The sequence below is a fragment of the Oncorhynchus gorbuscha genome, linkage group LG10 (assembly GCF_021184085.1).
Source record: "Oncorhynchus gorbuscha isolate QuinsamMale2020 ecotype Even-year linkage group LG10, OgorEven_v1.0, whole genome shotgun sequence".
Classification (NCBI taxonomy): domain Eukaryota; kingdom Metazoa; phylum Chordata; class Actinopteri; order Salmoniformes; family Salmonidae; genus Oncorhynchus; species Oncorhynchus gorbuscha.
In genome coordinates, this window is record NC_060182.1 from 82,721,828 (window position 1) to 82,793,916 (window position 72,089).

The window sequence follows — 72,089 nt, forward strand, 5'->3', positions numbered from 1 at the left end:
GGAAGAAATGACATTTTCATCTTCCAGTAATTGTGTACAGATCCTTGAGACATGGGGCCGTGCATTATAATGTTGAAAGATGGAAGTGATGTTGGAAGATTAATTGCACTAGAATGGGCCCCAGGACCTCGTCACTGTAGCTCTGTGCATTCAAATTGTCATCGATAAAATGTAATTGTGTTCGTTGTCCGTAGCTTATGCCTGACCATACCATAACCCCACTCTGTTCACAACGTTGACATCAGCAAACCGCTCACCCACATGATACCATACACGTGGTCTTCGGATGTGAGGCCGGTTGGACATACTGCCAAATTCTCTAAAACAACATTTGAGGCAGCTTATGGTAGAGAAATGAACATTTCATTCTCTGGCAACAGCTCTGGTGTACATTCCCGCAGTCAGTATGCCAAATACACTCTCCCTCAAAACTGCACATTTTAGAGTGGCCTTTTATTGTCCCCAGTACATGGTGCACTTGTGTAATGATCATGCTGTTTAATCAGCTTCTTGATATGCCACATCTGTCAGGTGGATGGACTATCTTGGCAAAGGAGAAATGCTCACTAACGGGGACGCAAACTAATTTCTGCGCATTTGAGCGAAATAAGCTTTTTGTGCATAGGGACATTTCTGGGATATTTTATTTCAGCTCATGAAACACGGGACCAACACTTTCCTTTATCAAGAAATCCAATAATTCCAGACACAATTGTATAATAAAATGTCAATACACAGGAAAATATGCTCCAGTATAGTCTAATATTCTAATTTATGATATGAAATCACATTTCCGATACGAATAAAACATTTAAAGAAAATGCTTTTCTGTAACAAGCTAAATATTTTATAAACGCCTTTGAGCAAACTTCTAAACAAAAATAGAACTGAAGTAAGGAGGAGATAGTTCTGATCAACACTTACCCTTGGAGAAGGCTGTATTTCAAAAAAACTTTATCACACTACGGCATCATGTCACAACTGAAGAAATGATCATGCCTACATCCCAAATGGCAGGGACTTGGTCAAGAGTTGGCATTTGGGACACACCAATTGCTGTAAATTATAATTCACAGGGGAAATGAGACATTTTCCGGTAACGGATAAGGTCATTAGTTTGCCATTAGATCCCAGGGGACGATTGGGAAATGTCAGATCTCTCTCTGTCCTTTAAAAAGGGCAAATGAAACAAGGAAGGAGTACTTAGCATTTTAACAATCAGTTACCAATTACCCTTGCATGTTCTTTCACAATATTCCTGTAAAAAAAAAAAAAAAAGAATGTCCAATTTTGGATGTACATTTACAGTAAGTCACTTAATCTTTACAGTAATATTATATTTCAAGTCAGAAAGTAACTGCATCAGAAATTTAAATCTGGCAAGCTAGGTTCGTTATTAGATTTTATTTCAAGGCATCTTCCTCTCTCTTACGTCAACATCCTAAAAGTAACAGTTATTGACCCCATATAAAAACATGAGAAATATCTTTACAAAAAACAACCATCGTTCTCAAAGTGGAAAAACGTCATTATTTACATGGCCTATTATTTAAAAAAAATGGGAGTTTATATATATATATTTTTTTTACAGAAATTCAATCTACACTATATGGTTCTAACCAACAGGTCTTGATGCAGTTTAACAAGATGGCTGGCTTTTAATTCGGCAAGCTTTATCTCTTAGCAACATAAAAATTATTACAGCAACGACAGCTTTCATTTTCCCCAATTCAACCACAAATACACAAATTATTTCAAATGGCACCCTATTCCCTATATAGTACACTACTTTAGATCAGGGCCCTGGTCAAAAGTAGTGCACTATATAGGAAATATGGTGCCATTTGGGACGCATCCATAGTCATTTCTACTAATATTATAGTGAATGTCAGGGTCTAATTATTACATAAATCACTGAAGTGAAGCTGCTCTTAGAAAAAAGTCACAAGCGCTGCAGATTCAATTACCTGTCCATTATGACAATATTTATCAAGGGTTTTCTATGTTGAGATGCGTTGTCTGCACTGCAAACTGAGCGGTTAGTAGTTAGTGTAGAAAACTGTGTGCCATACAAAAAATATATATAATTACAGATGAAATGTTCCTTAAAGGTGAAGTAACTACAAACATGAAGAAACAGATCTCCCACTCCAATATGGAGACAGGATTTTTTCAGAGGCCCTATACACACACAACATTACAGTACTATGAACAGAACTGGCATCCGTGCCATCAGATGTCTGTCTACAAATCCTCTTGCTCTGATAGAACAAATAATATACTCTAAGGGCTCGAACACACCAATAGTGTTTGTCTGCTGAGAGTACTTGTGAACCGAGTGCAAACCGGTTTTACATATAGAAACATGCGTGAAGACGTCAACAGTGCGCTGAACAACAAGCTGTAAACGACAGATCTACATTCAGTGCGATGTGTCTAACCCTTAAAGGCAGAACATACTGGACACACTTAAATATACCAAGGTCCTGGCAGCTTACTATTACAGAATATTCATTGCATCTCCTCTTTAAAATGAGGGAAAGAAAAGCAACAGTTCAGGGCCTGTATTTATAGTCTTACACATGCGTTGATCTAGGATCAGATCCATGTGAGCTTATTCATTATGATCTAAAAGGTTAAACTGATTCTAGATCTGTATTCTTATCCTGAGACACTTCTAGATAGGAGATTTGAACAGAAAAACAAACAAAAACTCCTGACTGTCAGAACAGTGTCATGTCAGTCATTCCGATACGCCCCGTTAGGTAGTGTTGCTTCTAAAAACAAAACAAAATCACTTTTTTCACAAGGATATCCTAAATGTATGTTCGTAAATGTAGTTATCCCCGATTGGTTTAGCCAGAAGGGTCATATTCATTACGTCACACTGTAGAGAAATGCTTTGCAGCAAAAAATGAACGTTTCTCATTGGACAAGTTCAAGTAGTCTCACCCCATTTCAGTCAGTTTTGTCCGTTTGGTGCCGAATGAATACGACCTATGTGAATGGGGGTATTGAGGAGAGATGGCTACAATGTCGACCTGGGCCTAAGTAGGTTGGTTCTCAGTTCTATGTCTGAGGGTTGCACTTTAGTCATCGTGGGTCTAGTCTTGGCATGGACCTCATCTGCAGCAGTGGGGGCGGGGTCAGGGCATCCCCCGGCTTCTCATTGGACTCCAGCACCTCTGCCACGCCTCCAACTTTCATCTGCAGCAGCAGTGGCGGGGTCAGTGCTTTTTGCAGTACATCTTGACCTTTTGTAGTGCATGCTTTTGCTTGTTGGCTGTGCCCGTTGACAGCAGGAGCAGAAACAGTCTCTGATGGTTTCAGGTTGGATCCAAAACCAACTTTAAGGTCCTCTGCCTGTGGTATTGGCAGACCTGGGCCTTTGAAAGTCTTTTCCTGGCCCTTGTCCTCATTCAGTCTCAGGAACAAGGGGCTGAGGGAGCGCTCGTCATCTCCATCTCCGATGATCCGCCTTCTCTGTCTTTGGTGGTAGTAGCACCCTGTCTGTCTGAGGTGTGGGTACCCTCACAGTCCCCATCTGCCCAGGCTCGGTGTGTGGTATGCGGGAGACCACTGGAGGACCTCTGAGGCTGCTGTTGTTGTCTGTGGTAATCTGCTGGTGAAGGATGAAGATCTCGTTGAGGACAGACGTCAGGCTCTCGTCTTCACCATCACCATCTTTGTTGTCTTCGTCCTCCTCAGAGTTTCCATCTGCATCGTTGATCCCTACACTGTCTACAGCGTGGTCCAGCTGCTTCCCCAGAACCTCTCCGTACTCCAACCCACTGCCCCTACCCTTCACTGGGGCTGGCCTCCTCTGAGCTCCCCCTGACACACCTGGAGCTGACTGGTTCTGTCGGGCTTTAACCAATGAAACGACATTGTCGAAATTAGGAACTGAAAAATAGGAAACATATGCAATTTTGTTTGTGTCAATGGCATCACATTCAGCCTACTCAAATCAGATTTAAAGATTTCTACATTGAAACGGTAAAAACATCTGTGGGAAGTTACCTCCCCTGTTGCAGTTATTAAAAGTTGGAGTGAGAGAAATGGGTTCGGACATTGAGGGGATAATGATGGTGACCGAAGCGACGCCTAAAAAGAAGTGAGAAATTGAAGAAAAATCCAAATCAAATCAGGAAATATTTCAATTCAACTATGTGTCAGTGCAGTGTGCCTTGAGTCACTACAAGCCTACCTGGTGTTTGAGACTGTCGCATTTTGATTCCAGCGACACGTCCTCCTGGCAGCAGAGAACGGGCAGGCTGCATGGCGATCACCTGCTCAGATGTGATCACTCCACCCACTATAGACAGCATTTTAGGAGGGAGAAACCCAGCATGAACTGGTGGGGAGGCAGAAAAAAAGGATCCAAATGATTAATTTCTTCACATGAAAGTTCAGTCTCTAGACCAGCAGTCTGTCTTATTGAAGTCAACCTGGCCCATTGGGTGCTGATACAGTAACAGGGTCAGAGGGACAGGAGGCTCACCTGGGGCAGGCTGTATTTTTCTGCCAGACCGGATGTTAGGTCTGGTCCTTTCACGCGGCGAACGCCACGTTGAGGGGTGGGTACTGGAAGGTGGTGTGATGGGACTTGTCTTGGGTCGTTGGGATGCAGGCTTTTGGGGGATAGAGTGGGGGACTGAGGTGGCTACGACCGATGAGGCCGGCCCTCTCCACTTCCTTTTGAACACCATGTCCTTCTGTTTGGTCGAGATGTCCTGCAGTTTCCTGATGCTGAGCTCCTCTGTCTTTCCTGTTGAGAGAACACAGGCCAGTGTTATAGGAAGGAGAGACCGAATAGGAGACGAGAGAAGGGGGGTGAAATGTAAAGCCCATTACCAGATTTCTTTGAGATTTTCTTAATATCACCAGCTCTCTCCCTGGTCAGCCCACTCTTCAGTTTTTCAAGACGCTCGCATTTGTCTCTCAGGTCAAGGACTTGTTTTCGGTCCTGTTAAATAACAGAGACAATACTTTATATTTCCTGAAGAGATTCTTCACTAAATACAAATATGCCTGTGCTGTGATTTCACTGTCCATGGTTATAATTTGCAGTGTTCTTGGTTCAATGTTACCATTAGCACTCGGACTTGCACAACCCATACGAGAGACAACGCTGTGCTGCGCTTCAGTACATGGCGACCCAGCACCAACTAATGTTTTCATCCTCGGGAAGGCAAGACTAAGAGTGCATCCCAAATGGCACCCTATTCACTAGTGCAAAAGTTTTGACCAGGCCCCATAAGGCCAATAACAAGTCAGTAATATTTAGCTGACTATTTCATTGACCTTGTTTGTGACATACCGTACCTCCCAGAACTGCATAATTGAAGGAAGGCATTAAAAGGTTGTTTATGTCTTTGTAATAACATTGAGGGGGGGGGACATACTCTTAATCTGGGTCCTGTTTCTCCTTCCACTTCTTTAGCGTATTTTGCCTTCAGTTGTGAAGTGGTGCTCTTCTGTGCATGGTCTTCCACACTCTCAATGTCTACAGCCTCCTCCTCCTCTACGCTTTCTTCAACATCCTGAAAGACAGATGAGTCATAGTTAAAAACCAAAGAAAAACATTATTCTCAAGAGAAAACTAATAGATTTTAATAGACAGAAACCAAACTGTGTTGTATAATTAAGCAATAAGGGACGAGGGGATGTGGCATTTGGCCAATATACTACGGCTAAGGGCTGTACTTATGCACGACGCAAGGAGTGCCTGGAAATAGCCCTTAGCCGGGGCACATTGGCCATATACCAAACCCCTGAGGTGCCTTATTGCTATTATAAACTGGTTACCAATGTAATTAGAGCAGTACAAATACAGTGCCTTGCGAAAGTATTCGGGCCCCCTTGAACTTTGCGACCTTTTGCCACATTTCAGGCTTCAAACATAAAGATATAAAACTGTATTTTTTTGTGAAGAATCAACAAGTGGGACACAGTCATGAAGTGGAACGACATTTATTGGATATTTCAAACTTTTTTAACAAATCAAAAACTGAAAAATTGGCCGTGCAAAATTATTCAGCACCCTTAAGTTAATACTTTGTAGCGCCACCTTTTGCTGCGATTACAGCTCTTGGTAGATTTGCAGTGGTCTGATACTCCTTCCATTTCAATATTATCGCTTGCACAGTGCTCCTTGGGATGTTTAAAGCTTGGGAAATATTTTTGTATCCAAATCCGTCTTTAAACTTCTTCACAACAGTATCTCGGACCTGCCTGGTGTGTTCCTTGTTCTTCATGATGCTCTCTGTGCTTTTAACAGACCTCTGAGACTATCACAGTGCAGGTGCATTTATACGGAGACTTGATTACACACAGGTGGATTGTATTTATCATCATTAGTCATTTAGGTCAACATTGGATCATTCAGAGATCCTCACTGAACTTCTGGAGAGTTTGCTGCACTGAAAGTAAAGGGGCTGAATAATTTTGCATGCCCAATTTTTCAGTTTTTGACTTGTTAAAAAAGTTTGAAATATCCAATAAATGGTCGTTCCACTTCATGATTGTGTCCCACTTGTTGTTGATTCTTCACAAAAAAATACAGTTTTATACCTTTATGTTTGAAGCCTGAAATGTGGCAAAAGGTTGCGAAGTTCAATGGGGCCGAATACTTTCGCAAGGCACTGTACATGTTTTGTCATACCCGTGGTATACGATCTGTTATTATCTGGGTGGTTCGAGCACTGAATGCTGATTGGCTGACAGACGCGGTGTATCAGACGGTAAACCACAGGTAAGACAAAACATCACATTTGTACTTATAATAGCAGTAAGGCACCTCGGAGGCTTGTGATATATGGCCAATATACAACGGCTAAGAGCTGTGTCCAGGTAATCTGTGTTGCATCGTGCATAAGAACAGCCCTTAGCCGTGGTATATTGGCCATATACACCACACCCCCTTTGGGCCCTATTGCTTAAATATACCACAGACAATCAGCATTCAGGACTCGAACCACCCAGTTTATAATGAGGTTTAACAGTTCTTACACGGATGTTAATGACGTCCCCTTTAACGTTGTTGTTTTTGTTGTTGTCGTCATCGGCAGAATCCTCTGTCTCGTCCGAGGAGTTGTCCGTTTCCTCCTCCTCTGTGTCCTCCAGAAGGTCCACCACCTCCATCACCGCTTCCCTGTCCTCCTCTGTGTCCTCCAGAAGGTCCACCACCTCCATCACCTCTTCTCTGTCCTCCTCCGTGTCCTCCAGAAGGTCTACCACCTCCATCACCTCCTCCCTGTCCTCCTCCTCCTTCTCTGCTGTCACTCCTCCCATGTGCCTTGGTCTTGGTCTCGACCTGGCCTCACTGCAGGTCAAGACGGCTGAAGAGGACGAGGCAGCAGAGGAGTCTTTGGGAACTCCTTCCATATTCCTGTTGACGAGTAGCTCCTCACTCTTCTGCTGGGAACAAACATACTGGATGTTCCTCAGGATCTGCTTCTCAGACTCTCCTGTGGAGGGAAAGATGTTGGTTGAATGTTTTTTGAATGCTGAAATGTTACAGCAGTGTCCATTATTACCAGTTAACTGGGACATCTTCTTGACATAAGCTGCTCTCTCCAGGGTCAGTGAACTCCTTAGCTTCTCCATGTCGTTACTTTTCGTAGTCAGGATTTGGATCTCCTCTGTCGCCTGATAACATACATTTATTTTAGTTCACTTTTTAATCGATTGACAGACGCTTCTACAAAACAAAGAACACCTCTGACCGACCACATTATTAAAATATACAAATACCTTGACTGAGTCCTAAATGGCACCCTATTCCCTATATAGGGCTCTGATCAAAAGTAGTACACTATATAGGGAATAGAGTGCCATTTTGGACACACATTAATGAAAGGAATGATTAAATTGAACAAAATGAACAATGGTTTGGATAAAGTTAAAGTAAACAAAAACGTTAAGAAAAAGTTACCCATCCCTTTATAGGTGCTTACTTCTTTAAGGATATACACTTTCACAGCTTTTTGGTCAAGTTTCAGTGTCTCTCTCAGCCGCTGGAAGCACCCATGGAGCTCAAAACGGTGATGCCTCTCGTCCACGTTGTGCTTCAGCTGTTTCTACAGAATGCAACAGGATGAAGCTCTATCATGGAGTCTTGGAGACTTGAATATGAAAACTAAGGCACAATGGCGCTATCGTTGAGGTACAGAACAACAGACTGTTTACACAGAAATTACTCAGACCACACAAATAGACAAACAAACAAAGAAAGAAAGAAACAGACTACTACTGTTTAGTCTAAAAACTAGAGAATATGAGATTTAGGTAACTAGAGTCTCAAAACAGACATGTTGTATGAAGTTAAAAGGGTTCTTACACCGATGACGTCGATGAGCTCCTCTTTATTAACACTTGAGTCGTCAGAATCAGTCTCGTCAGATGAGTTGTCTGTCTTCTCATCCATATCATCCAAATCGTACTCATCCTCCACCATCTTCCTCTTCGGTCTTCCTGTCCATGTCTGGTAGGGGTCATCAACATGAACCATCTTAGTAAGGAGATTGGAGTCTGCTGTGGAGGTGTTATCTTTGATCCCTGTCGTTGTGACCTGGGTTATAGGTGGTTTCGGGGGAGGCTGCGGCACTATAACCACCCCAGGCTGGATATTAGGGTCTAAATTGCAGTGAGCTGGGGAGATAGCATCAGCTTTTATAAATTTAAACTGGGATCCTTTAGGGGGTTTTGTGGATTTAGGAGGCGTTTTGGTTTTCTGGAAAGGCTGCATCCAACTACACACCTCAGAGACTACATTAGAGTCTACATTGGAGGTCACTGTGGAGATATTGTCAGCTTTGACACCTGTGTTCTTAACCGTTTTTGTGGGGGATTTGACAGTAATTACTGTGGTTTCCGGGTGAGGCTGCAGCACAGTAACACCCCCTACTACAGGCATCACCTTGGAGGAGCCCTGGGCTGGCACCTCCGGACACTTGATGATGATGGGCTCCTTGTTGCCTGTCTGAGGAACAATCTCCAACGTGTACGTCCCACCATTTGTCACGGTGGGTGAGAGACTAACGCAACCAGGGGTGGTTTTAGGGGCAGTGATAGTGGTGCTGGATGCAGTCTGGGTCTTTGGGAAAGTGACAAGGGGGACAGTACTGATGGTGGAAGCACAGCTACCAGGGCCCTTGCTCTCCAATGTGGTGAGAGAGGAGGTGGAGCTGTTCATGGTGGTCAAGCATTCAGGCATGGTTAAAATGATCATCCCACCTGAAAAGAAAAAATAATAAAGTTCAGGTGTAGCTAGGTTTCCATCCAATTTGCGACATATTTTCATCTGAATATTCTAAAATGCGCATTTTCCCCATCAGAGATGTTTCCATCAAATTGATTGTTGTGGATAAACGTCTGTGCATAATGACATAGTGCACATAAAAATTACGAGGTTGGCTTCCCGACTGCATCGCAGTGCTTGAGGCATCACTACAGACCAGGGTTCGATCCCAGGCTGTGTTATTTGGCTCTAGCGGCCGGGCACCTGCAGGATGACTTTGGTCATCAGTTGAACGATGTTTCCTCTGACACATTGGTGCAGCTGGCTTCCGGGTTAAGCGGGCAGGTGTTAAGGAGCGTGGTTTGGTGGGTCATGTTCTGGAGGACGCATGACTCGACTTGTGCCTCTCCCGGGCACATTGGGGAATTGCTGCGATGAGACAAGATCATAATTGGATCGCAATTGGATATCCCGAAAATTGGGGAGAAAAAGGGGTTAAATCGCATTTTCAAATCTACTGATGATTTTGTCACTAAATGTTTTGTGTACAGTCGAGGCCAAAAGTTGAGAATGACAAATATTAATTTTCACAAAAGTCTGCTGCTTCAGTGTCTTTAGATATTTTTGTCAGATGTTACTATGGAATACTGAAGTATAATTACAAGCATTTCATAGGTGTAAAAGGCTTTTTATTGACAATTACATGAAGTTGATGCAAAGAGTCAATATTTGCAGTGTTGACCCTTCTTTTTCAAGACCTCTGCAATCCGCCCTGGCATGCTGTCAATTAACTTCTGGGTCACATCCTGACTGATGGCAGCCTATTCTTGCCTAATCAATGCTTGGAGTTCGTCAGAATTTGTGGGTTTTTGTTTGTCCACCCGCATCTTGAGGACTTTCCTGGCCATGGACCCAAAATATTGATGTTTAGTTCCCTGAGCCACTTAGTTATCACTTCTGCCTTATGGCAAGGTGCTCCATCACTCTGGAAAAGGCATTGTTTGTCACCAAACTGTTCCTGGATGGTTGGGAGAAGTTGCTCTCAGAGGATGTGTTGGTATCATTTAAAAAATATTTATTTGCTTTTTTACCTCCTTTTCTCCCCAATTTCGTGGTATCCAATTGTTAGTAGCTACTAGCTTGTCTCATCGCTACAACTCCAGAAAGTCACGCGTCCTCCGATACATAACCCAACCAAGCCGCACTGCTTCTTAACACAGCGCGCATCAATGTGTCGGAAGAAACACCGTGCACCTGGCAACCTTGCACTGCGTCCGGCCCGCCACAGGAGTTGCTGGTGCGCGATAAGACAAGGATATCCCTACCGGCCAAACCCTCCCTAACCCGGAACAACGCTAGGCCAATTGTGCGTCACAAATGCTTGTTTTGCTATGGTTGAAAAGCATATTTTGAAAATCTGAGACGATAGTGTTGTTAACAAAAGACTAAGCTTGAGAGCTAGCATATTTATTTCATTTCATTTGCAATTTTCATGAATAGTTAACGTTGCGTTATGGTAATGAGCTTGAGGCTGTATTCACGATCCCGGATCCGGGATGGATAGTATCAAGAGGTTCATTGGAGATGAATTATTATACATGGGAATCCTTGATCGGTCTTCCTAAAATGTCCAAGTCATTGTTTCATAACATAGTCATCAACATAGTCAGTCATGCATGTGAAAGAGCAGCAATGCCTTGGCATGAATATAATCAACTGTCCGACACTCACCCTTGTTGTGCATGACGAGGTTGGGATTAAGGGCCTTCAGCTGGCTGAGGGCAACCAGCTGGATCAGCTGTCCCTTGGGGTTCTTGTATAGGGTGTTCGCTGAGGTGTTCCTTACCGGCTGCAGCACCATTCTCTGACCCGACGCGAGAGGGGTCAGGGACATGATAGGGGTCAGGGATGTGAGAGGAGACGGCATTCTGACAGAGGTACTGGTCCCTGGGACAGAGAGCATCGGGGGACTGGTAACTACTTCACTGATGGGGGACGCATTTTGGGGTGATACGTTTGCACCTGTAAACAAAGTGGGGGATTTTTCATTAATGATGGAAAACATGGGCATAACCATGAAACTACGTTCGACCCCCCAAAAAACACCAATCCTCATATCACATCACACACTGATGATGCCAGTGTGACAGTGAAGCACGAGACGCAGCATCAACCCAGGATGAGATGGACAGGGAAGGGTATAGGCAGGCAGGGGTAATAGGATGAAGGTCACCACCAATGTTCCCTCTCATTTTTTCTACTGGTCTGCTGAGCTCAAACTTGAACGCTGTGAAAAATGTATGCAACTTCCGGCGCGTTTACTGTGAACACTGGGGCTGTAACCGCTTTTCGTTACAGTTTTTACAGTGGTCAAGTAGGCTTCTGTGGCTATTTGATCATAATTATGGCCTACCTGAGTGACCTACCATCAAAAAACAATGGAGAAAATGCATCCCACAACATTTTAACATGGAAATAGCTGTACTATCAGCCTACAGTAGCAGCCAATGTGTGGTATTCAATGTAGGCCTACATGCCATGAGACTTTTGAGAGAAAAAAACAAGCTGGGCTTGACATTGACCTGTTTATTCACTTATCCTAAAGTCAAGGACGTGACTGAAAATGTTTTTGTGTTATTTGATGCAAGAACCATCTCCTCAAACCAATATTACAGATAATCACACAAATTATGCTACCCTCTGCCTATTGGCTACATAGCTTATTTAAGCCTGTCTCAAAATAAAACACTGTCCCTTCAAGACAAAAAAAAGCTCTTTACCTGACTCCTTTTTCAAAGAGGTCTATAAATGCAAATGTTGTGCTCTTGTAGGAAGCAATAACTCCCCCATGTTGCTACACGTAGCTCTCTATTTGATCTCAAAACAAGCACATCTACTGACATGCTCATGCTGTAAACACAGTCCAGTTCTAAGTAAATGGCAGAGATCCATATATGGCAATTGTCTATTTGCATATAGACCTACTACAGCACTGATTGGTTATGGCGCACAAGTCTGTTGCGTATGAGTCGTACCTGTCAATGCAATATAGAATTCTACTCCAATGTGCCTACAACAAACCTCTTGCATAGTTAATTTTTCATACTGTTTATTTTATTTTAATATTTAAAAGTATGCAGTGAAGCCGCTAAACATCTTCAGCACACTCTAACGCACTTGTCCTCTTGCTCAACTATGCACCGGGGCCTCCCACTCCTCTTTCTATTCTGGTTAGAGTCAGTTTGCACTGTTCTGTGAAGGGAGTAGTACACAGCATTGTATGAGATCTTCAGTTTCTTTGCAACCAAAATACAGTGCCTTGCGAAAGTATTCGGCCCCCTTGAACTTTGCGACCTTTTGCCACATTTCAGGCTTCAAACATAAAGATATAAAACTGTATTTTTTTGTGAAGAATCAACAACAAGTGGGACACAATCATGAAGTTGAACGATATTTATTGGATATTTCAAACTTTTTTAACAAATCAAAAATAGAAAAATTGGGCGTGCAAAATTATTCAGCCCCCTTAAGTTAATACTTTGTAGCGCCACCTTTTGCTGTGATTACAGCTGTAAGTCGCTTGGGGTATGTCTATCAGTTTTGCACATCGAGAGACTGACATTTTTTTCCCATTCCTCCTTGCAAAACAGCTCGAGCTCAGTGAGGTTGGATGGAGAGCATTTGTGAACAGCAGTTTTCAGTTCTTTCCACAGATTCTCGATTGGATTCAGGTCTGGACTTTGACTTGGCCATTCTAACACCTGGATATGTTTATTTTTGAACCATTCCATTGTAGATTTTGCTTTATGTTTTGGATCATTGTCTTGTTGGAAGACAAATCTCCGTCCCAGTCTCAGGTCTTTTGCAGATTCTTCCAGAATGGTCCTGTATTTGGCTCCATCCATCTTCCCATCAATTTTAACCATCTTCCCTGGCCCTGCTGAAGAAAAGCAGGCCCAAACCATGATGCTGCCACCACCATGTTTGACAGTGGGGATGGTGTGTTCAGGGTGATGAGCTGTGTTGCTTTTACGCCAAACATAACATTTTGCATTGTTGCCAAAAAGTTCAATTTTGGTTTCATCTGACCAGAGCACCTTCTTCCACATGTTTGGTGTGTCTCCCAGGTGGCTTGTGGCAAACTTTAAACGACACTTTTTATGGATATCTTTAAGAAATGGCTTTCTTCTTGCCACTCTTCCATAAAGGCCAGATTTGTGCAATATACGACTGATTGTTGTCCTATGGACAGAGTCTCCCACCTCAGCTGTAGATCTGTGCAGTTCATCCAGAGTGATCATGGGCCTCTTGGCTGCATCTCTGATCAGTCTTCTCCTTGTATGAGCTGAAAGTTTAGAGGGACGGCCAGGTCTTGGTAGATTTGCAGTGGTCTGATACTCCTTCCATTTCAATATTATCACTTGCACAGTGCTCCTTGGGATGTTTAAAGCTTGGGAAATCTTTTTCTATCCAAATCCAGCTTTAAACCTCTTCACATTTAACATTTACATTTAAGTCATTTAGCAGACGCTCTTATCCAGAGCGACTTACAAATTGGTGCATTCACCTTATGACATCCAGTGGAACAGTCACTTTACAATAGTGCATCTAAATCTTAAAGGGGGGGGGGAATACTTATCCTATCCTAGGTATTCCTTAAAGAGGTGGGGTTTCAGGTGTCTCCGGAAGGTGGTGATTGACTCCGCTGTCCTGGCGTCGTGAGGGAGTTTGTTCCACCATTGGGGGGCCAGAGCAGCCCCCCAATGGTGCAGCCCCCCAGTATGTCGGACCTGCCTGGTGTGTTCCTTGTTCTTCATGATGCTCTCTGCGCTTTTAACGGACCTCTGAGACTATCACAGTGCAGGTGCATTTATACGGAGACTTGATTACACACAGGTGGATTGTATTTATCATCATTAGTCATTTAGGTCAACATTGGATCATTCAGAGATCCTCACTGAACTTCTGGAGAGAGTTTGCTGCACTGAAAGTAAAGGGGCTGAATAATTTTGCACGCCCAATTTTTCAGTTTTTGATTTGTTAAAAAAGTTTGAAATATCTAATAAATGTCGTTCCACTTCATGACTGTGTCATACTTGTTGTTGATTCTTCACAAAAAAATACAGTTTTATATCTTTATGTTTGAAGCCTGAAATGTGGCAAAAGGTCGCAAAGTTCAAGGGGGTCGAATACTTTCGCAAGGCACTGTAAATGGTCTATTGATTCTGTATCCTCACAACAAAATCTGCAGAGCTGCGATGATTGTATGCCCCAAATATTCAACATTTTGTTGGTGGCAAGAATTCTGTACAATCATTTTAGCTGAAAAGCACGAAGTCTTGCATAGTTCGTTTTGTTTCTGTATATTGCCTTTAACGTGGCTAATATTTAGGTGATTCGATCACAATTCCCACAGTAAAGGGAAACGTTGATGTGTTAACTAACAGGGAAAACTCTAGAAAGTTGAGTGAAGTTCAATCTCGTGCTTCTCTGCGCCATGCTGATATTTCTTCTGCGTTGCAGTCCCGGGAAAGCTCATCGATCACCACCACAAACAGAGCATGAGAGTGGCAGGCCACAGGACCAGGGCTTAGTCTGTGGGAGGCTGAGGAGTAATGGGATGACCTGGTTGGCCTAGTTACAGCTACAGTGGTGCAGAACTGACTGGGTGTGTACCTGTAGAATATCTTGGTGCTGAGGGGGTCTTGGAGCTAACAGACACTGCAGATACCAGGGCTGCGGCGCCACCCCTCACATGAGGAGTTTTGGTTGGGTAGACCATGGTGACAACCTGAAACCGCACAGCAGCAGTCACTCTGTTCTGCTCCATCTGAGCCCCCTGAGAGAGACAGGCAGCTGGGTTCACTACAACCAGAGAGGAAGAGGGCAGAGTTAGTGTCTGAACACTGCCCAGAAACTGAGGTGGAAAAGTAGTTACAGGCAGCCTCTGCTGTGCGGAGCTGATCTGGTTGACTACAAAGAGTGTGAAGACCTTTCCCACTGGGGGGCAAGTTAGTCACTGTGGAGTAGAGATGGAAGTAGCAGTTCAGTCTCCCACACTTGTCTTTCACAATGGACTGACTATTATTCAGTTATATGAATCAGAATTCAATGTCTCTGAGGGGTGGAGGGAGATTTCAGCCCAACAAACTTACATTAAAATACAGTAGTATGATAAACTAATCTTTAAAAAAAAACACTACAAAGACTGGTTCTCACCAATGAACTTGGGGCCAGCAGCAACTGGAATGGTAGAGGGAACACTTGTGGTAACCATGGTGGTAGGAGTGGCTGCCAGTTGGGCCGGTTGTCTCGTAGAGGACTTTGTATCTGTGGCACCTTTAGGAGTTTCTGAGGGGTGTTTTTGTGATGGGACGGAGGAGGAGGCCGCCATAGACCGCTTTAGACAGGCAGGCCTTCGTAACTTGCCCGTGAGGTAAGCAGCAAGACTGTTGGCTGGGTGCATGGCTCCCATCATGCCCAGTTGTATCTTGGCATGGGGGTAGGACCTGCCATTCACCTAAAGACACACAGGGGGAAATACTGGGTAGCAATGGTCTGTGTGTCTGTCCTCAGAGCTAGATAGAGTTAGTCCCAAATGGCACCCTATTCCCTATCTAATGCACTACTTCTGACCAGAGCCCTGTGCACTACAGTCGCTGGTTCAAATACCCGAGCCAATAAGGTGAGAAATCTGTCAATGTGCCCTTGAGCAAAGCACTTAACCCTAATTGTTCCAGGGGCGCTGTACTACTATGGATGTCCCTGTAAAACAACACATTTTACTGTACTTATCCGGTGCATGTGACCATAAAACATGTATTTTTTATTTGCACTTCATAGGGAATAGGATGCCATTCCACATCAATAAGAGAAGGAAAATTAACTGATTATTGGATTTGTTTTGGACGAAACTAAGTAATTACAATGCTTACCGTGATACATTTCTGGTCTGAGATTTTTGGCAGCTTAAGGTTGCCAGTAAGGAGGCCAGCAGGAGAAATTCCTGTTAAGAAAGGCAGGCCCTGCCATTTCAGATCCTTTCTACGCCCCACAGCCTTGTTGTCCACTCCCTCCACGACAGGTACTCCCTCCACGACAGGTACTCCCTCCACGACAGGTACTCCCTCCACGACAGGTACTCCCTCCACGACAGGTACTCCCTCCACGACAGGTACTCCCTCCACGACAGGTACTCCCTCCACGACAGGTACTCCCTCCACGACAGGTACTCCCTCCACGACAGGTACTCCCTCCACGACAGGTACTCCCTCCACGACAGGTACTCCCTCCACGACAGGTACTCCCTCCACGACAGGTACTCCCTCCACGACAGGTACTTCCTCCACGACAGGTACTTCCTCCACGACAGGTACTTCCTCCACGACAGGTACTTCCTCCACGACAGGTACTTCCTCCACTTTATCCTCCTCTCTCTGCTCTTCCATTAGTTCTTCTTCATCTTCCTCTCCCATCCATTCCTCCTCCTCCTTCTCACCGTTCTCCTCCTCCACTCCGTCCGGTCTCGGGACCTGAGAGATGAGTACCTTGTAGTGGATGGAGCAGCTTTCGCCCACATTTCTCAGGGTCTGAGACACGGGTTTTATAAGGTAACCTTTGACCCAGAAGGGGTTCCTGAGGTGGTCCTTGGCCATGTGCTCACACACAATTCTCAGCACCAGGTTCCTATCCGCCAGGCTCCTCCACTTACACTTAGATATAATCTCCAGGCGCTTGGAGGGCTCCGTGTACTTGGGACGATGGCAGGACAACGACTTCTCTGACATACTGGAAGAGTTCACTACATCAAGAGAAAGTCAACAGCCATTAGAAATGCATTTCAGGGTAGGCTATGATTTTTGGAAGCAACCAATTACTGATGTGTTTCACTGACTGATAAATATACTCTCAGACAGACACTGGTGTTTGGGGTTATAAAAAATAATGTGGTCAAATTTGACTCATTTAACTTACCTGGTGCAGAGTCTATTGGTTTGCAGTGATTGTCAATGACCTCAGGTCGGTTTGTGCTCTTGCTTTGAAATGCACGCACTCTGGCACATGTCATGGTCCCGCCTTCCTCTCTCACCGGAGAACAATACACCTTTAGAAAAGGCAGGGGGTGAGAATATACATCACATTTTTTACAGGGTTATACCTAACACGTCTGGATAGATAGACACCCTTTTACGACTCACCACTGAAGGTTCTTCCTGTAGTGGAAGATGTGGTAGGCAGACCGGTGTTGGGGTGAGGACGGGCTCCGGGTCCGTCTCTCCATCCATCTTTCTCCACAACATTCTCACACGCGGAGCAGGTTCTGATACCGTCTCAGCCTCCCTGAGAGCTGAATTTGGAAATTAATGCAAAATGTTATTTTCTACAACATTAAGATGGAAACACTTTGTGATGTATTTAACCTCATCTAATGTAGTGTAGCAAAATTGTTTTATATGGAAACTTTTTTTACTGTTCATAGAACAATGTTTTATTCTGCGGTTTTCTAAACTAGAGGACACTCACTATATGCCATCCTCATCCTCTTTCTCCTCCGCTTCTTGGACAGGCCCTCCTCTGACGCATTAGAATCTGGACCTTCTAAGTTCTTGAGGACGACCACCTTCTGCCTGAGGCAGCTGCAGCCAAAGATGCACTCAATCTTTCCACAGTGGATAATACGACGGTCCTGTGCCAGGCTGGCACACACACAGCCCAATCGGCAGAATGCTTTGAGGCAGGGAGGAGCCCTGCGCTTTATGATCCTAATAGGAGCTGTAGGGTTCTCACAAACAAAGCCCTGAAGAGAAAAGTGGGAAGTAAAATATGACGGTTCTGTGCCAGGCTGGCACACACACAGCCCAGCCGGCAGAACGCATTGAGGCAGGGAGGAGCCCTGCGCTGTTAGTGCTAGCTTGGCACATTTCTCAGGGATACCATCGTATAGTTGGTATAACACACTCACAAAATCAGCTTATTAAAAACAAGATCGAAACTACAAAACGTACTACAACACGTCTTTGCTCCTTCATGTGAGACCACACAAATGAGTTAATAAGCAGATGTAGAGGTGTAACTGATCTTACCGTTGAGGTGAAGTGGGAGGTGAGGGCGACCGTCGCCCTCTCGTTTGAGATGCAGGTCTGGCGCTTGCCCTCCCAGACAACCCTGTCCTCCAAATCCCTTTGTCGGAGCAGGGCCTTGGTCAGCCCAGGAAACACGACCTTGGTCTTGGCAGCAGGCTGTGGCTCTGGGTCCGAGTCATCCTCTTCCACAGGAGCCAGTTCAGCGGGAGGTGGCTCTTCTACCTCTGGCCTGGACACAGGAGGGTCATGGGCTGTTGGAGGTCTCCTTTTTATAGTTTCAATTGTGTCATCGTGGGTGATGGGGGCGCCATGATCCATCAATAGCGGTTTTGGCTCAGTGGGCAATGGTGTTGGGGTTGTTGCAGAAGTTAGTTTAGTTCTGTTCTGCTTTAAACATTGCTGTTTTTGTTGCCTTTTCTCAGATTTTTTAAGTCCTTTGGATGTGGGGGGCAGTCTGGGTTTTTTGGATGGTGGGACAAAGGTGGAAGAAAGTGCCGGTGCCTGTTTCTTCAGCACACTGTCTAGGGTTCGGACGTAGCTGGTGCTCTTGGTGGGTAGCTGGTAGACCACAGGGGTGACGACGGTGGTCTGGGTGAAACTGGCAGCGCGCTCGTCAATGAGTTTACCTTCGTTAGCCAGGTACTCATCCAACATGTCACTGCAGAAGGCCGACAAGTTCTTTGGGACCACTTCTGAACTTGGGCAACCTTTAAAGCAAAAACATTTTGAATCCGCACAACACAGTAAATTGTATAGGGCTACATAGTATAGAAAACACAAGAGGGGATATAGCTGAGGCTCTTTACTGTTAAGCCTTTGTAAAAACATCAGCGGTAAAACGTGTCCCCTCTGATTTTGCAACCGTTAAAGCACCATGCAACATTTCAGACAAAATCAAGGTCAAAGGTTACAACTGCTGATGTGAATGGAGTCTTGAGGAGTTGCTTATCAAATCGGAGAAGACATGTAGGATTTTAATGTAAATATTACCTTCAGGCTTGGAGGATGATGGCGAGTTCGAGGGGACAAACTTATCTCTCCAGCCTTTGATTTGGGTGAAGTCTGTGGTCTTGCCTGTCCTGGAAACAAAGGGGACTGAACCACCTGGGGGAAAAAAGGTATTCCAATTAACAATTTCTATTTTCAAAATGTATTAAATTATCCTAATAAAACCCTTAACAAGGTTACTTAAAAATATACTCGACAATTTGAACAAAACAGAAACTCCAACATAAAATAACTACTAACTTGGAGAAGATGCCAACCCTGGAGAGTTTGGTTCTGGACATAAAAAGGGTTGGGGTAGAGGTAGACGAACACCTAGGTACTGCAGGTCAATGACCAGAGTGGGATCCAGTAAACTCATCTTCAGTCCAACTTCAAACACAGATGACAGATAAGCAATCTTCAAGCATAGACTATGCATCATACTAAAGCATTCTACCATCATGAGTAAGATTAAACATCACATGATCACTGTCATGAAAATCACAGTGGGACATGAGTCACATGCTAGTGTGCAAGGAAGTTATTGACAATAAAAAGTATATATGCTGTCATTTACAGACATTTATTTGTGTTACCTTCTTGCAACACAGGATGAATGACCTGTCGATGCCTCATAACCTTTAGGTCACCCAAAAGAACCTTCTCGAAAGCTACTATTCTTTCCTCTGTGGTTTCTAGTCCTCCAACTGAAAGAGACAAATAGTTTAACTGCTTTAACAGGCGTCAGGTAACAGCAGCTTGGGAGCATGATGAATCAAATTGGTTGTTTTCTGTACCATTCTCTGTCGCCTCTGGGGGCTTCTGAGGTTGCGCAGTCGTCGTCTCACAAAGTGCAGGCTCTCCCAGGTGGACATCAAGTGCTTCCTGTAATTTACAAGACTTTATTTAAATGACACTTTCCTTAAATCCAATGGATATAGCTAATGCTTTGTTACTTGTTGTGAACATGTATGAGCCCTTATGATGTGTTATTGCACAGCTTATAATATGCTGTACTTTTTTTATAATGCCATTTTTAGCCTAGGCTAAACCGTGGACTGTAAGAAACATAACCAAAATAAGGATTTCCTTGTTAAAGATCTCCCTCTCCCTAAAATAAGAACCAATGAAAAACAGGTGGTGTGGCATACCATGAAGTAACGGTAATAGTTAACTTGAAGAGGGTATACGTAAGGCATTCAGAACACTTTTCACATAACAGTCTGAGAGTAGCAAAGGGTTAACAGTTAGTGACTGTGTGCTTTGAGTCTTGTGCGTCTTCTCTCGTGATCTCTCAATTTGGCAGGATGCCACTGGATAAACAGCCCTTGGAATTATGTCATTGAATAATGAACATTTCTTTGACAATATCCGTGAGAAGGTGGATTTGAAGTAAACAGAGTGTCTGGCCTAGAGCCAGTTCTGGCCAGGAGCACCAATTGTAAATGACATGTTAGGCCTAGACTGTGTTCTCTCCCAAGATAAGCCAAAAACATGTGCTCTTAGGGTAACGTGTTACAAAGGTTCTTATGAATGATCTGTAACACTCATAAAGGTGTTATGAATGCAAGTAAAGTGTTACCAAAATAACTGACACAAAAATACATTTGACTATTTACGCCATACCTTGGAGGTGAAAGACACGAACAGCTGCTCCTCAACCTCCTCCAGGTTGGGCTGCATGGCGACATCTGTGGATCCATCAATTACTGGGAGTGAATCACCCTTGGCAGATTTCACTCCTTTCCTAGATCTCCGGGGTTTATTTATCTGGGTTGGCTGACTAGAATCAACAGGTAAAGTAGAACTAACTGGTATGCTAGGGGTACTTCGGACAGGAGGACATGGGACAGGAGGTGCCTCACTGCTGGGAAAGTCTTCAGTTATCTCAAGCTCTTCGGCGATGGAGAAAAGGTTAGTGAGGTCGGCCAGTGACGGGGTTGGTGACAATGGATCAGGACCTAACAATGAAAAGGAAGATAACTGGAATGGGAGTGGAGACGGTGTAGATGGGTGTGTTAATGGTTCATAATTGACTTGGAATGATGAGGTAGTGTCCGAGGGAGATGGGGATAAGGCAGTGTCCAGAGCAAGTGAGTCAGGGTGAGAGGTAGAGGAAAATGAGGTTGCCTCAAAGGGTAATGGGTTAATGTGAGCGGAAGGCAACAATGGGATAAAGGGTATTGTTAAAAAAGGATCAGGGGCAGGTAGGCCTAAAAGTGATCCATGTGATGAAAATTCAGAGGATAGAACAAAAGGTTTAGGGGGCAGTAATCGTTCAAGGGCTGGGAATGAGGAGGCATGTACAGGTAAGGAGGGGGCGGTGGCTTCCGGTTTCAATGTAACAGGGGAACGTAAAGGGGGTTCAAAGCCACCTCGCGAAGGACCAGGGGATGGTAACGAGGGGGTAAATTCAGGTTCCAAGTTGGCAAGACTAGGTGTTGATGACAGTGCTGGAGCAGTTGAGGGAGGGTCAGAGGTAAGTGATGATAAATCAGTCGCTAGGTTTAATGTGACAGGTACAGGGGGTGGCAATTCTTGGGCTGGTAACAATGGGTCAGGGAATGGTGATAATAAGACAGTTGCTGGCAAACAAGGGGTGGGGGATGATTGTGCAATGGATAAGGTAGGCTCGGGGACAAGAAACACATGATCAGCGGTTGGTAAAACTGAGTCAGGTTCTGGTAACAATGAGTCTGTGGCAGGAACCCAAAAATCTGTGTTTGGGACTGAAATATCCATGGGTAGACCAGCATAGTCTGTGGTTGGCCCAGTGGGGGCAATGACTGGAACAATGTGTTTGATAGCTGGATCAGTAGGACCACTGGCTGGAACTACAGGACCACTGGCTGGAACTACAACATATCCAGTAGAATCCCTGGATGGACCAGTAGATTCCAAGGCTGGGCCAGTAGATTCCAAGGCTGGGCCAGTAGATTCTAAGGTTGGGCCAGTAGATTCCAAGGTTGGGCCAGTAGATTCCATGGCTGGGCCAGTTGAGTCCATGACAGGGCCAGTTGAGTCCATGACAGGGCCAGTTTGATCGGTGGCTGGAATAACAGGATCGGTGGTTGGAACAGCAGAAGATGGGGATGAAGACGAAGGCAATCCCGGGGGAGATTTCGGTTTGGTCCTAACAGAACTGGATTTTGACTTCAACTGTTGAAGGTAGAGTGCAAGAAGGGGCAAAGGCACAGGTTCCGGTCGTTTGTGTGGTTTAGCCTTCCCCTGCAGCTGTTCATCAAAACCTGTAATTTTTGCTTCAGAGCTCACTGAGGAGCTCTGGGAAGCCTTTTGACTGTTTTCAACTTCATTTGCTGAATGGTCATTGATTGACACACGGGTCTTGACCGGTTCCTGGGACTGAGATGAATTGAAGAGGTCCTTGACACTGTCAATCACATTCCCATTGTGCAGTGTTCCCACCCTTTCAATAGTCTTCCCGGACAAGGCTTCAGGTTCAGAAATCTGGGAAAAATTGTCATTCACAGCTACTTCCACAACTTTGCCATTGGCAACCATGCCCTTAGTGTTTGTTTGCTCAACACTACAAGTTGTATTGGTTCTCTCAACATTGCACCTTCGTATTTTCAGACGACACTCCCGAATCAGCTCAGGGAAGTTACTTTGGGGAGGACCTGTTGTACTGCTCAGAAGAGAAAGGTAAAAGATTAGAAGTGCATTTTAAAGTATGAAGCAAGAATGCTAACATGTAGCTTACTGAACTTGAAAACTTACCAAGAATGGTATTCAGTGGACTCTGTGTTTCTGACTGACTTTTGTCCATGATCTGCTGCTGAAGTCTTTTGGGAGTTGTGTTTTCTACGCAAAGACTTTCGGGAATATTTCACATAATTGCACACCTTGGGAGATATTGTTTCAACTTTCATCGTCTCATTGGAGGGACTTGATTTCTTGCAGGAGCTGGGTTTATCCATTTTGACTCCTGACTTTTCACTGTCTGCAAGTATAACATTTTGAGCATCTGAGCTTAGGAGTCCTTGACCTACTGCTGAAGTGTCTTTAGGATTGCATTTTGACAAAGACAGATTAATTCTAAGAGAGTTGAATTCCTTGGCAGATGTGGTTCCTGCTTTTTTCAACTCATTGCAGGATCTTGATTTCAGCTTTGGAGTGCTTAAGCTGGGTCCATTAGCGTTGACTCCAGATTTGTCTCTGTCTACAGGTGTAACACGTTGAGCATCTTCACTGAGGACTCTCTGATCTACTGCGGATGTGCCTTTAGAGCTGTGTTTTTCCATCAAAGACTTCAGGTTATTCAGGCTTTTCCCAGGCTTGAGGTCATTGGTAGAACTGTTTGTGTCTTTTTTTGACTTATTGGAGGGACTTGTTTGGACTCCGGACTTATCACTATCTGCAAGCATAACATTTTGGGCATTCGGAGCGAGAAGTCCTTGGCCTCCTGCTGAAGTATCTTTGGAAGTGCGTTTCCCCATCAAAGACTTAAGATTATTCAGGCTTTTCACATACTTGAGCTCATTGGGCGATTGGGCTGAGTCTTTGTTCATCTCATTGGAGGGCCTTGATTTCAGCCTGGAGCTGGGTCCATCCGTTTTGACCTCAGTTTTGTCACCATCTGCAAGGGAAACATTTTGAGCATCAGGGCTCAGGAGTCCTTTATCTACTGTTGAAGTGTCTTTAGATCTGCGTTTTGCCGCCATCAAAGATTTCAGGCCATTCAAGCCTTTCACAGGCTTGAGTTCATTGGGAGATCTGGTTTCATCCTTCGACTCATTGGAGGGACTCATTTTCAGCTTTAGAGCCTGAGAGTTGGGTCCACTTGCAAAAGGGTTGAAGTCTGCTTTAAACTGAGACATGCGTACATTCTGGTAGGCTGTTACAGCAAAGAATTCAGTCTGGGGAAAGGTGAAGGTTATCACGTCAGGCCCATTGAGCTGAATATCCTCTGTAGCCGTTTCAGCTGAGACCAAATGCAAATGTGGTAAGTAGCGGTGCATTGGGTGCAAAATTACATTGCCCTCCTGGTCCATCGTGTTGTCAGTGAGCTTAAGCTTGTAGAATGACACTGGGTTCTGCATCCATTGGTGACCAGAAGATGGAGAGTCTGGATGGATGAAAACCCGTCTGAGCAAATGGGCCTCTGCCTTCCCACTCATTTGCCAGTCTTGCCCAGTCCACTTGTAACGTTTGTTGTCCACAGGGTTGATATCCATGAGCAGAGTGTACTTCTGGAAGGGCTCCAAACCAGAGACGCGAAAGCGGCAATAAGGGAACATCCTCCGGCCTTGTTTGGTTATTATCATTTCGGTTTTGCATTTGAAAAACTCATTCCACATGTTGTTATTGTCCAACATCACCTTGATACCGCTGTAGGTGCTCTCTGGTGGTAAATTCTCTGGTTGGTTATTAGACCTGGCAGCAGAGTTCAATGTAGAAACCATTTGACCAGTACCCATTGCAGAACCTGGAGTAGATGTTGCTGGAATGTTTGCTTCTTCATTGGCTACAACTGCACTTGCTTGCCCTGTGTTTAGGACACCAAAGAGGTCAGGGGGAGAGGCAGCTGAGGGCAGTGCTATGGGGGCAGTAGCCCCCTCCTCATGAAGAACCATTATTCTCTCCTTCTTTTTGGCAGCCATGAACTTGTTAGTCCTTTTCGAGGGAAGAATGCCCTCTGACATCTGTACTTCCATGTTTTCATTCAGCATCCTAAAAACAACAAAAAGAAAGCTATATTTCTTTCAACCAATTTTGCTCACTGGGAATGCACTCTTTTGTATGCAATTCTCAGTACATTTGTGTACTTTGGAAATATCAAATTCATTACAAATGATTAATACTAGGCTAAATTACTATACAATATAGTATGAAAATAAATGCATGCGTCATAGCAAAGATATTCGGTCATTATGCAACTAAGAAAAACAAATCAAAATGTATCAATAGATAATGAGCAATTGGCAATAAAGTTGAACAAAAAAAATGAAGGCATCAAAGAACTGTAAATCAGATTTGCAATTTAATAAATCGATAACACATGAACATGCCTTTGATTAAACCCCCAGTTTACTACGAATAGCTATGGAAATTGATTGGGAATAGCCTAGCCAGCAGATTCCAACCCTACCATTACACTTGTTTACGCTGAGCTGCACTGGTGTCGGAACGCAATCATGGTTACATTAACACACTGTGGAGCCGGCACGAGATAAGGGTTGGAAAACGTACCTCAATGCAGGGATGGCATATGCCATGCCACCGCACTCCAAAATGTAGCTTTATCCACAGTGATACATTGAAATATATAAATACTGCAAGTTTTCCGGTAAACTGCCTACAGCGCCATATCCCGTCTCTGCATTGAGATTAGAGGTCGGCCGATTAATTGGCATGGCCGATAAATTAGGGACGATTTCAAGTTTTCATAACAATCGGTAATCTGCATTTTTGGACGCCGATTATGGCCGATTACATTGCACTCCACGAGGAGACTGCATGGCAGGCTGACCACCTTTTACGCAAGTGCAGTAAGGAGCCGCGGTAAGTTGCTAGCTAGCATTAAACTTATCTTATAAAAAAATAATCAATCTTAACATAATCACTAGTTAACTACACATGGTTGATGATATTGCTAGTTTAACTAGCTTGTCCTGCATTGCAAATAATCAATGCGGTACCTGTAATTTACCAAATCACAGCCTACCTCGCCAAACGGGTGATGATTTAACAAGCGCATTCACAAAAAAGCGCTGCTGTTGCACCAATGTACCTAACCATAAACATCAATGCCTTTCTTAAAATCCTGCATATTTAGTTAAAAGAAATTCATGTTAGCAGGCAATATTAACTAGGATAATTGTGTCACTTCTCTTGCATTCTGTGCAATCAGAGTCCGGGTATATATATGCAGCAGTTTGGACCGCCTGGCTTGTTGCGAACTGTGTGAAGACCATTTCCTTCCTAACAAAGAACATAATTAATTTGCCAGAATGCTACATAATTATGACGTAACATTGAAGATTGCACAATGTAACAGCAATATTTAGACTTATGGATGCCACCCATTCGGTAAAATACAGAACGGTTCCGTATTTCACTGAAAGAATAAATGTTTTGTTTTCAAAATGATAGTTTCCGGATTTGACCATATTAATGACCTAAGGCTCGTAATTCTGTGTGTTTATTATATTCTAATTAAGTCTATGATTTGATAGAGCAGTCTTATTCAGCGGTGGTAGTCGGGCAGCAGGCTCGTAAGCATTCATTCAAACAGCACTTTCCTGCGTTTGCCAGCAGCTTTACCAATGCTTGAAGCACAGCGCTGTTTATGACTTCAAGCCTAACAACTCCGAAGATTAGGCTGGCAATACTATAGTGCCTATAAGAACATCCAATAGTCAAAAGGTATATGAAATACAAATGGTCGAGAGAGAAATAATCCTATAATAACTACAACATAAAACTTCTTAACTGGGAATATTGAAGACTCATGTTAAAAGGAACCACCAGCTTTCATATGTTCTCATGTTCTGAGCAAGGAACATAAACATTAGCTTTTTTACATGGCACATATTGCACTTTTACTTTCTCCAATAGTGTTTTTGCATTATTTAAACCAATTTGAACATGTTTCATTATTTATTTGAGACCAAAGAGATTTTTATTTATGCATTATATTAAAATAAGTGTTCATTCAGTATTGTTGTAATTGGCATTATTACAAATATATATGAAAATAAAATTGCCCAATTAATCGATATCGGCTTTTTTTGGTCCTCCAATAATTGGTATCGGCATTGAAGAATCATAATCGGTCGACCTCTAATTGAGATACGTTTTCCGACCCACGTCTCACGCCGGCTCCAGTGTCTTAATTTAACCATGGCTGTGTCCGAATACCCATACTAGCATCCTAAGTAGTAGGCCGTTTCAGTACAATTGTTTTTTGACATTTTGAAAATGTAGCATGCTTTTAGTATGAAGGAAATTTCAATATTTGTGAATTTCACTCCCACAATATATCCAAACTGGATAAAAGGAGGGCTTCGAAATTCGAGAGTTCTTTGAAAGTAAACAAAAAACGAATTGAAGATGGCAAAGAAGATGAGCAATGAGTCTCCTGCAGTGTTCAAATGTAAGTCGTTTTGTCCTTAAAACGTCTTATGGCTTGGGGGGCAGTATTTCAACATCTGGATGAGAAGCGTGCCCAAAGTAAACTACCTGTTACTTAGGCCCAGAAGCTAGGATATGCATATAATTGGTAGATTTGGATAGGAAACACTCTAAAGTTCACAAAACTGTTCAAATAATGCCTATGAGTATAACAGAACTGATATGGCAGATGAGGAAAATGAATCCAGGAAGTGGGATTTCTTTTATGTGGGTATTTTCAATTGATGCAAATAGAGTATCTAATGGGTTAGGACACAGATGGCAGTTCCTATGGCTTCCACTAGATGTCAACAGCCTTTAGACATCATTTCAGGCTTGTTTATTGAAAAATGAATTAGAATGAGGCCTGTCAGTGGACTGAGGAAGAATGCAGAGCTGCTTTGCACGCATGACCGAGTGCGCGCCCGTAATTTATTTTCCTTTCTATGGAATACTCGATTGTCCGGTTTAAATATTATTGATTATTTAGACAATTGACAACCTGAGGATTCATTTTAAACTTCGTTTGACATGTTGACGAACTTTACCGGTACTATTAGTTTGTATTCGTCTGCATGTTTGGACCGCCTTTGAGCCAGTGGATTACTGAACAAAACGCGCCAACAAAACTGAGTTTTTGGGATGTAAAAGAGGGGTTTTGACTTTTGTAATTCCTTTACTTGGTTGTAAAATGTTTGTATGCTTTGGTAAGCGGGGCGCTGTCCTCAGATAATCGCATGGTATGCTTTCGCTGTAAAGCCTTTTTAAAATCTGACAAAGCAGCTAGATTAACAAGAAGTTACTCTTTAACCCGATGTATAACACTTGTATTTTTTATGAATGTTTATTATGACCATTTCTGTATTTTGAATTTGGCGCTCTGCAATTTCACCGGATGTTGTCGAGGTGGGTCGCTAGCGGAATGCCCGCACCAGAAGGGTTCAAATGATCACGACTATTTAATCGTACATCTCTGAAAAACAGTTATTTGCAGCCTGCCATGCCTTTACTTTAGCTCAACAACGTAGCTAACGTTACCCGAGTGCTTTAGTAGGACTTGATACCCTTGCGTTTGTTGAGCGACAGTATGCAACAATGAGTACATACTATGCAGTTTAAGAGTGTGTTCGTAATATCACTCTGGAGTGCCAGAGTGTGCTCTGGGTGTTGGTAAATTCAGAGTTTCGCGCTCTCGGAGCGTTCAAAGTGCACACTGGACTCTCTGGGCGATGCGTAGGGTTGAGCCGAGCATTCTGAGTTCACAACGGCAGTCAAGCACCCAAGCTAACCAGCTAAAGTTGGCTAGCTTGCTAGCTACTTCCAGACACAAAGGAGAGAATACCTCACTGACCATTTTACTCACCCTAGCAGAGCTAGTTAGGCTGTTTTCATGTTGTCTAGAGCGTTGGTGACTAACTGCGCTGCTTTCAACAATTTACTTTTTCCCCAACATTTACTGAATTTACAAATGCACCCTAAGTATGAGGTACATGTGTTCAGACACAGCACATGATTGCATTCCGACCCCAGTGCAACTCAGTGTAAACAATTATAACTACAGGGTCGGAATCTGCTGGCTAGGGCTTTATGTAGGCCTATTGAAGATAATGAATGTATCCTCTCACATGGCCTGAAAAATCTCTAAGCGAAAATCATATTACTCACAAAATTTGATGTTGATATCACACAATCTTTTGATCGAAAATGGAAACACTCTTTGGCAAACATGTCACAGACACTAATTACTTTAATAATAGTTTATCTGGGTCAAGTTTAGATATTAAAATATCTGCCTACTGTTGGCTACTTCAACCTTTAACATAAGCGTCCAATTGAAATTTAAGAGATGTACTATGTTACTACTGCCAAAAAACCTTTTCCATTTCAAAAACAACAATATCGTTAAATCAAATACTTCTAAGAGCGGCGGCCATTTTGCATTTCCAGACGAGACAACACAAGTAAACAAACCAAACTGGCGGACCTACTGTATTGTGGCGGACCGTGGTAGCATACATTGTGGTTTGGTGACAACACCAAGTGGTGGCAGGAATGTAATGTCAGTTATCTTTCCCAACCTAAGTGGATTAAGGCGACGAATCTATATCTTTCTCTGCCAATAGCCTCGACGCCGTGCACTGCGACGAGTAAAAACGTGGCTCAGGCCTGCAAGGCCTAAGCACGCAAGACTTGTAACAACACACCAGCGCGTGCACAACACGATAAAAATCAATTGCGTGTGATTCCCAAGTCAATATGGTGGACTTCTCCTCAGGCTAGAAAGAGAGGACTTGGCGCCTGCAAATTCATCTCGGTCTTTCTCGGCAGGATCGTGTGTTTTACTAAACACATGGTTTACCGTATGCACTTTTGAACAGATCAAAATATGCGATGGTAATTGTCGATTCTTTGTATAATCCTCTAGTTATTTTCCTTAGTTAAACTCGCATCTCACAGCTGGAGGAAACATGCGTGCTGTAGAACAACGTCACTGCCCCCACTGAGGCACGTTCACGTCCTACTGCGCAGACTTTGCGCCATTGTGTCACATGATTCAAAACGGAGGGAGAAAATGCATGCTATGGTGGTACCGAACCAAACGCCGCCATGGGGTGGTCTGCAACTCCCCGCTTTTTGGTAGTGGACCTTCAACAAAGACGAAGGTTGGGGTAGAAAATATGATCTAAGGTATGAGTTAAACATGTCGATATGGTGTGCGCATGAGCGACTATACAGTTGCAGCTATGTAATGACGGACCATGCTCGTGGGCATGTTGGTTCAGGGGAAGCCACACGTGCTAGCCTACCACCTTGAATGTTCAATTCACGAATTCACCAGCAACCATGTATTTTTACTCTGTGGTTTGTTAACGTTGCCTACTGTCTATGGATCTGTAGTTAGTCATAAACGCCGACGACGCAAGACTTTGTTTACAGCTGTAGCTACCTAGCATTGTTGAGAGGAGAACCGTGGGACTGGCGGATCCATCTTGGCACGCGGTGAAGACCACAGTAGTTACCTAGTGAGCTGAATGGCATTTATAGCCACTCCTGAGTCTAACGCTGATGGATGGATTGGCCTGGGGTTGTCCATTCATTTTGATGCAAACACTGACGGGTCTAGTCTGATTAATCAGGCTGTAATACCAAATTAATTGGTATATACAGCCTGAAACTAATGCCTGCAAAATCGTGTCAATGTTCCTGACGAGCTAGAATAAAATCATTTAAAAAATGACTACTGGTTGTCTGTGTGGTTTGTCCTTTAGCTGTTTGAAATTTGAGACAAAATATCCACAGTAAAGTATTGTTTACCATGTAGTTAATTATATGGTTTGTATTGGCACAGGGGTCAAATTGGTTTTATATTGGATATATTGGTTCTATTCAATAGCTATAGATGGGTTAGCTGACAATATAAAAACAATGTAGCAGAAGTCTGAGTTGACAAGATTCTGGATAACCAGGTGGCTAGTTTAATTTTGTTTTTGATACCATGTGTTTTGACAATATGGCAAAAAAATCAAGAAACAACTGTAAAGATGTATTTGAAATATTGTATATATGTCAATATTCTAAGCTGAACCAGGCATGCCATGAAAATGGTATATTCTAAATCATGGGAGGATGGTGAACAATCCACACCTTTTTTGTGTGGGGGGGGTTTAAAAATAATTTTTAAAAGGGTGGCTTGTTCTCCATCCTCCCCTGGATTATAATATACCATTTTTATTGCCATATCATGTGTAACAACTTTCGTCTGTTCCCTCGCCCGGGCTCAAACCAGGGGCCCTCTGCACACAGACAACTGACACCCACAAAGCATCGTTACCCATCGCTCCACAAAAGCCGTGGAGAACCACTACTTCAAGGTCTCAGAGCGAGTGACGTCACCGTTTGGGATGCTATTAGCGTGCACCACCGCTAACTCGCTAGCCATTTCACATCGGTTACACATGCTTGGTTTAATAGCTACTGACAAGAGAACAGAATATCCCATATGAAACTCAAACGGGAACCATATTTTTTATTTTACCTTTATTTTACTAGGCAAGTCAGTTAAGAACAAACTCTTATTTTCAATGACAGCCTAGGAACAGTGGGTTAACTGCCTGTTCATATACCTACTACCAGCTCTTAAAAAGTCATTAAACGATACTTTCCTGTAGATATTTTGTCTCAGAAGTGGAAGGACAAACTGCTCACAGAACTGGTACAGTATGTTTAAATGTAATATTACTAAATTATGGCTTATAGGGAACGTTTAAACAATTTTGCAAACATTAGTTTCGGGCTGTATATACTAATTGTGTATTGCTGCCTGATTAATCAGACTGACAGCGCATGAGATCAACAACACTAGTGGTTTTTGATGAAGGCTAAAGTTAAGTGACAGTTGCAATTAGCTTTCGAAGTTGTGATAAGACAAATCTCAGTATCGGACAGAACTTTCTTGACCTTAATTTATTCAGATGGGGCACATGGGTTTTATTCCATGCTCGCCCAAAAGGTGCAAAGAAAAATATCATACGATCACAAACAACCAGTACTTTATTTACTTACACTTCAGGTGAGAATGACATTGTAGCTTGATGCACAAATCTAAAACAACTATTAACCTGCTGGTAGGGATGGACTGGACAGAGAGAATCACAACACAAAGCACCAGCTTCATAAGTCTCTGTTTAATTCTCTAGGTTGTATCTCTGGAAATAATTTTAACACAACATACAAAAAATTACGTTTAAAATATTAAAACATGTCCCTTGATATCCCATACATGGAATGCTCCAAAAGCAAAATCAAGGTTGTGTGTAAGCACTTTGAACATCAGTGAACGACAAGCTCACATTTCATCCGGCTAATGTCTTAACACATATCCATGCTCACTCTGGTATTCTTCTTGAATACATAAACAATGTTCTGCATATATTCCTGTTTCCATAAATTCTCAATGGTATACTTAAATAAAGCATGAGGTGTGGTATATTGGCCATATACCAAACATCTGAGGTCTGCCTTATTGCTATTATAAACTGGTTACCAACATAATTAGAGCAGTAAAAATAAAAGCTTTGTCATACCCCTGGTATACGGTCTGATACACCACGGGTGTCAGCCAATCAGCATTCAGTGCTCAAAACACCCAGTTTATAATTCTAAATAACTCAGTCACAATGTTAGGGGATTATTACAGTGGTGGTCCCGTGTAATGTTATTCTAAGGTTAAATGAGAATACAGATTAAGAACGTGTAGCACACTTTTGGACAGAAGATGCTTATCATAGAGATAAGGGAGTTCGTTAGCAAAGCAGCAAATACCAATGTTCAATACCTACCACCTACAGTACAGTGTACACTAAGGACATAGGGACTGCTTTTATAATCAAATGCTTCATAAACTTCAAAAGATGCATAATACTATAGAATTTTCCATTATAAAGTTCTGTTTATCAGTCAAATGTACCATTTTAAATATCAGTAGTGTTATTGTTCTTTGTTGAATGTAATCATAAGGCTGATTGTGTGTGTCAATGTGAAGTCCTTAGTTTAAAGTACAACATGACACTGCATATGACTGGCAATAAAATGGGGAGAAAGGTTCATTGAGATATGCACTTCAATCCAAGAAATGCTGGTAAGCAGCTGTCTTCAGAAACTTCACTGGGGGGCAGTAGTGAGTGACCAACCATCCACAACCAACTTGTCAGTTTGAAATCTGGAGGGCAGAGGAGCAGGCATGTTGTTCAAAATATAAATCACACATTAATGATTGTGTCTTCATATTCCTCATCCCTGACTTCTTGCTGCAAGGTATCCATTGAGTCCCCCTGCCTCCCACTCTCCTCTTCAGTACAGTTGCAGTTAGGGCCAATGATGTAGCGGTAGTCTCCACCAATAGCCAGAGCTGCCCCAGAAGACACCATGAGCCAGTCTTTCTCATCCTCCTCCATTCCCACACACTGCCAGGGCATTGCTGACCACGAGGGGCCCTCCCCTGGGCCCAGTGCCCCTGGCTCCCCCTCGTCACTCTCCAGGTTAACGTAGAGAAGGGCCTCCTTCATAAAACTAGGCCCTGAGGACAGGCTGGCCCATAGCCCCTCCAGCTGGTCAATCAGGTGCTGAAAACTGGGGCGGCACTTGGGAACAGGGCTCCAGCAGCTATGCATGATCTCGTACCTGGAAAAAGATTCAAACTGTCAGGTCATTATTGGAAAAGTCTTCTCAATGAGGTACAAGGTTAAATACAGTAAAATATTACCTTTTCTGGCACCAATTATAATTTCATTGTTTAAGTCATTTGAAAAGTATAATATAACCCATCACGATTTGTCAATGCCTGAGTTTTTTCTACCACATCCAGTGGATCACTCACATGTCATCTTGGCAGTCAGGTGGTTGTTTGAGCCGCTCTCCCTTGATGAGGTACTCGTAGATTTCAGAGTTCTCCACCCCAGGGTAGGGGGTCTGTCCACGTGCCATGATCTCCCACATGGTGACTCCAAACGCCCACTGGTGGGAAACAGTCAGTTAACTTCTGGGGGCGCTAAAGGCAAAGATAACGAATTGACAGTTCCCAAAAACATCTTATCGATGAAACAGACTTGGTGAACATCTGGGGCCACTACATGGTTTTAAAAAATGCTAAAATTCAATTAACACATCTGAAAACAAAATCTGCATTTTATCTATGATGTATTGACTTACATTAAAAAACAAATGTAATCCTTTCCACAAAGCTGATTTGAAGAGGGATCCCCAACTAAAATATTGCTGTCTTACAGTGTCAATATAAATTTGAAAGTGATGCTATGACCACTGAGGGTGCGTCTGGTTGTATGTAACGTACCACATCACTCTGAGTAGTGTAGACATTGTCAGCAAGGCTCTCCAGTGCTATCCACTTGACAGGCAGCTTTGAGACGGATCCTTGTCTGTAGTAGTCACCACTGTAGATTTTCTTTGAAAGGCCAAAGTCTGCCACACAGACTGTCAAGTTTTCACTCAGCCTATGAATAAAGGAGTGGAGATGGTCACAATCTAACCCTGAGGCAGAACCAAGCTCTAGTAAATTCAGTGTGTAAAACATATTAGAGGGAGTTCCAGTTAAGAAATAGAGTAAATTGACAGGCTGCGTCTTAAAATTAAACCCCATTTCGGGGTGTGTACGCTCATGGTGTTTCAGGCCTGGAAAGGTTTTAGAAAATGTATTTAATAATTTTTGTTAATTGTATTTTTTTATTAGGAATCGTTTGTACATATTTTATCAACATATCAGTCAGGATCAGAATGACACTTTAGCCAATTATTTTTGCTAGGATTAAATGTCAGGAATTATGAAATTAAGTTTACATGTATTTGGCTAAGGTGTATGTAAACTTCCAACTTCAACTGTACATACACATAATGTACATAAATATGAAGTCGGAAGTTTAAATACACCTTAGCCAAATACATTTAAACTCAATTGTTCACAGTTCCTGACATTTAATCCTAGAAAAATTATGTTTTAGGTCAGTTAGGATCACCACTTTACTTTAAGAATGTGAAATGTCAGAATAATAGTAGAGAGAATTATTTCTTTCAGCTTTTATTTCTTTCATCACATTCCCAGTGGGTCATAAGTTTACATATACTCAAGTAGTATTTGGTAGCATTTCCTTTAAATTGTATAACTTGGGTCAAATGTTTCAGGTAGCCTTCCACAGGCTTCCCACAATAAGTTGGGTGAATTTTGGCCCATTCCTCCTAACAGAGCTGGTGTAACTGAGTCAGGTTTGTAGGCACACGCTTTTTCAGTTCTGCCCACAACTATAGGGTTGAGGTCAGGGCTTTGTGATGTCCACTCCAATACCTTGATTTTGTTGTCCTTAAGCCATCTTGCCACAACTTTGGAAGTATGCTTCAGGTCATTGTTCATTTGGAAGACCCATTTGCGACCAAGCTTTAACTTCCTGACTGATGTTTTGAGATGTTGCTTCAATATATCCACATCATTTTCCTTCCCTCATAATGCCATCTGTTTTGTGAAGTGCACCAGTCCCTCCTGCAGCAAAGCACTCCCACAACATGATGCTGCCATCCCCGTGCTTCACGTTTGGGATGGTGTTCTTCGGCTTGCAAGCATCCCCCTTTTTCCTCCAAACATAACGATGGTCATTATGGCCAAACAGTTCTATTTTTGTTTCATCAGACGAGAGGACATTTCTCCAAAAAGTATGATCTTTGTCCCCATGTGCAGTTGCAAACTGTAGTCTGGCTTTTTTTATGGTGGTTTTGGAGCAGTGGTTTCTTCCTTGCAGAGCGGCCTTTTAGATTATGTCGATATAGGACTCGTTTTACTGTGGATATAGATACTTTTGTACCCGTTTCCTCCAGCATCTTCACAGGGTCCTTTGCTGTTGTTCTGGGATTGATTTGCACTTTTCGCATCAACGTGCGTTCATCACTAGGAGACAGAACGCATCTTATTCCTGAGCGGAATGACGGCTGTGTGGTCCCATGGTGTTTATACTTGCGTACTATTGTTTGTACAGATGAACGTGGTACCTTCAGGAGTCTGGAAATTACTCCCAAGGATGAACCAGACTTGTGGAGGTCCACAATTGTTTTTTCTGAGGTCTTGGCTGATTTCTTTTGATTTTCCCCCAATGTCAAGCAAAGAGGGACCGAGTTTGAAGGTAGGCCTTGAAATACACCCACATGTACACCTCCAATTGACTCAAATTATGTCAATTAGCCTATCAGAAGCTTCTAAAGCCATGACATCATTTTCAGGAATTTTTCAAGCTGTTTAGAGGCACAGTCAACTTAGTGTATGTAAACTTCTGACCCACTGGAATTGTGATACAGTGAATTAAAAGTGAAATAATCTGTCTGTAAACAATGGCTGGAAAAATGACTTGTGTCATGCACAAAGTAGATGTGCTAACAGACTTGCCAAAACTATAAATTTGTGGAGTGGTTGAAAAACAAGTTTTAATGACTCCAACTTGTGTATGTAAACTTCTGACTTAAACTGTACATACAGTGAAAACTTCCAAACTATGAAATAACACATATGGAATCATGTAGTAACCAAAAAAGTGTTAAACAAATCAAAGTAGACACACCTTGACGACAGCTTTGCACACTCATGGCAAGAGTGTGCAAATATATAAAATAGTAAAACATCAAGACAAACCCTTGAATAAGTAGGCGTGTCCACATTTTTGACTGGTGCTATATATATCTTGGCAGCGATTACAGACTTGAGTCTTCTTGGGTATGACGCTACAAGCTTGGCACACCTGTATTTGGGGAGTTTCTCCCATTCTTCTCTGCAGATCCTCCCAAGCTCGGTGAGGTTGGATGGGGAGTGCACAGCTATTTTCAGGTCTCTCCAGAGATGTTTGATCGGGTTCATGTCCAGGGTCTGACTGGGCCACTCAAGGACATTCAGAGACTTGTCCCGAAGCTACTCCTGCATTGTCTTGGTTGTGTGCTTAGGGTTGTTGTCCTGTTGGAAGGTAAACCTTCGCCCCAGTCTGAGGTCCTGAGTGCTCTGGAGTAGGTTTTTGTCAAGGTTCTCTCTGTACTTTGCTCCATTAATCTTTCCCTCGATCCTGATTAGTCTCCCAGTCCCTACCGCTGAAAAACATCCCCACAACATGATGCTGCCACCACCATGCTTCACTGTAAGGATGGTGCCAGGTTTCCTCCAGACGTGAAGCTTCGCAGTCAGGCCAAAGAGTTCAATCTTGGTGTCATTAGAACAAAGAGTCTTGCTTGTCATAGCCTGAGAGTCCTGTAGGTGCCTTTTGGCAAACTCCAAGCGGGCTGTCATGTGCCTTTTACTGATGAGTGGCTTTTGTCTAGCCACTCTGCCATAAAGGCCTGATTGGTGGAGTGCTGCAGAGATGGTTGTCCTTCTGGAAGGTTCTCCCATCTCCAAAGAGGAACTCTAGAGTGACCATCGGGTTCTTGGTCCCCTCCCTGACCATGGTCCTTCACCCCCGATAGCTCAGTTTGGCCGGGCAGCCAGCTCTATGAAGTCTCTTGGTGGTTCCAAACATCTTCCATTTACGAATGATGGAGGCCACTGTGTTATGGGGATCTTCAAAGTTGCAGAAGTTTTTGCACCCTTCCCCAGATCTGTGCCTCGACACAATCCTGTCTCTGAGCTCTACGGACAGTTCCTTCGACCTCATGGCTTGGTTTTTGCTCTGACATGCACTGTCAATTGTGGGACCTTATATAGACAGGTGTGTGCCTTTCCAAATCATGTCCAATCAATTGAATTTACCAAAGGTGGACTTTAACCATCTTAAGGATGATCAATGGAAACAGGATGCACTTGAGCTCAATTTCGATTCTCATAGCAAAGAGTCTGAATACTTATGTAAAAAGTGTCTAAAACGTGTTTTTGCTTTGTCATTATGGAGTAGTGTGTGTAGATTGCTGAATATTTGTATTTATTGAATTCATTTTTTAATAAGGCTGTAACGTAACAAAATGTGGAAAAGGTCAAGGGGGCTGAATATTTTCCGAAGGCACTGTAGATATATTTAAAAAAATGTTTTTAAGGAACTCATTCCGGCTTTAAACTTACTCTTGAAAGTTGTAATAGTAGATTGCACAAGGTGCAATTTCGAAATTGGGTAGTGCATCATCAGTTCCTCTTGTCAGTCATTGCATACCTTAGAGAGCTATTTATAACTTGTAAGAACTGTCCAGATCAACTAGCCCATGTCAGCTAACGTTTATTTTTAGATTTGTTTTTGTTTATAGATATTATACTTTTTTTGTCACTCATATCACATGAATACACATGGCAAAATGTATAGAATTGAAAGAAGGGGTGTGCATAGTTTGTGTCATGAACAGTGCCTGTGCCCATAGAAATGGTAATGGGGGGCGGCACAGGATGTTCCCCAATGCTGGAAGGAGCCCCCCCGAGTGAAAAACCCCTGCACTAGTTAACTGTTGAACTATTATTAGCATGTATTCATGTTTTCGTCATGTCCCCAAAAACTTTCTACAGACTAACAATTTTTTGGGGATGAAAGGAATTATTCACGTCAACATTGTATTAGTTGGGTTTTGGTTCAGTTGCAGTGAATCAAAATAATAATTTGTGAATCGCAAACAGTAATTTTTTTGTAGATACTTCCAGTTGATTTGGGCATCCACTGTATGGGACATTCAACTTAAGATGCTAGTCAGCCTGCAGAGTAAATACCAAGTTAGCTTATAAACTTAACTAGAAAAGGTACATTTCCTGAAGAAAATTTGTTAGTGTGCTTCAGCTGAATAAAAAGATTGTAATATTTTTCATCAAGGGTGATCAGCCGTCCTCCAGGAGAGCTAATGTATGTACAGGCCTTTATTCCAGCCCCCCTCTAACAAACCATATTGTAGAGATTAGCCCAACTGGACCTTGATAAACTGTCTCTGTGTTTGAGCAGGGCTGGATCAAAAGCCTGTACATCAAGTATCTCTCCAGACTGAAGTTTTACCACGTGTTTTATACAGCTGCCTAACCGGTACTCTACTTTGTGGGACTTAAGTGCCTTGTACAACAACACGAGATTGTACATGGGATCAGAGAGCAAGCCTCCCAGTGTTGATACCACATTAAGCACATTTTTCATACGTACATAGAGACGCCGCCAATTGTTGGTCATGGAAATTTGGTTAAACGTCATGGAGAAGTCTTGGAAAAGTTATAATATCCCTTCTGTCAAAATGTGTATGAACCCTGCTATTTAGTGCACTAGTTTTGACCAGGGCCCATAGGGCTCTGATAGAAAGTAGTGCCCTTTATAGGGAATAGGGTGCCATTTGAGATGGAGCCACTGTCTACTCTGCTGGTAATTCACTCACATGCAGTTGCGTGCAGCCAGATCCCTGTGTATGATGCTTTTGTTGCTCAGGTACTCCATTCCACGAGCAATGTCCAACATAAACTGAATGAGCATTTGCAGTGACACTGTCTGTGTGAGGGAGAGACCGCAACATTACTTTGTTAAAACATGATTTGAAGATATGCATCAATTAGAAAGTGTCCTGGAAAAGAAATATTTGGCCCCACTAAGACTTGTCTTTCCAGTATAGTCTATAACAGGAAATTATGGAATGATTTAAACATACATCTAAACTGACAACTAACAGTGGAAGACCTTGAATGTAAGATAATAAAAATATATGCATCTAGACATTATGGAGATCAAGTTTATAAATTGCCTGGATGGGCTGATGAGACAGTGGATAGAACAGAGTAAATAGGCATTTTAATGTCATAGATTTAGCTTTTGGTAACGGTGGAATAGACACCTGCTGGAATGCGGTATTAATCCATCAGCATTCAGGATTAGATCCACACGTTGTATAAAGTAACTGTTTGTGTTACTGTTTGTATCAATATACACTCAGTGGCCAGTTTTAGGTTCACCAACCCTGTTCATGAAAATGGTGCTCTCCTACAGACAGTGGGTCACGTGGCTGTGATTTGCTAAAAAAGCAAGCAGACAGACATTCAGTTACTGTTCGATTGAACATTAGAATGGGCAAAACAAGTGACCTATGTATGTTCGTCAGTGGCGCGTCGTCCTGGGCTTTTCATGCACGACAGTGTCTAGGGTTTACCGAGAATGGTGCGAGAGAGAAAAAACATCCAGTCAGCGGAAGTCCTGTGGGTGAAAACAGCTCCTTGATGAGAGAGGTTGAAGAAGAATGGCAAGAATTGTGCAATCTAACAGGTGGGCCACAAACAGACAAATAACGGGGCAGTACAACAGTGGTGTGCAGAACGGCAATTTGGAACACAACTCGTCGGTCCTTGTTACGGATGGGCTATTGCAGTAGACTATCACACTGGGTTCTACTCCTATCAGCTGGAAAAAGATTGCCTTGTCTGATGAATCCCCGTTCCTGATGGCAGAGTCAGGATTTGGCTTTTGCGGCATATGTCCATGGCCTCATCTTGCCTGGTGTCAATGGTACAGGCAGTTGGTGTAATGGTGTGGTGAATGTTTTCCTGGCACACGTTAGGTCCCTTGATACCAATTGAGCAACGTTTCTATGCCCTGAAGAATTCAAGTGGTTCTGGAGGAAAAGGGGTCCGACCCCGTGCTAGATGGGTATACCTAATAAACTGGCCACTGAGTGTTTATGTCCCTGAATTGGCTATCTATTTTAGTATGCATACAAGAGTGTATAAAACATATAGGTGACTACTCACAAAGGGATCGTCTCCAAGGCGGGACATGAGCAGAAAGGTGTGAAGATCCCCATGCTTCATGAAGGGCAGGATAACCATGGGGATGGGCAACCGTTGCTGAGGCCGCCTGTGCAAACTCACTCCTAGAGAATAAAAATATATTCAATCAACAACTCAGCAGAACAAGTCAGTCGAAGCCAGGACCAGCTCCAGGCATAAGTGACATAAATGGTTGCTTAGGGCCGCAGCCTGCTAGGTGACCCCCAACCTAACCCCCCCCTTTAGTGTTTAGGAACTCACTAATGAGAGTAAGATTAGTAGAATACACCAGGTGCAATTTAAACTCTGGTTGTGCATCAGCAGTTTCTCTTGTTATGTCAGTTACTGACAGTCACTCAATTAGCCATGTCAACTAACACTTTTTAGATGAGTAGTTTGTCTAGCTATCATGGCTGAATACAGACAGGGCACTCGCCCAGGGGCCCTGACCTCCAGGTTGCCCCCATTGATTTTGTTTGTCATTTTCACTCATATCATATTAGATATCCACCCCATGGCAAAATTAGTAGAATTGCATGAAATTCTTTATAAAATGTAAATAAATAAAAATGTCAGGCCATCTTAAAATCTGTAGAATTGCAGTTAACTTAATTTAAAACTGCAACATTTTCTCTATACCCCTTGGCAAAATGTGCAAAATTGCAGGAAATTAACTTAAAGCGTAATATGTTTTTCTCTCCGCATCAAGAGGGGGGACACAAAATGTTTTGCCATGAGGTGGGGGCTCCTCCAACCAAATCTCGCTTAGGGCCCCCATAAGACTAGGGCCGGCCCTGGTCAAAGCACATTGATTGATGGGCAACTCTTAAAACACTCCGTTTCTGATCCTAAGTAGCCTTACTTGTTGTTGTATTATATGTGCAAGCTGTTCTTATTTGGAATCTGGCAATTCCTTTCTTAATTGCCCCTAAGGATATAAATAAAGTTAGATTTAATTGAAGTGAGTCGGCGGAAGTAAAATGTGTCTTCACTGCCACTAACCAATGAGCTGGATGACATTTGGATGGTGGAAGTCCTTCATGTAAGCAGCCTCTTTCAGGCACTGCTCAATATCACATGATGAGTTGATATCCGCTGATGTAAAAAGTACAGAAAACATAAATTATCATAACTTCCAAGGACTTATTAGTTCACATTATACAGGTACAATTATCATGTGTATCAATGTATTATCCCCTGACACACTCATAAGAACAGGGCTGTTAACCCCGGGATCATGGCTAAATTCCAAACCTGGCCTCATTACATCATGGCCATCAAATCATCCCCCTCATTCCTAATTGGTATATATATCACTCCTCACCTCTCCACATGATAGCTGATATGTGGTGAGCGTTTGGGCACCAAAATGGTCGCCGTGCTTCACCCAGCTGAGTGCTACACATTGGTGGTGGATGAGGGGAGTTTCCCCCTACTATGTAAAGCGCTTTGAGTTCCTACGTTGGTAGAAAAGCACTATATAAATCTGCTAAATTATGATTATATAAAAAAGGCAGTTATAATGTAAAAGTCTCACTTTTTAGCACCTTCACTGCAACCTTCTGTTGTACAGTGCTGTCCTCCATCTTTAGGAAGGCCTCACGCACTGAGCCAAACTCACCTAAACAGACATCACTGGCACGTTACTCCTCAAACAACTCAACATATTCCAAAATATAATACAGACATTGTCTTGTTATTTAGCAATACACAGTTATGGTTATAGGCCATGCCAGACTTTTGTAAATGCTCTATTTCAATTTAAAAAAATGTCACATGCTTCATAAACAGGTGTAGACCAACAGTGAAATGCTTGCCCTTCCCAACAATGCAAAGAGAATAAATAGAAATAATAATAATGAGGAATATATATAAAAATAATGAGGAATAAATATACAGTAACGATAACGTGGTTATTTACACGGGTTACCAGTACCAAGTCCATGTGCACGGGTAGGAGGTAGCTGAGGTAGTACAATATGTGCCTTCGGAAAGTATTCAGACCCATTGACCTTTTCCACTTTGTTACATTACAGCCTCATTCTAAAACAAAATACCCCACAATGACAAAGCAAAAACAGGTTTTTAGAAATTGTTGCAAATGTGTTGAAAATAAACAGATACCTTATTTACATAAGTATTCAGACCCTTTGCTATGAGACTGAGCTCAGGTGCATCCTGTTTCCATTGATCATCCTTGAGATGGTTCTACTACTTGATTGGAGTCCACCTGTGGTAAATGTAATTGATTGGGCATGATTTGAAAAAAGGCACACACCTGTCTATATAAGGCCCCACAGTTGACAGTGCATGTCAGAGTAAAAACCAAGCCAGGATGTCGAAGGAATTATCCGTAGAGCTCCGAGACAGGATTGTGTCGAGGCACAGATCTGAGGAAGGGTATCAAAAACATTTTGTTTGCAGCATTGAATGTCCCCAAGAACACAGTAGCCTCCATCATACTTAAATGGAAGAAGTTTGGAACCACCAAGACTCTTCATAGAGCTGACCGCCCGGCCAAACTGAGCAATCGGAGGAGAAAGGCCTTGGTCAGGGAGGGGACCAAGAACCCGATGGTCACTCTGATAGAGCTCTAGAGTTCCTCTGTGGAGATGGGAAAACCTTCCAGAAGGACAACCATCTCTGCAGCACTACACCAATCAGGCCTGTATGGTAGAGTAGCCAGACGGAAGCCACTCCTCAGTAAAAGGCACATGACAGCCTGCTTAGAGTTTTCCAAAAGGCACCTAAAGGACTCTCAGACCATGAGAAACAAGATTCGCTGGCCTGATGAACTCTTTGGCCTGAATGTCAAGCATCACGTCTGGAGGAATCCTGGCACCGTCTCCACGGTGAAGCATGGTGGTGGAAGCATCATGCTGTGGGGATGTGTTTTAGCGACAGGGGCTTGGAGATTAGTCAGGACCCACGGAAAGATAAATGGAGCAAAGTACAGACAGATCCCTGATGAAAACCTGCTCCAGAGTGCTAAGGACCTCAGACTGGGGTGAAGGTTCAGCTTCCAACAAGACAATGATCAGTGGGCAGTGTGGGGTGCAATAGAGATCGCATCATCTTTTTTATTTGATTTTTTATTTCACCTTTATTTAACCAGGTAGGCTAGTTGAGAACAAGTTCTCATTTGCAACTGCGACCTGGCCAAGATAAAGCATAGCAGTGTGAACAGACAACACAGAGTTACACATGGAGTAAACAATTAACAAGTCAATAATACAGTAGAAAAAAGGAGAGTCTATATACATTGTGTGCAAAAGGCATGAGGAGGTAGGTGAATAATTACAATTTTGCAGATTAACACTGGAGTGATAAATTATCAGATGGTCATGTACAGGTAGAGATATTGGTGTGCAAAAGAGCAGAAAAGTAAATAAAAACAGTATGGGGATGAGTTAGGTAAAAATGGGAGGGCTATTTACCGATAGACTATGTACAGCTGCAGCGATCGGTTAGCTGCTCAGAAAGTTGATGTTTAAAGTTGGTGAGGGAAATAAAAGTCTCCAACTTTAGCGATTTTTGCAATTCGTTCCAAATGAGGTGTTGGCTTTAGGGATGATCAGTGAGATACACCTGCTGGAGCGCGTGTTACGGGTGGGTGTTGCCATCGTGACCAGTGAACTGAGATAAGGCGGAGCTTTACCTAGCATGGACTTGTAGATGACCTGGAGCCAGTGGGTCTGGCGACGAATATGTAGCGAGGGCCAGCCGACTAGAGCATACAGGTCACAGTGGTGGGTGGTATAAGGTGTTTTAGTAACAAAACGGATGGCACTGTGATAAACTGCATCCAGTTTGCTGAGTAGAGTGTTGGAAGCAATTTTGTAGATGACATCGCCGAAGTCGAGGATCGGTAGGATAGTCAGTTTTACTAGGGTAAGTTTGGCGGCGTGGGTGAAGGAGGCTTTGTTGCGGAATAGAAAGCCGACTCTTGATTTGATTTTCGATTGGAGATGTTTGATATGAGTCTGGAAGGAGAGTTTACAGTCTAGCCAGACACCTAGGTACTTATAGATGTCCACATATTCAAGGCCGGAACCATCCAGGGTGGTGATGCTGGTCAGGCGTGTGGGTGCAGGCAGCGAACGGTTGAAAAGCATGCATTTGGTTTTACTAGCGTTTAAGAGCAGTTGGAGGCCACGGAAGGAGTGTTGTATGGCATTGAAGCTCGTTTGGAGGTTAGATAGCACAGTGTCCAAAGACGGGCCGGAAGTATATGGAATGGTGTCGTCTGCGTAGAGGTGGATCAGGGAATCGCCCGCAGCAAGAGCAACATCATTGATATATACAGAAAAAAGAGTCGGCCCGAGAACTGAACCCTGTGGCACCCCCAGAGAGACTGCCAGAGGACCGGACAGCATGCCCTCCGATTTGACACACTGAACTCTGTCTGCAAAGTAATTGGTGAACCAGGCAAGACAGTCATCCGAAAAACCGAGGCTACTGAGTCTGCCGATAAGAATATGGTGATTGACAGAGTCGAAAGCCTTGGCAAGGTCGATGAAGACGGCTGTACAGTACTGTCTTTTATCGATGGCGGTTATGATATCGTTTAGTTCCTTGAGCGTGGCTGAGGTGCACCCGTGACCAGCTCGGAAACCAGATTGCACAGCGGAGAAGGTACGGTGGGAATTCGAGATGGTCAGTGACCTGTTTGTTGACTTGGCATTCGAAGACCTTATATAGGCAGGGCAGGATGGATATAGGTCTGTAACAGTTTGGGTCCAGGGTGTCTCCCCCTTTGAAGAGGGGGATGACTGCGGCAGCTTTCCAATCCTTGGGTATCTCAGACGATATGAAAGAGAGGTTGAACAGGCTGGTAATAGGGGTTGCGACAATGGTGGTGGATAGTTTCAGAAATAGAGGGTCCAGATTGTCAAGCCCAGCTGATTTGTACGGGTCCAGGTTTTGCAGCTCTTTCAGAACATCTGCTAACTGGATTTGGGGGAGAACTTGGAGAGGCTTGTTGGGGGGGGGTTACTGTTGGCCGAGGTTGGAGTAGCCAGGCGGAAGGCATGGCCAGCCGTTGAGAAATGCTTGTTGAAGTTTTCGATAATCATGGATTTATCGGTGGTGACCGTGTTACCTAGCCTCAGTGCAGTGGGCAGCTGTGAGGAGGTGCTCTTGTTCTCCATGGACTTCAGTGTCCCAGAACTTTTTGGAGTTGGAGCTACAGGATGCAAACTTCTGCCTGAAGAAGCTGGCCTTAGCTTTCCTGACTGACTGCGACTTGTGAGATTGAGGGCATCTAGCTTAGATTGTATTGGTTCCTGACTTCCCTGAACAGTTGCATATCGCGGGGACTATTCGATGCTATTGCAGTCCGCCACAGGATGTTTTTGTGCTGGTCGAGGGCAGTCAGGGCTGGAGTGAACCAAGGGCTGTATCTGTTCTTAGTTCTGCATTTTTTGAACGGAGCATGCTTATCTAAAATGGTGAGGAAGTTACTTTTAAAGAATGACCAGGCATCCTCAACTGACGGGATGAGGTCAATGTCCTTCCAGGATACCTGGGCCAGGTCGATTAGAAAGGCCTGCTCACAGAAGTGTTTTAGGGAGCGTTTGACAGTGATGAGGGGTGGTCGTTTGACTGCGGCTCTGTAGCGGATACAGGCAATGAGGCAGTGATCGCTGAGATCCTGGTTGAAGACAGCGGAGGTGTATTTGGAGGGCCAGTTGGTCAGGATGACATCTATGAGGGTGCCCTTGTTTACAGATTTCGGGTTGTACCTGGTGGGTTCCTTGATGACTTGTGAGATTGAGGGCATCTAGCTTAGATTGTAGGACTGCCTGGGTGTTAAGCATAGGTCACCTAACAGAACAAACTCTGAAGCTAGATGGGGGGCGATCAATTTACAAATGGTGTCCAGGGCACAGCTGGGAGCTGAGGGTGGTCGGTAGCAGGCAGCAACAGTGAGATACTTATTTCTGGAGAGAGTAATTTTTTAAATTAGTAGTTTGAAATGTTTGGCTATGGACCTGGAAAGTATGACATTACTTTGCAGGCTATCTCTGCAGTAGACTGCAACTCCTCCCCCTTTGGCGGTTCCATCTTGACGGAAAATGTTATAGTTGGGTATGGAAATCTCAGAATTTTTGGTGGCCTTCCTGAGCCAGGATTCAGACACGGCAAGGACATCAGGGTTAGCAGAGTGTGCTAAAGCAGTGAGTAAAACAAATTAGGGAGGAGGCTTCTGATGTTGACATGCATGAAACCAAGGCTTTTTCGATCACAGAAGTCAACAAATGAGGGTGCCTGGGGACATGCAGGGCCTGGGTTTACCTACACATCACCCACGGAGCAGAGGAGGAGTAGTATGAGGGTGCGGCTAAAGGATATCAAAACTGGTCGCCTAGAGCGTTGGGGACAGAGAGTAAAAGGAGCAGATTTCTGGGCATGGTAGAATATATTCAGGGCATAATGCGCAGACAGGGGTATGGTGGGGTGCGGGTACAGCGGAGGTAAGCCCAGGCACTGGGTGATGATGAGAGAGGTTGTATCTTTGGACATGCTGGTTGTAATGGGTGAGGTCACCGCATGTTTGGGAGGTGGGACAAAGGAGGTATCAGGGGTATGAAGAGTGAAACTAGGGGCTCCATTGTAAACTAAAACAATGATATTTAACCTGAACAACAGTATACAAGGCATATTGACATACAGCGAGGCATACAGTAATCACAGGTGTTGAATTGGGAGAGCTAGCTAAACAGTAGGTGAGACAACAACAGCTAATCAGCTAGCAAAACAACAGCAGGTAAAATGGCGTTGACTAGGCAGGGAGGGTCGGATTAACTACACACAGAGCCTGAGTGCGGCTGGGGCCGACAGATAAAACATAAACAAGCAGAATGGAGTACCGTGATTAATGGACAGTCCAGCATGCATCAGCTATGTAGCCAAGTGATCAGTGTCCAGGGGGCAGCGGTGGATGGGACTGGCGAGTATTATCCAGGTAAAAAAGAACTGGCTGGCTGTGCAGAAGGTAAAGCCGCTAGCAGTGGCTAACAATGACTAAATAGCTTGTAGCTAGTTAACTGGTTAGCTTCTGGAGGTTCTTGAATGTGTTCTAAAAATTAAAAAAGAATAGTGATTCCGTATCACATTGGGTGAGGCAGGTTACCGGAAGGTATAATCTAATTAAAAATCGAAAAGAGATTGAAAGTAAATATGGGTCCAGTGAGTGGTTGGGCTGGCTGGGGACGTGGCGATTCAGACAGTTAGCAGGCCTGTGCTAACAGTTAGTAGGCCGGGGCTGAGCAAGGTAGCGGTTAGCAGACCGGGGCTAAACAAGCTAGCAGTTAGCAGGCCGAATTAGCAAGCAAGCAGATAGCAAGGGCTGGAAAGTTAGTCTTTGGGGGACGTCGCAATGGGGTGAGTCTGTTTATGCCTCTTCATGCGGTGACATCGATAGACCGGTCGTGGGTCCGGATATTGTAGCCCAGGAGTATGCTTCGGTGGTAGCACAGGAGCTCTGGCCGGGCTAGCTTCAAGCTAAGTGGATGGAAACGCTAGCCGGGAGTAATAATCTGGGGTTGCGGTTAGCTAGTTAGCTAGTTGTGAAGATCCAGCTGAAAATGTTCATTTTGCGGTGGGAATCCGGGGATTAAAAAAATAATAATAATAGGTCCGTTGTGCTCTGGTTAGAGTCGCGTTGTTCAAACTGGCGAGAGCTTTCCGAGCTAAAGGTTAGCTGATGACCAGTTAGCTGATGACCGCTAGCAATGGTTTGCTGGTAGTTAGCTGGCTAGCTTCAGTTGAGGGGTTCCGGACCCAAAGTAAATATAAGTACTTTAGAAAGAAAAGCAGATCCGCGCTACATTGGGTGAGGCGGGTTGCAGGAGAGTATTTCGAAGTTGAGGTTTAGCAAAATGTTTTAAAAGATATGCGAAGAAAAATATGTAAAAAAACAATATATACAAGGGACACGACACGACAAGACGTCCGACTGCTACGCCATCTTGGATATGTTGGGGTGGTATGCGAATTGGAGTGGGTCCAGGGTGTCTGGGATAATGGTGTTGATGTGAGCCATGACCAGCCTTTCATGGCTACAGTTGTGAGTGCTACGGGTTAGTAGTCATTTAGGCAGGTTACCTTGGTGTTCTTGGGCACAGGGACTATGGTGGTCTGCTTAAAACATGTTGGTATTACAGACTAGGAGAGGGAGAGGTTGAAAATGTTGGTTTAGACACTTGCCAGTTGGTCTGCGTATGCTCTGAGTAATCCGGATGGCCCTGGTAATCCGGATGGCCCTGTGGCCTTGTGAACATTAACCTGTTTAAAGGTCATCCATCAGCTAAGGAGAGGATGATCACAGTCGTCTGGAATAGCTAATGCTCTCATGCATAGTTCAGTGTTCCTAGCCTCGAAGCGCACATAGAACGCATTTAGCTGGACTGGTAGGCTCGCGTCACTAGACAGCTCACAGCTGGGTTTCCCTTTGTAATCTGTGATAGTTTGCAAGCCCTGCTACATATGACGAACGTCAGAGTTAGTGTAGTAGGATTCAATCTTGATCCTGTATTGACACTTTGTCTGTTTGATGGTTCGTCAAAGGGCATAGCTGGATTTCTTATAAGTGTCCGGATTAGTGTCCCGCTCATTGAAAGCGACAGCTCTAGCCTTTAGCTCAGTGCAGATGTTGCCTGTCATCTATTGCTTCTGGTTGGGATATGTATGTACGTACGCAGGCATGGTCACTGTGGGGGTGAGGGTATTATATTACTGCTAGATATTACTGCACTGTTGGAGCTAGAAAACAAGCATTTCGCTGCGCCTGCAATAACATCTGTAAATCTCTGTACGCAACCAATAAACTGATTTGATTTTGCACATTGCAGCATCAAACAATACATTGTAAAGGTTTTCTATCTAAATGTACTTTATCTGTTGAGCACAGCTAAGTGAAATAAACATAGGATGTCCCACCAACCTTTTCCCAAGATGTGTCCGAGGGTCAGTAGCCTTTCTGGGATCAGAACGTCTTGAAGCTTGGCCTTCAGATCGTCGTTGATACCCAAGCTGTCCACTGGTGGAAGACAGAGATACAATTCATTATTCACAACCCAGGTCCACTACAATACAGGTCAAGAGGCACCTTTTTGCCTATGTAGTGGGCCCAGGTTCTGGTCAAAAGTAGTGCACTATATAGGGAATAGTGTGCCATTTAGGATGCAACCGCACTGTAGTGCTTGTGCCATATGTGTCAATAGAGAAACATTTATTTGTGGAGGCTACAAGCCAAACATGACTGACTTTACTTACAGGTGGATTCTGGGAGCTCAGAGCAGGTCCTGTTGAATGACCTGGCTGCAGTGAAGGAGACCGTGCTCTCAGTCCCCGGTGGCTTGAACACAGACCTGCAAGGACAAGCAGAGCCCTATTATCCCATCTTTACGTTGGTGTTGTAAACTTGTAGATACATTGCCCCTGTGTTCAAATACTTCTAAAATGCATCCTTCCTCTCTTCCTAGAGATATTCCACTGATCAGACCAAAACATTGTTGAAGGGAATCTCATGGAAACCTTGCTTTTCCTTATCCAATCATGTCAGCTCAGGAGAAAGAAGTGAAGAAGGATGCTGTCAAAGTATTCAAACAATGCCTCAGATTCTGGTATATACTGCAGAAAAATCTGCCTCTATGTGAAGGGGTGGTGCGCTGCTTTCAGACCATATAAATCCTTCTCACCCAAAAAATGATGTCTAGAGATATGTACAGTACGAATGGCTGTATTCTAGTAGAGAGAGAGAGACAATCATAGCCTACCCAAACTCATAGCCTACCCAAACTGTGTTATGGCCTCTCTGAGTCTGGGCTGCCACTGCTTTGTGGAACATAAACACTGTCAAACTAGAAGCAAAGTGACAGAGGGAAATTTGGAGCATAGGTGGCAACTAGACTACCAGCTAATGTTGGATAGTGACAGAGGACCAGAGGGACTAATAGTGGATAGTGACAGACCCAATGTGGATAGTGACAGAGGGACCACATAGGGACTAGGCCTCTCTGAGTCAGGGGACTGCCAGAGGGACTGCAGAGGGACTAATTGTGTGAAGAGGGACATAAACACACACTACACAGTATAATAGTGACTAGGGACTAATTACATGACAACACAATAGCAGAGGGACGTGTCACAGAGGGACTTGAAAGTTTGGAGCATAGGTTTCAAGGGACTACAACTAGTGGATAGTGACAGAGGGACTAATAGTGGATAGTGACAGAGGGACTAATAGTGGATAGTGACAGAGGGACTAATAGTGGATAGTGACAGAGGGACTGACAGAGGGACTAATAGTGGATAGTGACAGAGGGACTAATAGTGGATAGTGACAGAGGGACTAATAGTGGATAGTGACAGAGGGACTAATAGTGACAGAGGGACTAATGTTGGATAGTGACAGAGGACATAAGTGACAGAGGGACTAATAGTGGATAGTGACAGAGGACATAATAGTGACAGAGGGACTAATAGTGACAGAGGGACTAATAATAGTGACAGAGGGACTAATAGTGACAGAGGGACTAATAGTGACAGAGGGACTAATAGTGACAGAGGGACTAATAGTGACAGAGGGACTAATAGTGACAGAGGACATAATAGTGACAGAGGGACTAATAGTGACAGAGGGACTAATAGTGACAGAGGGACTAATAGTGACAGAGGACATAATAGTGACAGAGGGACTAATAGTGACAGAGGGACTAATAGTTACAGAGGGACTAATAGTGACAGAGGGACTAATAGTGACAGAGGGACTAATAGTGGATAGTGACAGAGGACATAAGTGACAGAGGGACTAATAGTGACAGAGGGACTAATAGTGGATAGTGACAGAGGACATAATAGTGACAGAGGGACTAATAGTGACAGAGGGACTACTAGTGACAGAGGGAATAATAGTGCAGAGGGAGTATTCGGCCCCCTTAAACTTTGTGACCTTTTGCCACATTTCAGGCTTCAAACATAAAGATATAAAACTGTATTTTTTTGTGAAGAATCAACAACAAGTGGGACACAATCATGAAGTGGAACGGCATTTATTGGATATTTCAAACTTTTTTAACAAATCAAAAACTGAAAAATTGGGCGTGCAAAATTATTCAGCCCCTTTACTTTCAGTGCAGAAAACTCTCTCCAGAAGTTCAGTGAGGATCTCTGAATGATCCAATGTTGACCTAAATGACTAATGATGATAAATGCAATCCACCTGTGTGTAATCAAGTCTCCGTATAAATGCACCTGCACTGTGATAGTCTCAGAGGTCCGTTAAAAGCACAGAGAGCATCATGAAGAACAAGGAACACACCAGGCAGGTCCGAGATATTGTTGTGAAGAAGTTTAAAGCCGGATTTGGATACAAAAAGATTCCCCAAGCTTTAAACATCCCAAGGAGCACTGTGCAAGCGATAATATTGAAATGGAAGGAGTATCAGACCACTGCAAATCTACCAAGACCTGGCCGTCCCTCTAAACTTTCAGCTCATACAAGGAGATGACTGATCAGAGATGCAGCCAAGAGGCCCATGATCACTCTGGATGAACTGCAGAGATCTACAGCTGAGGTGGGAGACTCTGTCCATAGGACAACAATCAGTCGTATATTGCACAAATCTGGCCTTTATGGAAGAGTGGCAAGAAGAAAGACATTTCTTAATGATATCCATAAAAAGTGTTGTTTAAAGTTTACCACAAGCCACCTGGGAGACACACCAAACATGTGGAAGAAGGTGCACTGGTCAGATGAAACCAAAATTGAACTTTTTGGCAACAATGCAAAATGTTATGTTTGGCGTAAAAGCAACACAGCCCATCACCCTGAACACACCATCCCCACTGTCAAACATGGTGGTGGCAGCATCATGGTTTGGGCCTGCTTTTCTTCAGCAGGGACAGGGAAGATGGTTAAAATTGATGGGAAGATGGATGGAGCCAAATACAGGACCATTCTGGAAGAAAACCTGATGGAGTTCTCAAAAGACCTGAGACTGGGACGGAGATTTGTCTTCCAACAAGACAATGATCCAAAACATAAAGCAAAATCTACAATGGAATGGTTCAAAAATAAACATATGCAGGTGTTAGAATGGCCAAGTCAAAGTCCAGACCTGAATCCAATCGAGAATCTGTGGAAAGAACTGAAAACTGCTGTTTACAAATGCTCTCCATCCAACCTCACTGAGCTCGAGCTGTTTTGCAAGGAGGAATGGGAAAAAATGTCAGTCTCTCAATGTTCAAAACTGATAGAGACATACCCCAAGCGACTTACAGCTGTAATCGCAGCAAAAAGTGGCGCTACAAAGTATTAACTTAAGGGGGCTGAATAATTTTGCACGCCCAATTTTTCAGTTTTTGATTTGTTAAAAAAGTTTGAAATATCCAATAAATGTCGTTCCACTTCATGATTGTGTCCCATTTGTTGTTGATTCTTCACAAAAAAATACAGTTTTATATCTTTGTTTGAAGCCTGAAATGTGGCAAAAGGTCGCAAAGTTCAAGGGGGCCGAATACTTTCGCAAGGCACTGTAATAGTGACAGAGGGACTAATAGTGGATAGTGACAGAGGGACTAATAGTGGATAGTGACAGAGGGACTAATAGTGACAGAGGGACTAATAGTGGATAGTGACAGAGGGACTAATAGTGGATAGTGACAGAAGGACTAGAAGTGACTAATAGTGGATAGTGACAGAGGGACTAATAGTGACAGAGGGACTAATAGTGACAGATAGTGACAGAGGGACTAATAGTGAAGTGACAGAGTGACAGAGGGACTAATAGTGGATAGTGACAGAGGGACTAATAGTGACAGATAGTGACAGAGGGACTAATAGTGGATAGTGACAGAGGGACTAATAGTGGATAGTGACAGAAGGACTAATAGTGGATAGTGACAGAGGGACTAATAGTGGATAGTGACAGAGGGACTAATAGTGGATAGTGACAGAGGGACTAATAGTGGATAGTGACAGAGGGACTAATAGTGGATAGTGACAGAGGGACTAATAGTGAATAGTGACAGAGGGACTAATAGTGGATAGTGACAGAGGGACTAATAGTGGATAGTGACAGAGGGACTAATAGTGGATAGTGACAGAGGGACTAATAGTGGATAGTGACAGAGGGACTAATAGTGACAGAGGGACTAATAGTGACAGAGGGACTAATAGTGACAGAGGGACTAATAGTGACAGAGGGACTAATAGTGGATAGTGACAGAGGGACTAATATAGTGACAGAGGACTAATAGTGACAGAGTGACAGAGGGACTAATAGTGGATAGTGACAGAGGGACTAATAGTGGATAGTGACAGAGGGACTAATAGTGAATAGTGACAGAGGGACTAATAGTGGATAGTGACAGAGGGACTAATAGTGGATAGTGACAGAGGGACTAATAGTGGATAGTGACAGAGGGACTAATAGTGGATAGTGACAGAGGGACTAATAGTGGATAGTGACAGAGGGACTAATAGTGGATAGTGACAGAGGGACTAATAGTGACAGAGGGACTAATAGTGGATAGTGACAGAGGGACTAATAGTGGATAGTGACAGAGGGACTAATAGTGGATAGTGACAGAGGGACTAATAGTGGATAGTGACAGAGGGACTAATAGTGGATAGTGACAGAGGGACTAATAGTGGATAGTGACAGAGGTGACAGAGGGACTAATAGTGGATAGTGACAGAGGGACTAATAGTGGATAGTGACAGAGGGACTAATAGTGGATAGTGATAGTGACAGAGGGGACTAATAGTGGATAGTGACAGAGGGACTAATAGTGGATAGTGACAGAGGGACTAATAGTGGATAGTGACAGAGGGACTAATAGTGGATAGTGACAGAGGGACTAATAGTGGATAGTGACAGAGGGACTAATAGTGGATAGTGACAGAGGGACTAATAGTGGATAGTGACAGAGGGACTAATAGTGGATAGTGACAGAGGGACTAATAGTGGATAGTGACAGAGGGTGGATAGTGACAGAGGGACTAATAGTGGATAGTGACAGAGGGTGGATAGTGACAGAGGGACTAATAGTGGATAGTGACAGAGGGACTAATAGTCAATAGTGACAGAGGGACTAATAGTGGATAGTGACAGAGGGACTAATAGTGGATAGTGACAGAGGGACTAATAGTCAATAGTGACAGAGGGACTAATAGTGGATAGTGACAGAGGGACTAATAGGATAGTGACAGAGGAACTAATAGTGAATAGTGACAGAGGGACTAATAGTGGATAGCTAATAGTGGATAGTGACAGAGGGACTAATAGTGGATAGTGACAGAGGGACTAATAGTGGATAGTGACAGAGGGACTAATAGTGGATATAGAGGGACTAATAGTGGATAGTGACAGAGGGACTAATAGTGAATAGTGACAGAGGGACTAATAGTGGATAGTGACAGAGGGACTAATAGTGAATAGTGACAGAGGGACTAATAGTGGATAGTGACAGAGGGACTAATAGTGAATAGTGACAGAGGGACTAATAGTGGATAGTGACAGAGGGACTAATAGTGGATAGTGACAGAGGGACTAATATTGGATAGTGACAGAGGGACTTCAGATTACAGATTTTGTATTCTGATCATAGAGTTACGATAATGGAATTCCCGAACACGTCGTACGTCTACATTTAAATGTGTCCACATTGTGTCTGGATTCCCTTTTCCTAGGTTATATTGAAATGCCAGTATGCAAACAGTGGAAAAGGCTAAATTTGACAACACAACTTGATGGCAGTAGCCATCTACTATAACTAACGAACCAACTAACCTCTGTCGCCAGCCAGTAAAGCTAAAGGGATTGCATACAGGTTAGCATAACTCTAGCCAAACAATTGTTTTTCTAATTAGCTAGCATTTATGAAGCCAGGAAACACGTTCGCTTCTTTCGCTTCCAAAACACAAGTTTTCAGGAGACTTGTGTTGGTGAAGTGCTGATGACGTTTCCCACTGTATGCACTTTCTGAAGCCTGATTGAGTCCAGACTGCGGGTGGGTCTCTCCTCAATGCGTCCCTGACCACCTGAAGTGGTCAGTCAGATCTGAACACAATCTGACCACAATGCGACTTGTTTGTCTTTTCAATACGATCTTTGTATTCTGATAGTAGCAGTCGCATGTAAGTGTCAAGTGTACACAACCAGCATGACAGAGGGACTGATTGCGGTGGAGTGACAGAAGGGCTCACTGACCTGAGGCGGGCATGACCAGTACAGGCTGGCTCCAGGGCCCACAGCCGGCCACTGTACACGCCGACACCTGGAAGGTGGCGTTGAAGAAACGACCTCCACCAGACAGGTGGGCCATGTTCTCTTTAAAGAGCAACGCCTCCTGGAACACAACAGCCAAAACATACGTTAATGTGTGTTCTATTAAGACATATTGCTTTGAGTTTAAGAAACTTAAAAACAAAGCTGCCATTGCAAATTAGATCCAAGTAAGTGCTGGCCTTTTATCACAGAGACACACATGCTTTGACACCACAGGAACAAAATATGAAATGTGACCTTTTAATTAATTAATTTTTTGAATTCTCTCCATTATGAGAAAAGATTACATTGAAGACCATGCAAGAGAACTTGGAATACATTTTGAACATTAATTTGGTGTTACAATTTCAGCAACGCAAATGCTCATGATCTTTAACCATTTTCAGGTCTTGCCATATATTTTAAAGTAGATTTAAATCAAGACTGTAACTCGGCAACTCAGGAACATTCCCAGTCTTCTTGGTAAGCAACTCCAGTGTAGATTTGACCTTGTGTTCTAGGTTATTGTCCTACTGAAAGGTGAATTGTCTGGTGGAAAGCAGAATGAACCAGGTTTTCCTCTAGGATTTTACCTGTGCTTAGCTCCATTACATTAATTTTTTATCCTAATAAACTGCCCAGTTCTTAACGATTACAATTATACACCAAAACATGACACTTGAAAATATTGAGAGTGGTACTCAGTAATGTGTTGTATTTGCCCCAAATATAACACTTTGTATTCAAGAGAAAATGTGAATTGCTTTGCCACATTTTTTGCAGTATTACTTTAATGCCTTGTTGCAAACAAGATGCTTTTTTGGGGAATATTTGTATTGTGTACAGACTTCCTTGTTTTTTCACTCTGTCAATTAGGTTAGTATTGTGGAGTAACTATAATGTTGTTGATCCATCCTCAGTTCTATCACAGCCATTAATAAACTGTAATAAATGTTTTGGCATCATGGTGAAATCCCTGAGTGGTTTACATTTTCTTTCCTATCTGGCAATTGAGTTAGGAAGGACGCTTGTATCTTTGTAGTGACTGGTGTATTGATACACCATCCAAAGTGTAGTTAATAACTTCACCATGCTCAAAGCGATATTCAGTGCCTTCTTTTTTTTACACCCATTTACCAACAGGTGCCCTTATCCCTGGTCTTTGTGGTAATTGTATGTGTGGGGTACAGAGATGAGGTAGTCATTCAGATATCATGACATGGAGTGAGTCCATGCAACTTATGCGACTTGTTAAGCACATTTTTACTCCTGAATGTATTTAGTGTTTCCATAATAAAAGGGTTGGATACTTATTGATCCAAGATAGTTCAGCTTTATTTTTAATGAATGTGTAACATTTTCAAAAACCGTATTTCCACTTTGACATTATGGGGTACTGTGTGTCTAGGCCAGTGACAACACATCTGCGCAAATACTTTCTGGAGGCACTGTATGGTCATTATACAATTATTGTGGCCAAGAAAGAAAAAACAGAACACATGTAGCAAGCTCAAAGGGTTTAGATATCTGAACACCTGACAGATTGGGAGTCATAGAAAGGAGAGTAAAAAGACTTTTGACCCATTTTCTATAGCAATGTCCCTATTAAAAACAACTAAACCCCTAGTATGGCCATAGAAACTTCTGGTATGGCCATAGACACTTCTGGTACGGCCATAGACACTTCTGGTATGGCCATAGACACTTCTGGTACGGCCATAGACACTTCTGGTACGGCCATAGACACTTCTGGTACGGCCATAGACACTTCTGGTACGGCCATAGACACTTCTGGTACGGCCATAGAAACTTCTGGTACGGCCATAGAAACTTCTGGTACGGCCATAGAAACTTCTGGTACGGCCATAGAAACTTCTGGTACGGCCATAGAAACTTCTGGTACGGCCATAGAAACTTCTGGTACGGCCATAGAAACTTCTGGTATGGCCATAGGATTGTGAACGTAGTCATACTGTAATGTACCACATTCCATAATAACAGAAACATAGGGATTGTAATTAATAAGAAGTAGATTGTTGACAGCAGCTGAAGACTGGTGTCGGCTGGCTGTGGTTATTGTATGCTCCACTGACCAATGTCTACTGTGACTGAGAATTTGGCATATTAAATGACTGAAATGTGCATTGATCTGCACAGCCAGAGACTATTTTCTTCAGTTTATTTCCTTCCTGCAGCTTTTGCTATCATCTGAGGTACATATGAGATTCCTTCAGTGTGTATAGGTGTATGGGTCTGAACCTGTCCCTCTCCTCCCAGGTTCCACTGGACTTTGTAGGCCATCAGTTTCCCCTGCAGCTCCTTGTCGTCCAAGCATGCCCAGTTCAGGGACAGATGCTGTTCAGTTAGTTCAAAGGTCAGGTTCCGGGGGGCAGCAGAGGGCACTAGGAAGAAAGAAGACAGGGACAGTTTCATGACAGTACTTTACATTTCATCAAAGAACAATACGTATATGTCCATGCTGTCATCACACCCTTGGTCCTAATCCTTAAAAACGTTAACAGATCTAAAGGACATTTAAGTCATTTAGCAGACGCTCTTATCCAGAGCGACTTAAACATATGGACATTTATTTATTGCTGCTACAGATTATTATTTTTTTAAATTATTTTCATTATTTTATTTAACTTAGTCGGAGCCTAAGATTTTCATTGTACCCTCCAATTTTTTATTTTTTATTTTTACCTTTATTTAGCCAGGCATGTCAGTTAAGAACAAATTCTTATTTTCAATGACGGCCTAGGAACAGTGGGTTAACTGCCTGTTCAGGGGCAGAACGACAGATTTGTACCTTGTCAGCTGGGGGGTTTGAACTCACAACCTTCCGGTTACTAGTCCAACGCTCTAACCACTAGGCTACCCTGCCGCCCCAATCACACCTGCAACCCTGCACATGTGACTATTAAACACTGAATGGGATATAAGGGAAAGGGCCAAGATTAAGGTATACTTCGGGATTTTGGCAATGAGGCCCTTTATCTACTGCAGCAGTCAGATGAACTTGTGGATAAAAAATGTATGTCTCTGTGTCCAGTATGAAGGAAGTTCGAGGTAGTTTTACGAGCCAATGCTAACTAGCTTTAGCGCAATGACTAAGTCTATGGGTATTTACTAGACGTCTATGGGTATTTACTGGAAGTCTATGGGTATTTACTGGAAGTCTATGGGTATTTACTGGAAGTCTATGGGTATTTACTGGAAGTCTATGGGTATTTACTAGAAGTCTATGGGTATTTACTGGAAGTCTATAGGTATTTACTGGAAGTCTATGGGTATTTACTGGAAGTCTATGGGTATTTACTGGAAGTCTATGGGTATTTACTGGAAGTCTATGGGTATTTACTGGAAGTCTATGGGTATTTACTGGAAGTCTATGGGTATTTACTGGAAGTCTATGGGTATTTACTGGACGTCTATGGGTATTTACTGGACGTCTATGGGTATTTACTGGAAGTCTATGGGTATTTACTGGAAGTCTATGGGTATTTACTGGAAGTCTATGGGTATTTACTGGAAGTCTATGGGTATTTACTGGAAGTCTATGGGTATTTACTGGAAGTCTATGGGTATTTACTGGAAGTCTATGGGTATTTACTGGAAGTCTATGGGTATTTACTGGAAGTCTATGGGTATTTACTGGACGTCTATGGGTATTTACTGGAAGTCTATGGGTATTTACTGGAAGTCTATGGGTATTTACTGGAAGTCTATGGGTATTTACTGGACGTCTATGGGTATTTACTGGAAGTCTATGGGTATTTACTGGAAGTCTATGGGTATTTACTGGAAGTCTATGGGTATTTACTGGAAGTCTATGGGTATTTACTGGACGTCTATGGGTATTTACTGGAAGTCTATGGGTATCTGCTATCATGCTAGTAGATATCCATAGACTTCCAGTCATTGTTAGTTAGCAATAGCTTGCGAAACTACTTCTAACTTCCTTCATACTGCACACAGACATAAAAATGGTATCCACAAGTTCATCTGACTCTGGGAAAGTAGATAATCCCGAAGCAAATTGAGACCGGCTTCAGGTCACCCTAAAATGAGACCCCAATCATTCCTGCAGTGGCCTCCTTGACCAGCGTGTGTCGACAATGAGACAACAGGGTTTAGTTCAGCACTGCAGCACATTGATATGGATTGAGGGCATGCACAATGGTTCATTGTACAAGTGGGACTGGAATCCACTGGCCTGTATCCAGCACTGGCAGTTTACAAACATACAAACAAGGTCGCCACCAGAAACCCCCACTCCAATGCTCCCCTTAGACGAGCTCCCATGATCACCTCTAAACTCAAACGACTGTCCCACTTATCTTAACAACCCTCATTTAAAACTGAAACTTAGACCGTATCCTATATGAACATGAAGGGGTGGATTCCCAGACGAAGATTACGCTAATGCTAGTCCTAGACTAAAAAGACAACTTAATGGAGAATCTCCTTCAAATTATTTTTGGTCCAAGATTAGGGTTAATCTGTGTCTGCTTAACCATCTCTAAATGTTTCATGTTACTTTTACAGAGTAACAACTTTGAAAGGTCATCTGTGGGGCTGTAAGACACAGAGGGCCACAAACACAGAGAATCACTATGTTCTCATTGTGATAAGGTTGCTACTCGCCATACTGTTGCATGGATCGTCACATGCTATTGATGTCCAGCTGGTGATGTGAGTGCAGTTGGTAGAAAATGACAACAAAAACAACAGTTGATGAACAAAAGGGCTAAGTCCCAAATGGCACCCTATTCCCTTTATAGTGCACTACATTTGACCAGGGCCCATAGGAATAGGGTGTCATTTGGAACTCAGCACTGTTCAGCCCCAGATATGTCATCATCTATTCTAGTGACTGGATGCACACCTGCTTCTGGTGTCTGAAAGTCCAGCCAGCCAGAGAACGGGGATATCCCCACCTCATTGTCACAGCACACTCTAACGCTGTAGTTGGAGTAGCAGCTCAGCCCATTGAGGATCTGTTGGAACGGTGGAACCTTCACACACTGGTCTCGAACTTCCACCTTCCTCCCAGAGTTCTTAGAAATCTGTAAAAGGTATGGAAGGAAGTTAGTGGTAGTTTAGCATTAGCTGGAAAAATTACCTCTAAATTCCTTCATAAATTCCTTCATACTGGATACAGAGACATTAACATGGTATCCATGAGTTCATCTGACTCTGGGGAAGTAGATAAAGGGCCTCGTTGCCAAAATCTCGAAGTATCTCTTTAAAAATCGTCATGTTTCCATTGTCAATATTGAAACTGAGGTCTGAATACTCAGGCTGTCTTAAATGTTTAAAAAATGGGTATGTGGTTTTCATTATCTCAGTCTAGGCCAAACATTCATCCACGGCTTTAATGGAATTCTGATGGTTGTCACTCCCATCTTAAAATAGCACTGACAACAACGACCACATTTCGTAATAATAACTAATTTATCAACTGCATATTATGGTTGCTTTATTGAAAATCTAAATGTAAGAATTAGGTTATATGAACTTAGTACTGACACAGGACATCTCAGTGGTGTTGGTTCAGTCTTAGTTACTGTACCTGGATGGTGCAGGCTGACAGGTCAGAGTGTCCAGTGAAGCCTGGGCTCCAGGCCAGCGTGACATTGTTCTCCACCATGTGGACCACCTGCACACCTTTAGGGGCTGCTGGGAGGACTGCAGTCAATTAAAGAACAGGGTTTTAGATTTACAAACATCCAACTCTGAACAGAAGCTGGACTCGGGGCCGATAAGCCTAGCTAAATTACAGCAGCATACTGTAACATGCATTGACTAACTAGTCTTTATCAAGCAGCGTATTCTAATCTGAAAAATGACTTAGTCACACTCATGACAGCATTGATTATTCATGAATTTCTCACCTTTAATGTGCACAGTGCCTGTTCGAGATACTGAGATACCTCTGGCATTCTTGGCTTCACAGTAGAACTTGATGCTGTTATTAACACCTACAGGGAACAGAGGAGGGAGACATGGTGTACTCATGATGTGATGTACTCAACAGCATGCCAGAGCCCTTTTAAAAGGTAAGCTGCCAGTTTATGCCAAAAGAGAGTGTTAAACCAGTCCCCTGCAATTATGCCTGACCAATAGTCTTTCTCCAATGTAAATTAGCAATTTTCACACACTGGACAGTAGCATACCAGAGTGGAGTACTGTATATGAAGTGCTGTGAGTGTTTGTAGTACACTTGGCTCTTAAGGATCAAAGAGATTTTGGCACTACCAATTTGAAGAAACCAGCTACTGAAACTACACAAGGAAACAAGGTCAGCACAATGAATAACTCCTAAACTAGACTGTCTTGATAAGCTTGTTGTATCCCTCCATTAAATAAATGTCCTTGGGCTAATCCTTCATGGCAAATATGTTTACAGAAAGGCGGGTGTTTGTGTGTGTACTGTACAGTGATTACTACCAGGCACTGTGGGACACTGCCTGGTTATTCATCAACTAACTGACAATCACAAACAAAAACATGTCAGAGTCATAACAGAGAACCATCAGCTGGGCTGAAATGTTTCTGGTTACTCTCACAGATAGGAAAACATCAACGCCTGTTAAGTTGACTATATGGCTGCCGCATTCCTGACTCAGAGTTGGCACTTAGCAGCAAACTATTTGTATGCACCCAAATGGAACCCTTTTCCCTATATAGTGCACTACATTTGATCAGAGTTCTATGGGCCCTGGTCAAAAGTAGTGCACTACATTGGGAATAGGATTCCATTTGGGACACAACCTTATAATGAGAGGTTCTGGTCAGCAGTGTTGATTGAGATGAATTAGATGAAAGGGCCAGGCAGGTCCAGTTACATGGCAGAGTGTAGGAGGCTCCTTATTACTGAAACAGAACCAGCTCCACATAAAAGGAGAAATGAAAGAGGAGAGACACTAACATGAAAAGCTTGCATATCACGAGAACGGAATAAAACACAACTAATGAAAAATCCAGTCAATTGACTTCTGTGGATGGGATGTGACAGAGGACTGGCTAGTGTCAAACAAAACTTGTACACTTTTGTGTTTTCAACCAATTACAACACATCTCCAATCGCAGGTCAAGACATTTGTCCTTTAACATGAGGGGAAACATTATATGGCAGGTGAGGTCATTGGTTCCCCCTCTATATATATATATAACAAAAAAGTCAAACATTCAGTGCTGTATTCAGTGCTATTCAGTCCTTGCTCGCACACGCTTTTTCAGTTCTACTCACAAATGTTCTATAGGGTTGAGGTTAGGGCTTTGTGATGACCACTCCAATACCTTGATTTTGTTGTCCTTAAGCCATTTTGCCACAACTTTGGAAGTATGCTTGGGGTCATTGTCCATTTGGAAGACCCTTTTTGTGACCAAGCTTTAACTTCCTGACTGATGTTTTGAGATGTTGCTTCAATATATCCACATAATTTTCCTACCTCATGATGCTATCTATTTTGTGAATTGCACCAGTCTCTCCTGCAGCAAAGCAACCCCACAACATGATGCTGCCACCCCCGTGCTTCACGGTTGGGATGGTGTTCTTCGGCTTGCAAGCATCCCCCTTTTTCCTCCAAACATAACAATGGTCATTATGGTCAAACAGTTCTATTTTTGCTTAATCAGATCAGAGGACATTTCTCCAAAAAGTACGATCTTTGTTCCCATGTGCAGTTGCAAACCGTAGTCTGGCTTTTTTATGGCGGTTTTGGAGGAGTGGCTTCTTCCTTACTGAGCAGCTTTTCAGGTTATGTTGATGTAAGACTCGTTTTACTGTGGATATAGATACTTCTATAGATACTTTTGTACCCGTTTCCTCCAGCATCTTCACAAGGTCCTTTGCTGTCCAAGGTACGTTCATCTCTAGGAGACAGAACGCATCTTCTTCCTGAGCGTAGTCTGGCTGCGTGGTCCCATGGTGTTTATACTTGCATACTATTGTTTGTACAGATGAACGTATCTTTTGATTTTCCCATGAAGTCAGGCAAAGAGGCACTTAGTTTGAAGGTATGCCTTGAAATACATCCACAGGTTGTTTAAAGGCACAGTCAACTTAGTGTATGTAAACTTCTGACCCACTGGAATTGTGATACAGTGAATTATAAGTGAAATCTGTCTGTAAACAATTGTTGGAAAATGTACTTGTGTCATGCACAAAGTAGATGTCCTAACCAACTTGCCAAAACTATAGTTTGTTAACAAGAAATATGTGGACTGGTTGAAAAACAAGTTTTAATGACTCCAACCTAAGTGAATGTAAACTTCAACTGTATCTCAGACAGGGGGGAGTGAGGCCTAAGAGGGTTTTATAAATAAGCATCAACCAGTGGGTCTTGTGACGGGTATAGAGAGATGACCAGTTTACAGAGGAGTATAGAGTGCAGTGATGTGTCCGATAAGGAGCATTGGTGGCAAATCTGATGGCCGAATGGTAAAGAACATCCAGCCGCTCGAGGGCACCCTAACCTAAATTATGTCTCTCCAATCTAGCATGGGTAGGATGGTCATCTGAATCAGGGTTAGTTTGGTAGCTGGGGTGAAAGAGGAGCAATTATGATAGAGGAAACCAAGTCTAGATTTAACTTAAACCTGCAGCTTTGATATGTGCTGAGAGAAGGACAGTGTACCGTCTAGCCATACTCCCAAGTACTTGTATGAGGTGACTACCTCAAGCTCTAAACCCTCAGAGGTCGTAATAACACCTGTGGGGAGAGGGGCATTCTTCTTACCAAACCACCTTTGTTTTGTGGGTGTTAAGGACAAGGTTCAGTACAGAGAAAGCTTGTTTTGACACTAAGAAAGCTTTGTTGTGGGGTGTTTAACACAAAATCCAGGGAGTGGCCAGCTGAGTATAAGACTGTATCATCTGCATATAAATGGATGAGAGAGCTTCCTACTGCCTGAGCTATATTGTTGATGTAAATTGAGAAGAGCGTGGGGCCTACGATTGAGCCTTGGGCTACACCCTTGGTGACAGAGCAAGACAGCCCTTCAGTAGCCTTACACCCATTGAGAATAACCTTTGGCTTAGTTCTACCATTCAAACAGTTATATTTCCAACTCATGGGCAGAGCTCAAGGACCAGTAAGAATGCTATAAAACTATCATCCATTCCTTGTAAAGACTAATGGCACTCTTACAACAGGCAGTCCAGTCCACCTTATTGAACTTACAGTATGTGAAAATGACACACTCTGATCTGACTCATTCTTATGATTCATCATATCACTGTTGATTTAACCAACCAGAGGGAGTGGAGAAGCAGCAGAAATAGGATATTGCACAGTAGTCTATAGTCGGTTCTTCAAATCATCTCTTCACCACCTCCTAAAAACCTTCTCATTGGAGGAGAGTGAGAGGAGATGATGCAAGGAATCAAGGAAAGTAAACCGATTTCAGGAAAGGAATCAAGGAAAGATTGAATAACAACCCTGGTAGAGACTTACCGTTAACATGGAGTACAGATGGAGAGGAAGTGAAGTCTCCCTCCTGTACTCCTCCCAGCCACCACAGCACCTCCACCGGGCCCGGGGGACCCACAGCAGTACACGTCAGGTTAAAGGGCATGCCAGGGATCGTGGATACGTCTTGGGGCTCAAGTGTAAAGTGGGGGACACCTTGAGTAAGAACCAGAAAGTATGACCACGATAACAGGATAATATATTTTATCATGTTATTGAAAAAAAGGCCATTGTGTTGAGAGAAAGAAAGAGACAGACAACATTTATTGATTTAAACGAATTGATTGATTTACCCTCTACTGTTATCCAGGCGGGCTCCGAAGAGATGGTTGAACCTCGGAACTCTACCTCACACCAGTACATCCCTGTATCCTGCTGCTGGACAGACTTCACACTGAAACCACCCGGACAGAAGCACACACTCAGTGATTCCCCTAGTACTTAACATGATAATGCAAAAAAAAAAAAAAACATTTCATTCTATAAACTAAATTATTCCCTGAGCATGTCCAAAAACACCTCTTCTAAAAAGATTTGGATTAGTACTGATAGATGAGGGGAGACCCACTAGGCAGAATGGAGGTAAAAGCCCATCACATATAACTGGGTAGCAGAAGAAAAATGTACAATACAGATAAAGAACCCCTGGAAGATGTGTTGAGAGATGAAGTTGGCGGTTGTGGAAAAAGTACCCAATTGTCATACTTGAGTAAAAGATAATAGAAAATGACTAATGTAAAAGTTAAGGTAAGTCACCCAGTAAAATACTACTTGAGTAAAAGTCAAAAAGTATTTGGATTTAAATATATTTAAGTATCAAAAGTAAATGTAATTGCAAAAATATACTTAAGTAACAAAAGTATAAATCATCTCAAATTCCTTATAAAGAAAACCAGACGTACTTTTTTAAATATATTTTTTTACATTTAAGGATAGTCAGGGGCACACCATCACTCAGACCTAATTTACAAACTAAGCATGTATGTTTAATGAGTCCTCCAGATCAGAGGCAGTAGGGATGACCAGGGATGTTCTCTTGATAAGTGTGTGAATTGGACCATTTTCCTGTCCTGCTTAGCATTCAAAATGTAACGACTACTTTTGGGTGTCAGGGAAAATGTCAAAAGTACATCACTTTCTTTAGGAAGGTAATGAAGTAAAAGTAGTAAAAAATATCAATCGTAAAGTACAGATACTTTAAAGTACTACTTAAGTAAAACATACCCCAAAAACGACTTAAATACTTTAAACCACTGGAAGTAGGACAATAACTAATTGGAGCAATAAACTATCTTGGGTAAATTTTCACTCAGCAGGAGTACACTGTGTATTTGTTTTAGGAGTCACTCAGGAAACCATGCATTGACAGGTCCTACTCAGTCATAGATCAGTCAGTTGTTTAGCAACAAAACCGATGCATGCGCAACTGTGGAGCAAAACAGGCGGAGTTTGCTTAGAATCAAAGGATTGTTGACAACTTGTAAACCAGTATATTTTCTCTCCAAATGTTATTGAAAACATAAATATGTTTGCACAATGAGCACTTGTCTCTCAAATACATTGTTACAGTTGTTGGTTAGCTAGCTACACAAGAGTCAAAACACCTCAAAATATGGTATCAATAACAAGATACAATGAGCTGAAACAAGCCACCTAACATAAGGCAGCTTGTTGTCATCATTGTTGCTAGCTACAGTGCTAAGAAAAAGTATGTGAACCCTTTGGAAGTACCTGGATTTCTGCATAAATTGGTCATAAAATTTGATTCGATCTTCATCTGGGTCACAACAATAGACAATCACACTCTGCTAACAACACACAAACAATTATACGTTTTCATGTCTTTATTGAACATACCGTGTAAACATTCACAATGCAGGGTGGGAAAAGTATGTGAACCCTTGGATTTAATAACTGGTTGACTCTCCTTTGGCAGCAATAACCTCAACAAAACCTTTTCTGTAGTTGCGGCTCAGACCTGCACAACAGTCAGGAGGAATTTTTACCAAACTGTTTCAGTTCAGCAACATTCTTGGGATGTCTAGTGTGAAGTGCTCTCTTGAGGGCATCCCAATCGTGTTGAGGTCAGGACTGACTGGGCCACTCCATAAAGGTGTATTTTCTTCTGTTGAAGCCTTTCTGTTGTTGACTTACCTCTGTGTTTTGGGTTGTCGTCCTGTTGCATCACCCAACTTCTGTGTAGCTTCAATTGCCGGACAGATAGCCTTATATTCTCCTAGCGCATGTGCATGAGATTAACAGAAATGGCTGCCACTGGCAATGCAAGTTCACTTAACCATTAGGTCTAGCAGTCTGCACCAAGCTTTAGGTAATTCAGTCACATGCAGCTGAATGCATTCCAATCCAGCCTGCCCCTGCCCCTCTTTGGGGCCTGGTTTACGTGCCGTGTGGGTTACAGTAGGGATAGACCCCTGTCTCTCCACTTCAGCCATGTTATTTACAGTTTTTTTTCTCTTTCTGCCAGGGACAACACCTCCCCAAGCCAATTATTAAGCCTCACCCACATCCTCCTCGCCACTACCAGTACCCTAAACTACAAGCTCAGTTCCACCGTGTTGAGCAGACCTGAGTTCAAATACTATGTGAATCATTTCAAATACCCAGGTCTGATGTTGAGTCAAAGCCAGGAACAGCATCACTGCCTCTATTTACAGTATTACACTGCATGTTTCGTCATAACACGGAACGAACTCATACCATAACATACCGTGCGTGCCTACATGCTGTTGGCTATTCCCTGTAGTTGTACCTCCAAACATCCACAGCATATTTAAGGCAGACTGACCTAAGTTTGAATTTACACAAGGGCAAAGAATGTTGAAGGGTAATTTGCGAGACAGCTTCCCAATCATTTCTGGAGAAATGCAACACAATAAATGTGATGCTATGATGAATATGATGGAAGGTCTGAAGACATCTTCCAATCAGCCTATAAAGTGGTAAGGGTTACACTACTAGTAGGACAGGACCACTGAAGCACTGACCTGTGGAAGGTCTCCCAGTGGTGTTGCTCCAGGGGGATGTACATCTGGTCTGTACTGTACAGCTTCTCCCCATCCTTCATCCACACGATCTCCGGCTCACTCAGGCCCTCAATGGAACAACCTAGGCGAACCTTGTTGCCCTGGGTCACCGTGAGGTTGGCGGGGTTCTTGGTAAACCTGAGTCCTAAAGGTCAAGGGGTAGGAGTAGCCAGAGACTTGAATGAGTCATTCATTAATAGCCTAAGTCCTGGTCATTTATTCTTCACTACTCTAAATGCCAATCAGAAAATATAATGGATGGGATCTGAGGCTCCATCAGATTGCAACACATTTGCAGCAGTGATCATTAGAGGAGAGATAGCTAGATACCCCTTTAAAGGTAGCCTACAAAATGGTGTTTGTTCAGTTATTGTAATGTGCAGGCATAAAACATTTTGAAGTAGAAATTGTGACATGGAATTGGTTTTCCAAAGATATTTGAAAAATAGTTGTTTTTGCAAGAGTCTTTTGTCTGTAGAACTGTTTGTCTCCATTGTGTTGCTTGGGCCATTGCATGCAACTTGGCTGAGTATCTGCATGCTCCGACCTGAGCAGACAGAGCAGACGTCATACAAGGCTGTAGAGGGCTGAAAGCTCTCCACTGTGGCAGCTCACTACAGCTGCTGGGTTTAGCTGCCTGCAACAGACCAACGGCCAGAGAAGTAATATCAATGACCATATTATACTGCACTGCTCAGAGGCAGGGGAGTGTCCATGTCATCAAGCTAAATGTAGCCTGTAGGCCTACCTATCCTCCCACACCTTCACTCTGTTTAATGAATGTCTCATTAGTACATGTCCAGTCCAATGACCTGTTACCCAAATGCTATATAAGAGGGGGTTGGGGGAAGCCTTCATATACATGGGCCTATGTAAAATACTTATACATATTGGATCCAATGGAATAGTCCCAAAAAGTGTAAATCAATCAAGCACACCTCAAATACAGGAGTATGTACTTGACCCAGGTCTGGTCTGGACAGGGAAGAGGAAATGACCTCAACCGTTACATTTGAGTCATTTAGCAGACACTCTTATCCTGAGCAAAAGACAGTGGTGAGTGCATACATTTTCATACAGGTCCCCCATGGGAATCGAACCCACAACCTTGGCGTTGCAAACACCATGCTCTACCAACAGAGCCACATTGGACCAAATCTCAGTGAGATATGTGCTCAGTTTGTAATAGTTATTTTGCTCTTATGATAAACATTGTTACAAGAAACAGATTCACTTCAGTATTATAATTTTTAGAGAACAATGTTGAGAATATGCCTCCTGAATTTTGTGCAAAACTTCTCTGGACTGTGGTCCCTTATACTTGTGTGGTGAACAACAATAGTGGAACTGGCGGTTTACCTTCAAAATAAAAGTCCTCAATTGAAAACATGCCACAATTGGATTATAGAATGCTAAACAATGTTGGAATTCAACAAAAGATAATTAATTAATTTGACCGACTTTTACATTTTTTATAGTACCAGTGCACGTGACGATCAAAAAACAAGCTTGAAATCAAATTTTGAAGGTATTAGGCTTCAGAATTGCATTGCGGGCATACTTACATGCACTGTACTGCCTAACCTATCGAATGTGCCATGAAATATGGTACCAACCTACTCAGTGACATCTACAGAACCAAATTATGTCGAGTCTACACAAATATTAGCATCTCAGCTCTTATTACAGGACTCGACTGTAGGAAATCACCGTCCCAGTCAGTCTATTGTGTGTATTGGACATTCATATTGCACTGTACAGGCTAACCCATGGAATGTGCATGGGGTATAAAATGGGGTATCAGCCTAATCAGTGAAAGCATACAGTTAATTAGATGAGTTCATTAATAAGGATTCATTCAAAAATAATTTCACAACAAGCATAAAATGATATCACTCAGCTAGAGCTTTCTAAACAAGTACTTTGTTTTCCATCAACATCTTAAATGTCAGTCATTTAGCAGACGCTCTTATCCAGAGGGACTTACAGGAGCAGTTAGAGTTAAGTACCTTGCTCAAGGGCACAGACAGAATTTTCATCTTGTCAACTCATACAACCGACAGTCTATCATTCCTTTGTCGCAGAATTGATTAATGCTTTGCCCTGAAACGACTGCTTTGGAAAACAAACATACATACAGTAGATACCACAACTGAATTATTTATGACAGAATTCATAATCAAGAACAATATCCATCACAACTCTATTCAATGCCAAGTATTGCACAGCCAGGTATTTATGCAATCGGTACAGAATGCCATGAATCTCCATTTGGTATTACTTTGAGGCAGGGCTGTCAAACTCATTCCATGGAGGGCCTAGTGTCTGCTGGTTTTTGGTTTTTCCTTTCAATTAAGACCTACAGTAGACAACCAGGTGAGGGGAGTTCCTTACTAATCAGTGACCTTAATTCATCCATCAAGGACAAGGGAGGAGCAAAAACCCGCAGACAGTCATTTGGCTTCTGAGTGGCGTGGCGGTCTAAGGCACTGCATCTCAGTGCTAGAGGCATCACTAGACACCCTGGTTCAAATCCAGGTTGTATCACAACCGGCTGTGATTGGGAATCCCATAGGGCGGTGCAAAATTGGCCCAGCATCTTGCTGTCTTGCCTAGTTAAATAAATCTATATACACATTACATTTAAAACATGTGCTGTAAGGAGTCCATTATTCCACAACTTAATGTTACGGTTGTCACATGACTCACTCTATGCTCCATGTCAACCCATTGTGATGACTTGACATTATCACTACAACTCAGAATGCCACCAATTGAACTCTGCTATGGTGTTCTGTGGTTGTCACGGTGTAGACCGATACCATTTCATGGGGGGTGTTTGAATGTCCAATACACAAAAGACTGACTGGAAAGGTGACTTCTCACAGTAAATGTCCTGTAATAAGAAGCTAATATTTGTGTAAACTACATAGTTGTGTTCTGTTGATGTCACTGAGTAAATTGATAGCATATTTCATGGGTGCACAATCCATAGGTAAGGCTGTACAGTGAAACATAAGTATGCCCCCAATGCAGTTATGAAGTCTAATACATCCATAATGCAATAAATATATACATAGTTAAATATATAAATATATGTCACCTGCACTGCTACAGTAGTGCTCTTTCCCAACAACGCAGTAGTAATATAAAACAGATTCATATTCATCAAAATAACTAAATAAATGGTCTTTTATTGAATGTATGTAATAACATTCTAACCTTGTTTGGCACTATCTAGTTCAATTGTGGCTTGTTTTCACTATTTTTTATCCGTTTGCATGTTTCAAAGAGGGGACTTATTTTGAAGGCGAACCGCAGATTCCACGTTTGTTGCTTACACTAATGTTGTTCAACACACTGGTGTCTCTTGAGACTATCATCCACCCTTGAAATAGGCTAAAATCGACGTGTTGACAAACGCTTACCGCGCAAATGTACTGAGTAGCAATATACAATATTATATTACACATTCATGAAACGTAGCCGTGTCATGCAGTATAGGGATAACTTTTCAAACTTACCAGGGATTGCTCTACTACTTTGTGCCAAGAAGAGTATGATCCAAAGATAAATGGTCATATTTTCATCATCTGGTTCACAA

At 42.9% G+C, this 72,089-nt stretch overlaps 2 protein-coding genes across 6 annotated transcripts in view; both read right to left on the minus strand.

The window, feature by feature from the left end:
- Positions 1–626: 626 nt before the first annotated feature.
- On the minus strand, positions 627–29,931 carry LOC124046654 (MAX gene-associated protein-like). 5 transcript variants are annotated; one of them, XM_046367275.1, is made up of 25 exons: positions 29,433–29,930; positions 23,050–25,002; positions 20,938–22,957; positions 20,109–20,196; positions 19,908–20,018; positions 19,573–19,701; positions 19,315–19,428; positions 18,325–19,031; positions 17,765–18,038; positions 17,440–17,588; positions 17,216–17,345; positions 16,177–17,042; positions 15,461–15,761; positions 14,918–15,106; positions 10,973–11,263; positions 8,342–9,237; positions 7,959–8,081; positions 7,539–7,650; positions 7,012–7,469; positions 5,406–5,543; positions 4,855–4,966; positions 4,502–4,768; positions 4,208–4,354; positions 4,021–4,104; positions 627–3,903 (listed from the first exon to the last, which is right to left on the minus strand). In XM_046367275.1, exons 1-25 carry the CDS (start codon positions 29,456–29,458, stop codon positions 3,455–3,457), a joined length of 10,134 nt encoding a protein of 3,377 aa, XP_046223231.1. In that variant the 5' UTR covers positions 29,459–29,930; the 3' UTR covers positions 627–3,454. The 5 variants fall into 5 exon arrangements, with proteins under 5 accessions (XP_046223231.1, XP_046223230.1, XP_046223228.1 ...); XM_046367274.1 differs by having other exon boundaries at positions 627–3,867; positions 7,012–7,650; positions 29,433–29,931; XM_046367272.1 differs by having other exon boundaries at positions 7,012–7,650; positions 29,433–29,931.
- A 2,046-nt stretch (positions 29,932–31,977) lies between these two features.
- The window catches only part of LOC124046655 (tyrosine-protein kinase receptor TYRO3-like), a 40,493-nt gene continuing 381 nt past the window's right edge, over positions 31,978–72,089 (minus strand). Inside the window, 20 exon segments of the mRNA XM_046367277.1 lie at positions 31,978–33,624; positions 33,821–33,957; positions 34,295–34,454; positions 39,310–39,419; positions 40,667–40,788; positions 41,687–41,779; positions 42,222–42,305; positions 49,632–49,727; positions 49,964–50,058; positions 50,484–50,494; positions 50,496–50,524; positions 55,906–56,044; positions 58,222–58,364; positions 60,851–61,031; positions 61,538–61,653; positions 61,860–61,946; positions 65,427–65,597; positions 65,735–65,835; positions 68,447–68,630; positions 72,010–72,089. The exon segment at positions 72,010–72,089 is cut by the window's right edge and continues 381 nt beyond it. Coding sequence (XP_046223233.1) covers positions 33,204–33,624; positions 33,821–33,957; positions 34,295–34,454; positions 39,310–39,419; positions 40,667–40,788; positions 41,687–41,779; positions 42,222–42,305; positions 49,632–49,727; positions 49,964–50,058; positions 50,484–50,494; positions 50,496–50,524; positions 55,906–56,044; positions 58,222–58,364; positions 60,851–61,031; positions 61,538–61,653; positions 61,860–61,946; positions 65,427–65,597; positions 65,735–65,835; positions 68,447–68,630; positions 72,010–72,067 — 2,538 coding nt within the window. The 5' untranslated portion in view covers positions 72,068–72,089 and the 3' untranslated portion in view covers positions 31,978–33,203.

Excerpts from the sequence above, each read along its gene's own strand:
- LOC124046654 (XM_046367272.1), bottom strand. The coding sequence starts at position 29,458 with ATGCTACCACGGTCCGCCACAATACA. Across the intron at positions 15,762-16,176 it reads CAGACCAGAAATGTATCACG|GTGAATGGCAGGTCCTACCC; the intron begins GTAAGCATTGTA and ends GTGTGTCTTTAG. Across the intron at positions 4,105-4,207 it reads GCGACAGTCTCAAACACCAG|GCGTCGCTTCGGTCACCATC; the intron begins GTAGGCTTGTAG and ends ACTTCTTTTTAG.